The sequence below is a fragment of the Rattus rattus genome, chromosome 5, assembly GCF_011064425.1.
Source record: "Rattus rattus isolate New Zealand chromosome 5, Rrattus_CSIRO_v1, whole genome shotgun sequence".
Classification (NCBI taxonomy): Eukaryota; Metazoa; Chordata; class Mammalia; order Rodentia; family Muridae; genus Rattus; species Rattus rattus.
The window spans coordinates 8,417,577-8,488,002 of NC_046158.1; the positions used below are offsets into that span (position 1 = coordinate 8,417,577).

The 70,426-nt window shown below is 52.1% G+C and overlaps 1 protein-coding gene across 4 annotated transcripts; it reads right to left on the reverse strand.

Annotated features, from left to right (window-relative positions):
- Positions 1-18,598: 18,598 nt before the first annotated feature.
- Olfm1 (olfactomedin 1) lies at positions 18,599-55,817 on the reverse strand. 4 transcript variants are annotated; one of them, XM_032902976.1, is made up of 6 exons: positions 55,380-55,817; positions 40,739-40,888; positions 36,289-36,444; positions 34,162-34,381; positions 26,590-26,696; positions 18,599-20,288 (listed from the first exon to the last, which is right to left on the reverse strand). In XM_032902976.1, the coding sequence occupies exons 1-6, from the start codon at positions 55,443-55,445 to the stop codon at positions 19,614-19,616; spliced, it is 1,374 nt and encodes a 457-aa protein (XP_032758867.1). In that variant the 5' UTR covers positions 55,446-55,817; the 3' UTR covers positions 18,599-19,613. The 4 variants fall into 4 exon arrangements, with proteins under 4 accessions (XP_032758867.1, XP_032758866.1, XP_032758869.1 ...); XM_032902975.1 differs by lacking the exon at positions 55,380-55,817 and adding an exon at positions 42,825-43,259; XM_032902978.1 differs by lacking the exons at positions 18,599-20,288; positions 26,590-26,696; positions 34,162-34,381 and adding an exon at positions 34,560-34,897 and having other exon boundaries at positions 55,380-55,813.
- Between the last annotated feature and the right edge of the window lie 14,609 nt (positions 55,818-70,426).

Here is a 70,426-nt window from a genome sequence, read left to right on the forward strand (position 1 = left end):
CTGCTACCCATCCCCCCAGCCCAAAGTCTTTCTCAAAGCATTTTAAAGTGGATGTGGGGTAAACAGCACCCTTACTCTAGGACTGGATGCCACCCTTTGCCTGGTGCTCGATGCCTGAACCATGGAGACTTCTACTGTTTTCCTCTTTGGGAGCTGGGGAATGTGTGGCCCTGGTTTCCAATGTTCTGCCCGGTCCTCATGCTATGTGGACCACAGGTGCTGACAGGAGGCCACACAGGACACGGAGGACCTGGCTAGGACTTTGGAAAGGGTTCTGAGTGTCCTTTATGCTCGCATTCCATCCTTACCATCCACCCACCCTCAGTTATTCATTCATCGACTCTGGGGATCTCCCCTGCTCCCTGAAACTCACCACAGCACTGACAGGTGAAGTGGAAACGTAAGGGTTCTTTGGAAAGTCAGTCGGATGGTGTTTTGCTGGGACAAACATGTGAAGGAGAGTTTAGCTGAAGCAGACACAGATGAAAGGATGTTCTGTTCAAACAAGCACATGAAAGGATGAAGGATTCTTTGCTAACGACGCCAATGTATTGGTCTGCCTTATACTATGTAGTTGAGATGCATTTGTCGGAACTCCATAGAGAAATGTACGGAAAAACTTACTGTGGTGTGCTGCAGTTTCCGGCTGCTTCTGTGGACTCGGGCTGATTGGCAGAGTGATGTCAACTGAGGCAAGACATGTAGAGGACACATGATATTTGGAGAGAATATAAACAGGACTCCATGGACAGTGATGGGGGTAGGGGGTGCCGAGCTAGGTTTGCTTATAGAGCTAGCTATGCAACACTTGTGGGTCTCAAATCTTCGATGGCCTTCACTCTCCTGAGAGAGGCACAGCTGAGAACTTCTCCTGGTTTCCCTCCAGGTTCCTCCTGCCGACTTGAGCTGAGGCTAAGGACCAGCTGTCTCTGCTAGATAGTGCCACTACTGCTGATTTCTGTTTGCTATCCTGACTCTTACCAAATTGGACTGCTGGTGTATCTGTGAGGTGTTTGCAAGTGGATCGACCAGCCGCTGCCTGCTGACCTGTGAGCTGAACTGCTGATTTCCAGACAGCACAGATGAGAGTTGCTCCAAAGAGCCTTTCTAAACAGGTCCACCTCCCTGCATTCTTTCTTTAACCTCTCCTGGGTGGTAGGCTAAAAAGGAGGTTAAAGAGTTTAAGAACCATCATTAAAAATAGGTTTAAAAAATTTAAAGTTACAGACTGGGGTACAACTGAAGCATCTCATCTAATGCACAGGGACACTGAGGTCCCCAAAGGGACAGTATGGGTCTGTGGTCCCATCATAAATCTGCAGCAGACTCGGGCCTGGGTGCAGGCCCGTACCTTCCCTCTCAGGAGCCTCTAACCTGCCCAGGTAGATTCTGACCTGGCTTATCTTCCTGGCTCTGTAAAATCCCTGAGATTGGGCCATTTGTGAAGAGCAGAGACTTGTCCCCTGCTAGTTCTGAAGACTCTAAGACCAAGGGCGAAGCGGCAGCAGCTCTTATGTCTGGGAGAGGGCTCCTCTCTGCTTCTGTGATAGGCCTCAGGCCCCTTTGGGACTAAATATATTCTCACAGGGCAGAAATTGGAAACGTGGAAAGGGACAACCCAACAAGGCTTTCACGGTGGCTCACCTTGTCTCAAGGACAGAGACCTGTGACACTTCCTAGACACACTTCCAAGTCAAATGGTATGTGACCTCAAGGGTGTTTCTGCTAGGCGGGAGAATTGGTGCAGACCCCCTGCATAGCCAGCTGCCCAGGGACATAGACTTTATCTCTGTGGGACGTGGGGCCCGTCCTGGGCAGGGGCCTCAGATCTGTCCCTTCAACCAGACTTGGCACTCATGTTTCATGGGTTGCCAGGAGAATCTGCTGAGCTCTGTAGGATAGGAGACCAGACTCCAGTTCTTGGAGTTGGGAGCAAGTGCCCACAGAAATCTTAATGTCCCAGATGTTGACAACATTGAATGCCCCCAGCATAGCTTCCTCACCCAAGGAGGCCGGTGGCCTGGGATGCTGCTCCAGGCCTCCCAAAAGATCACCTGTGGTTCTTATAAGAGTCAGGTACTGGTTCTGTTCAGGCTTGGGGACCAGGCTACCTCGAGGGGTGGCATCTGTGTTGAATGAACACCTGTGTCTAGGGTCCTGAGAGTCTCGTCTTCTCCCAGCAACCAGCACACATAGTTGTACCCTCCGTGCACCTGTACTGCTGGGAAGGGTCAGAGAAGAGCTATGGTGTCAGTAATGTCCCTGTTCCTCATGGTTCTTTCAGGCCTTACCCCATCAGAATTCCTCTGCCAGCTCTATTCCCCTGGAGGACTGAGGACCAGGGACCCTGGACATACCAACTTGGTGCTGAGCCACAAGGCAGAATGGCCAGACTGCTTAGACACTCACTGGCCCCCAATGCCCCAAGGTGCTAGCCTCTGGCCCCCAGTGACCTGTGCTTCATTTCTTGCTCACCTCTAAGCTGCATTCCAGACGCTCCAGAAAGCTAACGCCTGCACAAACCTCCTTCCTAATTAAATTCTCTTTTCTCTAAAAAGGCTCGAGTTGCTTTCTTTCTGCTTCTGCTGCTTATTTCTTTCTTTCTTTTTTTTTTTTTAGGCTCACATTTTCCCAAGGACTACTTGTTGAAAAGGAGCCAAAGCTAGACCAATGGGAGCACAGGCTCTGACTGAGAGCCCCCAGTGGGAATCCTGCCCTGCATGTTCCTGTGGTCCCTCCAGTCCCCATGCCTCTGTGACCCTGTCTGTGCTGTGATGAAGTGACAGTGGTGGCCCTCAGGTTTACTAAGTTTGGGGAGACACTGACCACGAGATGCTCTGTGAGGACACACCCGGGCCGGTGAGATGGCGCGGCGTCCGGTTGCCATGGCAACACTGCCAGCATGCCCGTCTTCTGCAGAAATGGGTCACACGCTTGTCTCCTCCACAGTTTTGAACTTCTGTAAAATAATGATGATTATCTCCAAGTGCACGCTGGCCTGCTGCTGTGAACTCTTCCTCTTGGCCACTTTCTAAGCAGTGTGCCGCCGTAATGAGCCACTGGTCAGAGGAAGCGGGGAGGGGGCGAGGAAAGACATTTGTCACCTCAGGGGGCCAATTTATCTCTGTATTCCAAAGTCAGCCACAGCCTGTGATGAACGTCGAAACAGCTGCATACACAGTCATGGAAGTCCTGCTCTAAGTCTGACTTTGTGCCTCATCGTGGCACATGATGAGCAAGGCGGATGGGCCTTGCCGTGGTGAGACTCTGTCCAGTCCATCGAGGTCTCCATGTAAGCTTAGCGCCCAGACTAGTGAGGACCCTGCCGTTCGCTCACACCATAAGATGGAACAACCCCAAAGCCTGTGTCTCAGCCTCTGTGCAGGGGAGCCCAGCAGGTCAGCGGGGGCATGGGGGTGGGACACCCGGGAAGCGAAGGGCAGAGGCAACCATCCCTCTCTCCTCATCTTCCTCAGGCACAGAACCCCTGAGTTCTGGTGGCTTGGCCACCAGCCTATAGATTTCCAAGCCTCCCTTGCAGTAATGGGTAGGCAGGTGACTGGCATTAACCAGTGAGACAAGCACAAGCTCATACTCGCTCTTGGTAGCCACACCCAAAAGCTGGCTTCTACCCCCTTTGGACCTGTGCTGTGACCTGCTGCTTGGGGCTGGCATGTGGTGGCTGATACAGGATGGCAGCATGGGTGCTGCGAGCTCTGAGCCTGGGAGCTGAGACTGGAGGCCACGCCTGGACTGCACACGGTTCTCTCACAGAGAGTCTGGGATATAACCTGGCGCTGGAGAGCTGAGGAGAGACCAGCCGGGGGTCTGGAGAGCAGCATGGGCAAAGACTGGTCACTTAGAGCTGGGCATGGATGGCCCGAGGAGATCTGGGTGAGAGGGAAGCAGAGTAGTAGGAAGATGGGGATGGGTCTGTCCCCCATGTGCTCTGACACCCTTCTCCTCCTTGAACCCCCACCCTCAGGACAGAGCTTCCTGAGGGGCTTTGCTTCTGACTGCCATGTTCACATGGCATGTTCTGAGGCTCCCAGAACGGAGTGTGAAACTTTCTGTTGAAAAATGGTTTGATGGTTCACACCTGTAGCCTAGCATGCAGGAGACCCAGCATCCTAGCCTAGTCTGACCCTGTCCCTGAGGAGATAGCCATTGGGAGCATTATGAGAGGGGCCATCTTCCTGACAGACCTAAGGTCCGGCTCAGACCCTCACAGTCTTACATTAAAAGTTATTGTTTTTCTGGAGGCTCCCTGAAGCAATGGAAGGAGTCAATCAGCCAAGACTGATGAGGCTGGCTGTGGTAGGCACACGAAGTCCATGGTACCTCAACCCCTCCTCTCAAACTTCTGACTAAGGTGCCTCATTTCAGGCATGGGGGGCAGCTCAGGCCTGGCAAAGGAAGTGTTGAGTAGAACCACCGAAGACATGAGGGAAGGGTATAGGAGTCAGGGCTCCTACACACTCGTGTGAAGAAGGGGTCTGGAAGGATTTATCATTCTCTGAGCCTCCAGGGCTCCTGTGCTGGCAAGAAGACAGAGGACCTGCCTTGCATGCACGCTGAGGGGAGAAACCTGCCATCCTGCCTCCAACTCTGCCACTTGTGTGAATGTGGCGCGTATGACCCACATTTGGGCTCCTTGGGGGCTGGGCTGAGCCTAATCCACCCTTATGCGGATCCTGAAAAGGGTGGGTCCCAGAACAGGTGTTATTTGGCAGTGGATTTAAATTCAAACACTATCACCTACTCAGAAGTGGCTCAGACCTTGACTTTCCTGCCTGCCTGTCCTACATTCTTCCTCTGTTGTCAAGGCCACTCCATAGCTTCAGGATTGGAGGCCGGAGTCTGGTTAGGAGCCCGAGACAGGATGACTGCTAAACTGGGCAGATGCAGATGGCAGAACAGCCACCTCTTGGGGTTTGTCATGTCCTCTGTGGCTGCAGGGGCTCTTCTGGTCCTCCGGAATGTAACGTGAGGGGTGCACTATGGTCCCTAGACTTCCCAAGACATCTCTGTGGACCAGGTTCTGTCCACGTGCTCCTCTGACTCACGGTCTCTGTGAGCCCTGCGAGCATCACAGAGGTTTTTTTCCACTGCCGCCTCCTGCAGAGTCCTCCTCTTCTTGGTAACTTAATTAGCTCTCTGTTTCCCAAACAGGGAAGCGTGACTCAGCGCTGTTGCAGCATCTATATTTGTCCCTTGCCCCCACCCCAGGTGCCCGGTAGCCTAATCCTTGGAGAAATTAGATCATGAGGTTAGGAAGGTATTTGAAGGTGTCCAGAACCTTGTCCTGGCCACATCCAGGAAGCTCTACTTGGCTCCCCAGAGGTCTGTCCCAGAAGACCTGAGGCCCCTCCCTCACTGTCCCTCCCCCTGACTCCAGGAGGAACCTCTATAGTTTGTGGAAGTTAGAAAACAAAAACAAAGTCACCATCATTCTATCATCCCCTTGGGCACTGGAGCTGAAAGGCTCCAGCTGAGTGTAGGGGCAACTGTAACTCCTCCCACAAGCTTTAGCACCTGAGCAGCTGGGGCGCTGTGGCCACACCCTGCATCTCCACCGGGCCTGAGCCCTGATACTAAGGGCTTCCCTCATCTCTGTTTATCTTTCCCTTGGTTTGCCAGGCCTGGCTGCCCTCCCTCCCCCACCCACCCACCCTAGAGGATGTGCTAGGCTCACTGAGGAATGCCCAGAAGGGCCCTGGGAACCCTGCTTGGCCTTGCTGAGCTCCTGGATTCAGCAGGGAAGCAAAATGCACCGGAACAGCAGGTGGTGTCTAGGGTGACCAGGTAACAGGTTGTTAAAGAACCAGACCTTTCCAAAGCCCTTGGCTTAATTAAGCACACACATACTAGTCCTTTCACCCGGACGGGAAATGGCTCTGTTGAGACCAGGTTGCTTTTTGTGAGGAACCCAATACAGAAGTCTGAGCTGCTCTGTGTGTGTGTGTGTGTGTGTGTGTGTGTGTGTGTTCCTTATCTCTGCATATACCCACGTATCTTCCTCATCCTTGTTCTTCCAGGGTGGATGGGGGTGGGGGTGCTGCACGCAGGCAGGGACCTCAGCTCCATTGCAGTTGACAGGGTCCATGTGAGACACTGTCCTGAAGCCCAAGGTAGGGCAATATGTTTACCCCGGCGCCATGCCTTCCTCCGGTCTAGCTCAGGGCCATCCGGTGTCTCTTTAAATCCCTCTGTCCTAAAGGTCAGCACAGACCTTTCTTCTCTACTTCTGTCCATCTGGCAGTTTAATCCTCTCCTCTTGGCACGACCACATCAACGGAGTGGCTGGCCTAGACAGTCACCTGGCCCCGGACCATCACCACTCCAAAGTTGTAAGCGAATCACGTCAGCCAAGGCTCCTTGGCACGGAAGGCCCCCTGCTCACAGATCCCAGGGCAACGGCATGGTTTCTTTGAGTGCTGCTGTTCCGGTCCAGCCTCTGACCATCCCACTGCCTTATCTTTGAATTCATTTACTTCGTGCTTGATGCTACTGTCAAGGTTCACGTGGAGTCATCACAATGAGTCGGCTCTCGGATGTCCTCTTGGCTGGGCTGTGAGCTCTGAAGGCCATATGTGCCTCCTTCAGGTTCAGGTCTTCGCCTGGTACATCATCCCAGCCACGATTGGGTCAAAGAACAGCCCCAAGGGCCTCTGGATGCTGCTCACCTGGCTGAGACTCCGGGTGCTTTATTTCTGTGCACCTGCACCGGGAGGTGGCGTGCGGCGCTGTATCATCCCTGGCCGAGAAGCGTAATTAGAGATGTAGGATAAATGACGTGTTAACACAGCCGATTACCCGCTGCCTCTCCTGCTGTCATTAGCAGCCAAGTGACATGGCCAGATGCTCCTAAATGGGCTACTGAGGCAGTGATGGAGGACACAGCAGTCTGGGGCCCAGCGGAGGTCAAGGCTGTCCAAGCCTGCTTGCTTCTCGCTTGCAGCTACGCCACCCCTCCCCAATCTTCCCTTTTCTGCCTCCCGCCTCAAGGGCAGGCTTGATTCAGAACTGAAGCAGCCCCTGACCTGCTGCCCATCATAGCAGCCTGGCCTTCCCACTTGAAGGTTGAGCCCGTGACCCTCAGTCCACACAGAGTCTAGCCCCCCTGGGTGAGTGTTCCCTGGAAGTCTATGAGCTGAGAGGGAAGGCTGTGGGAGCAGCCAGCAGCGGGTGAGCGTGTAACCGCCCCACGCCGGCACACATATACTGGCTCGTGTGAAGGGACACAATCTTCACTCTCTGGATGAGTCGGAGGCTAATGGTAATGATGCGGCTTAATGAGACTCACCTAGACGATGTCCATTCCTGAAGGGATTAAGAGGGGGCCTGCTGAAGATGACATCTTCTGAATAGACATTGTGAGCTCTCTGCTGGGTGTCACATACACGTACCCTGCAGCCCTGCAGTCCTTGAGGGAGCCTCTCCATCTGGGTATCAGAGACTGCGGCTCAGAGAGCGTGAGTCCCCTGCCCAAGGTCGCACAGCCTTGTAGCTGGCCTCTTCTGCGCAAACTAGCATTTCCTGCTATAGTCTAAGAGGTGTAGAGAGGTAAGGTTTTCGTTTTTAAACTGAGGGTGGCGGGGATGAGTCTTCACCAGTTCCTACTTCCAGGAAACCTGCTTCTCAGTCAGGCTGGAGCCGCTGGATCAGTTACATGTGTAAAGAACTGCCCTTTCCTAGGGAGACCCAGGAGCTTGGAAACCTGTGTATCACATGGAACAGAGCGGAGACGTCAAGAACAGGCGACCCGGGCCATTAACCTCTGACATTTACCCTCAAAAATCAGAAAAAAGCAGCCTGCCAGTCACACCATGGAGCTACAAAATGGGGGCGGGCCGGCTTTCTCAAACAGGAAGTGAATCTCGGCACAGCACAGGGAGAATCTATGCCCCTTGTGGCAGAATCCAGAGATCGGGGAACTGTTCCGAAGTTAGGGGGAGCCCATGTAGCTGTCCTAGAGCTGTGACAACATGGCTCCATCCTCTGCCTTTGCTTCTCAGGAAACCGCATCACTTCCCTTGTTTGTCCCCACCGCCCAGCAGCCTGGAGACATTTAGGCCGTAAGTCAAGCGTTTTATATCCAGAAAGAGAGAAGGCGGCTTCCCTGGACTCATCGCTCTGATTTATAAAGTCAGCGGATTCTGCGAAGCTCGCGGTGGCCAGTGTTTTATGTTGCCCTTTTATATGCACAATCCATTTTACGACTTGTTTAAGAAAGAGACAGGAAAATGCATGCCTTTCCTGTGTAGAAAATCGGCAGGCCCAGCGTCTCCAATCAATAAAATCACATTCTGCTGACTTTGAGCAGGAAGCCAAAATGGCTGTGCTGGGGTTGGGGGTGGAGGCGTACTCCAGCTGTGGGCGGGGCAGCCGCAGGGTTCTTGGCTTTGATGTTGATTTATTGAAAAAACAAACAAACAAGCAAATGGATCTGTCTCTGTGCGAAGAAGGTGCAGGCAGGGTGGGGCTCACAGTCCTGGAGAGAACCTGGGGAACAGACCAAGTTTGCCAGTGCCACTCCCCAGGGTGAGTTACCGCCAGGGGAGGAAACAGTGGCAGAGGCTGTGAGCCCCCATTTACATACTGTAGGGTTTGTGGTTTGCGGGGAGGTGGGAGGGCACCCAACCCTGTCATGTATGTGTGCATTTTACAAATTTTCTCTTTGCAGTCTGTATTTCTCCTGTCTTCTGGTCATTCTGTGCCCCACTGATAGCTTTTATTACCGGAAGGGGTCAGGTGTATGCATACCCATATGTGTAGACATGTCTCAGACATAATCAAATTCCTTCTTCACAGGCCCCATGTACCTAGGGCATGTGGCATTGGGCACGCAGTGTGGCACAGCTCGACTCCAAGTCCTGAGGGAGTTGGGACAGGTGTATTGAAGACGCAGCCCTGAGTTGGACTCTGAGGCCCTGCACTAACCCCAGCCATCAAGAACTCAGTGGGTAGAACAAAGCAGAGAGGGGGGTGTCCAGGCCTGGCTGGGTCTGCTTCTGCCTCTCCACCCTTCCTGGCAGACTGTAAACCTCACCAAGAGGGATAACTTTCGCCTACCTCTTGGCCCCCTGAACTGGGGCCACCACTGGCCATCGGAGATGGGATTTAGGCTTTGGCGGCGGCTTCCTGTCTCTGGCCACGGTAGCTGCTCTGACCTTTCCCTTTTAGGACTACGGAACCCCAGATTGGAGTTGCTGCAGTCACACGCAGCACAGCAGGCCAACTGTCTGCGACTTGGCTACAGCCTTGAAGCCAGCCAAGGGTCCTGATACCCTACCCTCCCTGGAAATTGCTTCTGTCCCTGAACTCATGGTCCTTCTGTGTTCTGCTGTGGAGATCCTGAAGCTAACATTGCCATTCTCCCAAACGCCCTGCCTCCACCGGCCCCCAGACCTGGCTTCCCCATTTCCCTGGCTTTCTGTGGATCCTCTCCTCAGCCTGTATCTCCTTCAATTGTCAGTGCAGAGATCCCACTGTGGCTCCCAAGCCCCTCACAGTTCCCCAAATCCTTCTCGGGCCCCTCCCTTGCCCTTCCTCAAAGGCTTTGTGTTTCCTTCCAAGTTTCTGGGATCCTTCTTACATACGTGGTCTTAGCTACTCAGGCTGCTGTATTCACTTGACCTCAAGCCTGTGTTTGGACCACATTCTCACCTTGACCCCACTTCCCTCTCCTTTTCTGCCTTCCATGGGTGTCCATGGCTTACCCTGGTCTCTCTGCTGACTGCCCAGTGCTCCCGGACATGTCCCCTCCTCCCTGCTCCTCGTCTGACACCGACTTTCACTCATGTTTCTCTGGGAGCTTAAAGCACCCACCCTCTGCACACACGTTCCCTCCCTTGGGTGCCAGACATAGCATCCCCAAGGCAGACTGAGGCTACCTTTCCTTTACATGTCTCTGGCTATTTCTGTCTCTTTCCCCTCTCTTACCACCGAGTTCTTTGTCCCCTCTTTGGACTCAGCCTCTGTACTATCCACTGTGTAAGCATTTGGGGGAGGGGGGCTCAGTTCTCCTGGAACCCTGGGACCCATCAGTTTTGGCGGGGCGGGTGGATATCAGCAGCCATGCCAGGAAAGCCCACAGAGCATCGCAGGAGCACTGCATGGAGAAACTCAGCTTAGGAGCACTGCATTTGAAACAACCAGTTGCATCTAATCAAATAATGGTTCCTGTAACTCACAGCTAATTTGTTTCCAGGATCAACCTTACGCGCTTGCTCCGGTTGGGATCTGTTTGCTGTCTCTCGGTGTCTGCACACGTCGCCTCAGCTCCTCATCCTGCTTTGCCTGCTCTGAATAATTCACACATACCAAATTGCTTCTCACTCCTGCTGCTGAAGCTGGTGAGAGAGCTGAGTGGGGTGGGTTGCAACCGACCGGCTGGTCGACCGGCCGGCCGGGAGATGGCTTCCTTCTGCCTTCCTTGACCAGGGGCTTTGGGCCATCTGAAGCTAGAGCAGAAGGCAAGAGGTTTGGGAGCCATGGGGAGCTTCTGTGCTTTCTTTGCCTTGACCCAAATGTTCTGTTCCCAAAGGCAGAGAGGATGCATACAAGGAATCCAGCCTTGTCTGTGGCACTGGCTTCTCAGGAGGTTAGGGATACAACATTTGCAAGTCTGAGGTCAGCCTGGTTACATATGAGTTCAAAGGCAACCTGAACAGCTCAGGGAGACCCAGTCTCTAGATAGAAATGAGCTGGGGACATGATCTGCAGTACAGCAAGCAGAGCCCCTCGGCAGCCCCTGGTGCGCATGGCAGGTCTCAGGAGAGGGCGAGAGCCACAACCTCAGCATCTTGTGCCTCAAGGGAGGACAAGCTATTCCTGGCTCCCCTTAAGTCGAGCACACAATGCGTGTCTCCTACAGTTCTAGAAATGTCTGTTAAGCTGTAATGAAGAATGGAAGGTTCTGGAAGCCAAGTGTGAACTCCTGTTGGATTTCAGTCTTCCTGGTGGGAAGCAGCAGTCCCATTCTTCTTTTGTGGTACCCAGTGGCCACCCATCCTCCATTTGTCCTCCTTATCAGAGCTTTCCCTTTGTCAGCTTGGGCCCCACGTTATTAAATGGGCCATTCCAGATCATTCCGGATCATTCTGGATCATTCTGGAGCAAATTCACTCCTCAGCTTTCCATTCTGATACAAGTGGGGGAATCTCCCAGCCGCCCAGTATGCCCAGCTGGGTGTGAACAGTTGTCCTATGACCAGGGCGCCCTGGGCAGAATCATAACGGTCTGCTACCAGAGTGACGCCCCTGTATGGTGGTGTTTGGTGTTTATGTGAAGCTGACCTTACCTGGACATGGCCCTAAAGCAATGTGATTAGCAAAGAGGATAGGACCAGCAGCTGGCCAGGCCATCCTTCCCCAATCCCCCTGCATCAGGCATTAGAACCTACTGTGAGTAGGTTCTATCTACTCCTGCCATTCCCACCCTGTTCCTGGAGACCCCCAAGAGGCATCCGTCCCAAGGGGACAGCCTCTGAGTTATCATTTGCCAAAGGGTTGGTCCGAGTACTCCTTAGGAGGGTCTCTGAGTGACAAGTCTTACCGAACAGTTGCACCCTGGGGCTCAGACAGATCAGTGTGCAACTGGGGCTGTGTTTGGTTCTACAAGCACCCTCCACCCAAGTCAGTGCCCCAGACCTGCATCTCTGTGGTGTTCCTTTCTGCTTTCTTCATGGAAAGAGGTTCTCTGAGATATCTGCACTGGTGAGGAGTTGCAGGGTGTGTGTGTGTGTGTGTGTGTGTGTGTGTGTGTGTGTGTGTGTGTGCAGGAGTGTGAGGAGGGAGGGTAAAGACCATTAGGCAACGTACCCTCCATTCGTAGGACTGATAAGGACCAGAAGAGGCTGCCTAGGTGTCTCTTGTTAGACCAGACTTTTATAGCAGTGAGCGGTCTTCATAGCAAATGCTGTCCAAACTGCCTCCCTCTGTCTCCCCAGGGTAGTCAGGGCCAGTGCATCTAGGGGTTCCCTGAAGACAGGGCCCATTCTGGCCCCAGCCTCCCTCAGCTGACATAGATGGACGTCTTCCCAGAAAGGAAGGGATAGCAAGAAGGGGCGCCCACACAAGAGCCCAGCTGCAGTGAAAGGAAGGCCGGGCGGAACGGCGGTAGCCTTTAATTGAATCTCTCCTCTCCTGGTCCTTCCTGAGGTAGCTCCTGAGGTAGCTTCCTGAGGATGATCCTACGCAGCTGCTGTTTGTCTCCTTTATTATGGCTTTGCCACAGCCAATTTAACAGGGACAGTGCCAGACCGGGCGAGACAAACAGTCTAGAGCTGCTAGCAGACCCATCCGGCTAATTAGAGGGGTGGCTTTAGGGCAGGAGGCAGTGGGAGAGGAGGCACCTGTGTCCGTTGTTACACTGAACTGTGCATTTACGGCCTCTTGCTGGTCGTATGGGCCTCAGACGTCGCAGGTTTCCTGAAGGCGACTAAGGCCCTCGCTGGGGGTGAGGGCAGGGGTCGTCCAGGGATCACACAAAATTCAATCATCGAAAATGAGACTACCTGTGACTTGTGCCCAGGACATCACTCTTGGTGACCTTATTTTCCAGGGTTTGGTGGGAAGAACAAGATAAATAAGGAAGCCTCTTCATGTTTCCAGTCTGCTGGGTTCTTCTGGTCCCTGTGGGCTTAACTCAAGAGTGGAAAACAGCCCTGGACTGGGGCCGAGCCTGGGGAAACAGCCTTAGTCCTCCAGGACTCCTGACATGGGCCAATTAGCAGGCAGTTGCTGTGTGACAGTGCAGCTGGTGTCTCCGGCTCGAGCCAAGGCTGGCGTCAGGGGACTTGGGTCCCTCCTTGAGTTTGTTCCAAATTAGCTGTTCAAAGTGGAACAGGCGTTAAATGGTCTCTCTGTGCCTCTGTGTCTCTACTGGCAGCGTAAGGACACCCATGTCTCAGCAACAGAGCAAAGCACCCACATTAGTTAGTGGGGGGCATGCGAAGGAGCTGGCCATGAAGGGGTGACTATGACACAACTCTTCAGGAGATCGTCCGTTCAGGCTGTGCGCTGCCATGATACCTGGTGGAGAGGTTTCCGCTTTGCAGCTCACTCTCCTGAGAGGGTAGCTACTGGAATGGATCTAGAGGTCTGTCAGGGCCCCTCCCATGAGGCCAACATTGGTATTCCTGGTGTTGGGTGAGGAGTAGGGCCAGCAGGCAGGAGGACATTTGGGTGACTTCCTCCCCCCGTGTAGTGGTTTGAATATGTTTGGCTCAGGGAAGTGGCACTATTAGGATGTGTGGCCTTGTTGGAATAGGTGTGGCCTTGTTGGAGGAAGTGTGTTGCTGTGGGCTTCCACTTTAAGACCCTCGTCCTAGATACCTGGAAGCCCACTGGCTAGCAGCCTTCAGATGAAGATGTAGAACTCTCAGCTCCTCCTGCACCATGCCTACCTGGATGCTGCCATGCTCCTGCCTTGATGATGATGGACTGAACCTCTGAACCTGTAAGCCAGCCCCAATTAAATGTTGTTCTTATAAGAGTTGCCTTGGCCATGGTGTCTGTTCACAGCAGTAAAACCCAAACTAAGACAACCAGTGTTTCACTTCCCCTAGCCACAACCACACAGGATCAGGTTAGACAGGAAGTCCCTGAAGTCCTGGCAAGTGAAAGGTAGGAGAGTGATGCCCTGGAAGGAGACGGGTGTCTAGAGGCAGGGGGGCAGAGTGACCACTCCGTTGCTGGGAAAATACAGACCTGGAGGGAGCAAGGTCAAGTTCTATGGCTCACTTGTTAAAACATGTGGGCTCTGCTTCTGGCTTTTTATGGGAGAGAGAGAGAGAGAGAGGAAAGAGGGAGGGAAGGAAGAAAGGAAGTAAGGAGGGAGGAAAGGAGGGAGGGAGAGAGAGAGAGAGAGAGAGAGCAGACAACAGGATAAAAAGGAGTGAAGAAAGACCTCCCCCACATGCCCACATGCTTGTCCCTCCCTGCAATGGCAGAGGAGATAGGAGATGCCCAGCTCTTGGCTCCATGTTCCTTGATCTTGACTCCTTCCAACACCCTTCTCAGTGCCAGGTCATGGTGACTCACAGGCTCCCGGAGCTAGAGGACAAACCCAGAACCTTTCTGGGTGACGGCTCTTGTACCTTCTACTGCCTGCGGTGGATGAATAAGCAGGTCGTGACTCACCTGCAGAGCTCTCTCCTGTGTGGGGCCCAGAGGCTCGATGGTGGCTTTCCTTGCCACCTGTCAGTCTGCTTCTGGCTTTTGCTCTATCGCCTCGTGTCCACTTCTCAAAGAGGAAGTGATACAACCACACACAGGCAAGGACGATCCCGAGAGGTTGCATAGAAGAGAACTCAGCTTGTCTTTGAAGCCCTGTCTCAGGAACTTGACACTTGGATCCCTGGAAGCATAGAAAACAGGACATACTATGTGCAACTCGGATGCTCAAAGCATAAAAGAAGCCATAATTCCGAGCACGGTGCAGAAACCCTGTAGCAGGAGGTAGGAAGATGGGCTGCTAAGGCACTGCCTGCAAACATAAAGACCCGGATTCCGATCCTCCCAGCACTAACAGAAAAGCCATGCAAAGTGGTGTATACCTGTCATCTCAGCCTGGGGACAGAAATAGATTCTGAGATTTGAAGCCCAGCCAAACCTTATTGGTGAAATCCTGTCTGAAAAATAATGTGTGGGGTCGCTGAGATGGCTCCTAAGACTGATGATGTAATTAATTATATACGGTGGAAGGAGAGAACTGATTCCAGAATGCTGTGGGCTTCTGCCTGCATGCTGTATCTGACATGCACACAGGCAAGTGCATGTGCATGCATTCAGGCATGCCTATGTGGACACAGGCTTGCCTGCATGGACATGCACGCTCCGAATAAAATTAAATTTAAAAAGAAGAAGAGTGTCTGAGAAAGAAGCCTGTTGTTGGCCTCTGGCCTCATATGTACATTTGTTCACAGGTGCACATACATACACAAATATGTACACATGCAATACATACATACAGCACACATGCACAACACATACAACGTATGCATACAGCATATACATAAAACACATACATATAACACACACATCCAACACATGCATACAGCACACACACATAGCACATACATATACAACACATGCATACAGCACACACATACAACACATACATACAGCACACACACAACACATACAACACATGCATATAGCATGCACACACACAACACATACAACACATGCATATAGCATGCACACACACAACACATACAACACATGCATACAGCACACATGCACACATGTGCGTGAGCGCATGCGCGCGCACACACACACACACACACACACACACACACACACACACACACACACAGGTGAATAGTTTTGCATCCTTAAAAAACACTTGAGAAAAAGAACAATCTTCCCAACCTTCCCAGGGCTGACTGTAGATTTGTATGCTGCGCTCAGAATTATCAGTCATTATTTTTATGCTTGAGCATCTGAATTGCACACAGTCTGTCTTGTTTTCCCTACTCCCAGGTTATGAGGACCCAGGAATCCTCTGTGATATGAAGGCCCCTGTGCAGTGTTACGACCATCAGTGCTTTAGAGATTCCACAATGAAGCGGGAGCCATTCCTTAAGAAACACATATGAGATGTGAGCATATGCAATACATACAACCAATCGCCTGATGACATGTTTAATCCTCTGCCTGGGCAAATGCCTAGTCCGTCCCTTTCCAAGCCTGGTGGGAGGACCGTGCTTCCCACACCACTTCCATGAGCCCCAAGATGGCTCACTGAAGCCAGCATCTGCCTTCTTCAGCTCAGGGATGGAGCATGGGTGTGGAGAAGAGGTCCTATACATCAGGCCCCTGTAACTTCCTCTGGATCTAGGCCTGGTGACCCCAGCAGAGTGGGAGGAGAGCCGCAGACAGGGTACTTGGTGGCTAGACACAGACTTGCTATGGACTATCTACAGGGGTAGAGACTGGGGAAACGACTTGCCTGTCTGTGAACAGAACCCAGAGTTTCATGCTCGGATCTCTGAGCTTCTCAAAGAACTGCAGGATTTTGATTCCAGGCCAAACTTTTAATAAAGAAAATTCATCCACAGACGCTCGGCTATTGGCTGATATATCCAGTTATTGGAATCCGGGAGATTTAGTGGCAAGGGGTTGTTTTATTTGCTCTCTAGATGAAGCCATTTTTTCTTAGGTATTTAATCTCCTAGAAGTATATTTTCCCTAGCAAATACACTGTCGGGGACAGCAAATCCATGTGGCCTCATCATGTCCTTATTTTGTCTTCTGGTGACTCACGAATGGGTATTTGCTTACTTCTGATTTTTTCTAACTGTGTCATTAAGGAGAAATTACCCAGAAATCAGCCCACAGTTACTCTCCGTGATCACGGCTCCAGTCTGACGATATGCACACAAGACTCCATCAAACCGGGGATGGGGCAGAGGCCTCGCAACTTGAGCGATTGCTTCATTGAAGCTTGGGCTTTTGGATGAGCAATCACCCAAAGTGTCTCGTGGGGGTGGGGTTCCACATACTGCCTCACCCCAAGATCATTTGTGAACATCCAAGTATGAAAGTGGTCTTTCCCAATGTGGCTGGGCGGGACACGTCCAACGTGTTCCACTGGGACACGTCCTCTCTGAAAGGAAGAAAGAAAGGAAGGAAGGAAGGAAGGAAGGAAGGAAGAAAGAAAGAAAGAAAGGAAGGAAGGAAGAAAGAAAAGAAAGAAAAGAAAAGAAAGAAAGGAAGGAAGAATGTTCACCTCTGAACATTTTAATTGGAAGCTCCTCCAGTCTGTGGCCTCAGCCATGACTTGCTCAGGGAGACTTGCAGTAAACTATAATTAAGGATTAGCTTTCCCCAGACCACCCCTCTCCTCTCCTTATACCCTGTCACCTCAGGTGAATGGATTCTTCGAACTTCTTGGCAGAATAGAAGGCAAGAGATTTCTTCTTCTTTTTTTTTTTTCTTCTCATATTCTCTCTCTCTCTCTCTCTCTCTCTCTCTCTCTCTCTCTCTCTCCCCCCCCACCTGGCCCCTTTGGTTGGCATTTGGCAGCTCACCTATTTTGGATACTTGAACCACTTCTCTCAGATCCCAGATTATGTTGGGTGAGGTTGGTCACTGGAGGCCGGAGAGGCCGTGGGAGGAAGATTCTCTAGCAGGTGTGGAGGAAGGGGTGCCTCTAAGATGTTTGTGTAGTGACAGGAGGGATCTGAGGCCAGAACGGTCAGGGGCATGTTAGGGTCCTGTGCCTGGTGATCACGGCGAGAGAGGGCCAAGCAGCCCGGTCTCTTTCAGAAAGCTGTTCACCCTGCAGCTTGAGCTGTGTTACACTCAGCCGAGAACAGCTATGAGAGTGGCCGAAACAAAATCGTGAACGTACTCCAAACATTAAGAAATATTTTTGAAGTTTCTTCTTGTATCTTGAACCTTGTAGCTAATGTGTCAAAATGGCAACCAGATAGGCCATCGATATCAGTAGCCCACTGAGGAAGGGGACGGGGATCCAGGTTGTGGTCTCTGGAGCAGCAGTGGCTGGGAACTCCATGCCAGGACTGACTGATCTGTGCTCAGCACCCTTCGACAGGTCTCTCAGACCTGTTCCCACCAATGTCCTGTGGCTCTAACTATTGTCAAGGGCCAGTTAATAAGAGTGCCTAGTGTGCCCAAGCTGGACACAGTCCCTAAATGTCCACAGCTACTTTGTCCCTAGTTGCTCACCATGGCAGTGATGCCAATTTCTGTGTGAGCGCAGCTCTGTTGTCCGTCCTTAGACATCCTCAGACTCCCAGTTCTTCAGCACACTGCATATCATGAGTATCAGCTTGTCCTGAGCGCCATCAATGTCTCTCTCAGGGACTAACCAGCTGCTGTCTCAGAACATGGATGGGAAAGTGGGAGACCAGTTTGCTCACTGATTAGGGAACACATACCCCGACCCATGTCTCCACTGTCCACTCTGAGTGGGGTGACAGATGCCCAACTGTGGAGGTGAGGTGAGAGGAGATAGCTATCACACGGAACCCACAGGTAGAACACAGAGACAGCAACCACCTGTCAAACCTGACACCAGGCACATCACTGTGCACAGGAGAATCCCTCTCAGGCTGTCACCTCTCTGGCTGGCATTAAGTTCCAGGACATTCTAGAATGGCTCCCGACCTGAGGCTGTGACTTATTTTACAAGAGCCTGGGGTCTACTTGGGTGTTCTAGGACATTATCTGCATTTTGAGCTCTTTGGAATTACCAAGATATATACATCTTAGGGTCCCAGGGCACTTCTTCCTTAGATCTGTGGCAGCCCTTGGTGAAAGGCTGGGTTAGAAGTGGGTGGGTTCATCTTCCTGGACTCACCAACACCATGGGGTCTCGGCTGGTGGATTCCAAGGGCACCAGGGCTGTCTGGCATGGGTGCCTACTTCACGGAAGAAGAGTCAGGGAAGGGTGGAGCCCCTGGGGCAGCCCAAGGTGTGGGAAACTCCAAGCCTTTTCTGGCTTTGGGAAGTAGGAGGTCGTGGTCCACTGTCCCCTCTCCCTTCTGAGTTCTCACGGTAGCTATGAAGTCCAGGGGTGCCCATGACATCCCTCTCGTCACAAACAATAAGCAAAGCAAGGATATCTCCTAATATCTTTATTGTTCCTTAGATAACTGAATAGTACAAAGTTGCCCTCTTTGACTTATTTTTTTTTTTCTTTAAAAAATGATCTTTTCACACATGGCTGCCCTTGGGGAGTTCCTTCCCGTAGGAAACTCAAGTTTCCCAAGATGCGTCCTTCCCATCTATGGTTACACAATTCAGATAACTTGACAAGAGAAGAATTTCACTGGGTTATTATCAACATGAACTTGACTATGTCTCCTATAAGGGCGAACACTGATTTTTTTTTTTTCTTTTTAGAAACAGAAACCATCCACTTATCAATCCAAACTACAGCATCGCATGACAACATTCATTGCATAAATTGAACACACGGAGTTACCACCTTGGGGGGGATAACAGACGGACACCTCACGATCTAGCTACAGGGTACGCAAGTTCAACAACGTGGGTACAGCAACTTCACTCTACGTACACCCACCATCGCTTCGGGAAAGTACTAGACACAGGTCCATGAGCTACCGGGAGTCTCAGCACAGTTAATCTAAGAGACAACAACACAGTCAAGAAAAAGGCAGCTGCGATACGTGTGGGCCGAAGCAGCCTACACCGAGCGCCACGGGGGCTGGGGGCTGTGGGTGGGGAGAATGGCCATCACGTCATCTCGCTGGGCACGACCTAAGGAAATGTCCATGCAATCTTAGCAGTGGGTTGTTCTTGGGTGAGAGGGGCCAACAGTCATCGCCTTGCTTCTTTGAGTTATTGGACCAGAGAGGGATGGGGTGGGATGGGGACAGCCAAGGAGCCTTGGGCTGCAGTTCCATCCACATACATGGCGGTTTCTTCTGAAATCTGTGGCCCACCTGCACGAGCAGGAGGAACACAGAGAGGACACCATCTCTCGGCGTCAAAATTGCGCTGATTTCTCAAAATCAGGACTGTTATAGTATTCTTGGAATCATTTGGCAGCTGTTTTATGGAAAATGTCCTCGGGGTGAGGACTTGGACCCTTGGCTTCTGGAAAAGCGGGAGCTACAACTCATCGGAGCGGATGACGTGGAAGAGGGTGACGTTGTAGAGGGTCTGATGGCCGTTGTTCCAGGCGTACAGCGCGCGGTCTTTAGGGTTGTAGTCCAGCATGGAGATGTGAGAGTATTTGTTCTGGAAGGGGATGTCAATGTACTCGTAGGTCGAGGCGTTGGTTTGGTAGGCATAGTGGACCTTGGTGCCCCCCGAGTAACCGTTGGTGACGTAGAGGGTGCCGCAGATGATGAAGGCCTCGCCGGCGCTGCGCTTGGGGTAGCTGGTGTTCCAGGTCTGGAGGATCTGCAGTGAGACAGGATCCAGCTTGCTGATGACAATGTTGCCTGCGTTCTGGTTTGTGGCGTAGACGGCCCAGAGCCCGTTCTCGTCCACCATGAGGTCGATGTCTGAGTGGCCGCCCCAGGCATAGTGGTACATGTTGTTGTAGCCAGCGTAGTCCAGGCTCCGTGTCTTCAGGATCGTCTCTGTCTTCAGGTCAAACCTAATGATAATGTGACTCTGGAATTTGTTGAAATAGATGGAGCCATTGTAGACCACCTGGCCCGTGCCCGACCAGGGGTGTGGGAGACGGTGCGAGGTAAAATTATCCGTGTTCATGAAGTCCACCATGGACTTGTACTCACGGACAAAGCGGTTGTTGTGATAACCATCCATGTACCAGACCTGTGGGGAGAGCAGACATGGTTAATGTCCCACAGCAGGATGGCGTGGGAACTTAGGACAGAAGGAGCTGGAAGTTGAAGGCTGTAGAGCGTCCTGTCCTACCTTCAGGAACACTAGGCTCCCCCTGGTTTCCACTCAGGCCTATTGTCCTACCTCTGGGAAGAGTAGGCCACGTGGAGGGACAGACATGGGGACAGGCAGTCAGGGCTCTCATACATATATGGTCCACAGCCAGTCTATGCAATATACAACAGTGGATGGTATGGGGAACCCCTCACGACTTGGGATAGCACCATGTTATAGGACAATGGTCATGTCCTTTTGTTCACTGTTGGATCTTGGCCAAGGGCTTGGGAGAAAGGAGTGTCATCGACTCGGGGACTCAGTGCTGGAGTCAGCGTTGCAGAGGGTACAGCTGCTAGGTAGATGCTCACACACTGGGGAGCTTCTGTCGGCAAGGACAAGTGGTTCTCAATGTTACTGGGGACAGCCATCTTCCAGTGTGCTGATGGGATGCTCTGAGTCCTCTCCACCTCACCACCTCACCAGCCTGTTATTGATGTACAGTCTGAGTCACTGTCTCTGCTGGTGTGTGTGTGTGTGTGTGTGTGTGTGTGTGTGTGTGTGTGTGTGTGTGTGTGTGTGCAAGAGAGAGAGGTGGGGAGGGGGACCAAGCTTAAGCAGGGAAAGATAATTAACCCGGTTTGCTGTAGGGGGCAATTGTTCATTCCCTAATCTGGGGAAAGCACTTCTCAGATCAGAATGTAGGCCTCCCAGTCATGGAAACCAACCAAGTAACAAACTCAGCCTCAACCCGAGTTTGAAGTGTTACAAGGGAAGTGATTTCTGATGACTGCTTGCATGCCAGTTAACCTGAGAACCATCTAGACTTGGAATAAAAACCTTTAGTCATCTTGAAGCAATTTCAGGGCAGATGAGAAAGGGGCGGGGTTAGGAGAGGAGGCCTGGCTTTCAGACAGCTGCTTTATCCACAGAGAGCTGGGGAGGCTGGGCAGGGATTAGGGATGTGGCAGCAGCTCTCAGGCTTGGTTCCTGCGACATCTGATCAGATGCTGGGAGGCAGATGTGCCTTTTGTGTTTAATGAGATTAGAAAACACCAACAGCAACCACAGAGTCTCTGTCTGAGGTTGTTGTTATCCTGAGTCTCTCTTAGACCATCCCGCAATGATATGGGTCATGGTTTGGAATGGAGATAGCAGGACTATACAGATAACCCCTCAGTCTCTGGGGAAAAGCTACTGGCCCTGCACTCACTCTGTAGGCTGCCTCACGGAATGGAGAGTTCTCCATCTTTTGTAGCCTCTGCTTTAACTCCTTTCCATAGCCCTTCCTGTCCACCTATGAAGCAAGCCCCTCCTTAGTGCTTTGAGGTGGGCTCTCCACGGCAGGAAGCTAGTGACTGGTTTCTGGGTCTAGTATATAACAAGATGATACCAATATCCAATTTCTAAGGATTTTAAAGCAATCATATACTGGCAAATCAGACACAGGACCCAACTGCTTTCTGAAAACACCGATTAGGTTACACTGGGGCAGTGGGCTGAATATTCAACTACAGACTATGGAGGCTGCTTGGGACATAGCCATTCTACAGAAGAGACCCACATGGCTTGAAGCTCAGAGTCTCATGGGAAGAAGCCTCATTTCCACAGGGCTGCTCTTCCCCTCGGTGTTATGACCTCCGCTCTGAAATGCCTTTGTTTTCTGTCCTTTCCAAGTCTAGTGTTGTCTCTGGGAAGTGACCCTAGAGACAGTTGCTGGCTCCCAGAGACGTGGCTCTCATGTCCTCTGGAAGGATGGTTCTTTCCAACTAGACTCACGGATGCTCAGCTATTGGTGGAGGGCACAGTCGAGGGTGTCAGGGCATCTACACCACTGGACTTTATTTAGAGGACACGAGTGGTCATCATACGATCCTGTGCACCAGTGGAGCTGCCTTCGATGCAGGACAGCTGCTTAGGACACAGAGGGGACCAGCGGGAGGAAAGCCACCCCACTTTCACCCTTCTGGTCCTGCTTCCTGTCTCTCAATAGCTGGCCCTGAGAATTTGGCATAACTGACCAGACCACCTGAAAAAGAGATCCACAGACTCCCTTTCCTAAGTAACTTCACTAGCGAGACTGTTAAAATGGCTCGTGAACCACGCCTCCAGTCCAACTCCACTGTGACCTATGTATGAGCAACGATTCCTTTGGTCCGTGTTTTATCTCTTGTATCATCCTTCTCTAGCTGCAGAGTGGACCTATGAAAAGTCTTCTCTTCAGGGGATGAATTCTACGGCTAAGAAAAAGGAGTATGTCGGCTTATCTGAATGTCCAAAATTAGTTAACAGATTTAGTAGTTTCCAAGTCCCCACATCACATCTGTAGCTACTGCCCAGGCACACCGGGGGGTCCTTCTAACATCTGTGCTTGATTCTGAGTGCCTCTTATTTTTCTACCTCAGAATTAACTTGCTAACTGCGGCTGTCTCACCCCATCATTCTCTCCTTTGATGGATGTCAAGGGCATGCCTGCTTGGAGGTCCCCAAGGCTTTGTGGGGCTCCCTGAGCTCTTCTGCAAGTCTCACCATTTTCAGAGGTGAAAATGGAGTCTATTTTACTAAGTTCGGTTTCTTTTCAGCTGGGAGGGGGACCAGGGCAGAGCTGCCAGGGCTCTGTCCCACATCTTATGCTGCAGCCGAGGTGTTGGGTGATGCTATTTAAGGGACCGTCTTAGTAACAGGGCTTTAGTTTTGCTCTTCTCTCTGGCTTGGTAAGCATCTGACAAGTGTCCTCTTGAAACTGCTAGCATCAAGGAACTCAGCCTTGGAAACCATGTTCTAAAGGGAGCAGTTAGTGAAGGGGTGGAGAGAGCCTCAGTGGGGAGCTAGGAGGAAGTGGCAGGATGCCAGCCACCCCAGGAGTGTCCCAATCCCTACTCCCACTGAGAAAGGATTAGAAAGGATGTCTAAGCTGCCTGCAGACAGAGCTGCAGGCACCAGTAGATCTGTGTAATCTAAAGCATTCTGGATAATTCCACCCTCTGTTCTAAGGATCATCTGCTGGTTTTGATGCTGTTTAGATGAGGGGAAAGAGCCTTTGAGCACAGAGCTAAGGGAGGTTTGAGGAGTCTGCCACCCTTTTGAACATGAGCCTCCCGGGTCAGTGGGAGCATGCATGGTACAAGCCCCCTCTCTGATGTCTTGTGTAAGCTACACTGGATTCCCGAGGGGTGGGGAACCCACAGGGAGCAGAAAGGGAGGTGGGTGTGACACAGTTCTGTCAGAGTGTCCCAGTCCAAGTAGACTGTCAGCCTGAGAATCCAGAACGAGATCTCTGGACCTCCAGGCGCCTGGAGGTATGGTAGAGTGGTAGGGACTTATGTATCCTACACACACGAACGAACTACAGCCAGCACCTCCTCCCAAGCTCGTCCTACCTCTAATGTTGGTGTAAAGAGCCCGGCCTTTGTTGGGAGCTGAGGGTCTGTGGCTCACTGCTGAGTAGGGTTTCTAAGACAGCATCTTATACAGTTGGTGTTCGCTAGAGGAGGGCCCATGCAAAGGTGTCCCGAGCTAATTAATTTTGTTCTAACAGTTGACGCAGAGGCAGTGGGGACTGAGCTGGCTCAGCACACACACCAATGTGGGGCTCTGCAGCTTCCTGAGGCCTCCTCATGGGTCCCGTGGGATCCTCTCCTCTGTTTCACCCCATCCTCCATGGGGGCCTGCTCTAAAGCCAGCATCAATTCCCCCCCCCTCTCTGCGTGTTTGTGTGTGCGTGGCGAGTTATTGGTCTCCCGTGTGTATGTGATCAAAAGTAAATGGGAGATTGGAAGAAAGCAGACCAAACAAACACCGCTGGTGTTGATCAATGGCTAAGCGAGGCGACATGTCACTTAGCAGGCTGGGATACATGGGCCACTGTGGGGGGACACGTGGTTCAGAATGGTTAGAGCCCAAAGTGCCCAGAGCAGCATCCAATATTGTGTCTGCTGCCAGCCAGCATCCTGCCTCTTCCCTGCTCCAGCCCTCATGATGGCCCCTCCTCCTTCTAGCCACTCTGCCTGCCACCAGAGCCTCCTCTCCTGGAAGGCAGTCACGAAGCAGAGCATAGTTACTTAATTGTCACAGCACCCATGGGTGTCCTGACAACTTTGTAAGCCTACGTCCTTGCTATGCCTTATATCCCAGAGGTTGAGGCATACACGTATGTAATGTCAGAAGGCTCCAGACCTGGGTACCTCTCTGGGCCTTGGCTAGCCAGTGTGGGGTTGATGGTGGCTTTCCTGCTCTGTGCTGTGGGGAGAGGTCCTTAGTGGGTGGCATCAGGAGCCAGCGTCTCACAGATTCAGTGACACCAGGGACCAGCGTCTGAGGACCATGGGTAGGACATGGCCCATTTGCATGAGTAGTGGTTAACAGGTTCTCAGAAGCCTGGAAGGAGGTGCTGGTGCTAGGTGTACAGAGAGCTGTGTGTGTGTGTGTGTGTGTGTGTGTGTGTGTGTGTGTGTGGTGTAGGGATCAGATGTAACTATGTCATTCTCTGCCATCCAGAGCCAGTAACTAGACATGACATGGTTGGGGCAGAGCCTGGTCTGGACTTCCTAGGCATTTTCTGTCTTGGTCCTCTTTCTCCCCATCATGACACCCACATCTGTAGTAAGGGGGTGTTCCTAACTGAACTTTGAGCAGAGGTAAGTTTTTTTTTTGACAGGATGTGGGTACAATCACAACCTAAGTGTCCCAGTTAGCATTAATTGTCAGCTTGACCCAACCTAAAGTCAGCTGAATAGTCTCAGCTGAGTAACTGTCATTATCAGGCTGACCTGTGGACATTCCCGGAAGGGACCGTTTTGATTGCCTTAACTTTCAGGAGGACTCATCCCACTGTGGGCAGCACCATCCCCTGTGCAGGGGTCCTGAGCTATGTTAGAAATCTAGCCAAGCATAAGCCATCGTTAGCATCCTCCGTGGTTCCTGCTGCAGTTTCTTGCCCATGGGTAAGTTCCTTAGTCAGATGTGATGCTTAGAGGAATAGCAAACAGGTCTACCTTCAGGGTCCTGCTTGAGTTCCTGCCCTGACTTCCCCCAGTGATGAACGTGACCAGGAAGTATAACACAAAACCAACCTTTCCTTCCTAAGTTGCTTTCTGTCAAAGTGTTTTTTATCATAAGCAATGGAAAATAAGCTAGAAGACTGGGAAACTATATTATCACCATGATCCAGGAAACAGTGTGAAAATGGTGCCCACATGGCCCTAACACTACTGTGTCTTCTGGGCAGCTGGGCCTTCCCTCCCAAGCTGTCTGTCATGTGGAGGAGCTGGGCCCTTGGTGGCACTGGTCTATAAAGCCATGTCTAGAGGATCTTTTGCCCACCCCCAGTCGCCTCCTGTTTCCAGTTCTCCCTAGTCTTGCTCTGCCTACCATGAAGAGATGTGAGATGGCTTAGGCATCATGGATTTCAGGCTGCTTCCTCTGGGCACAAGGAGGAGCATCCAGTTCTAAGTGTGTCTGTCCACTCTCTTGCAAGCCTCTGATGAGAAGAACATTTGGCAGAAGCACCAGGGACCCCAGGAGGCTCATCCTGGCGGCAGTGATTAGCACTGGGTGTCATCAAAGGATTCGCAGAAGCACAGCTTCTCTTCCATCTCTGTTGGAGTTTCCCGGAGACCCTGACTGCTTCTTACAGGCCTCCTCCATCCAAGGGGCCTCCCAGCCTCTGACTCCCCATGCACGGTTCCTTAAAGGTCTGAGACCACAGCCCAGTTCCACAGAAGGAGAAGAAAATAAAAGGGCTGCTGGCTGATTTTTCTTTTCTGAGTTTTGCCCACAGGGGAAACACCCAGGAAAAAGGAACCCAGCCTCTTCTCGGAATCAAAAGGGAACACAGAGCTTCTATCAGCCATGAAAGGAACAGCAAATGAGTACAAATCAGCTGTCGTTAAAACAAGAAAGGCCTAATAGATTCCATCCCCGAAGCAGAGGCTGTGATGGGAACCGCCTGGAGCGGTCAGCACAGTAGATGCCTGGGCACCTGCTCAGCCACTGGGCAGAGCTACTGCTGCTTCCCCTCACCACTACCACTGTCCTCAGATGGACAGCCTCCCACCCCACTGTCTGCTGTGTTAGCACGGGGGCCTCTACCAGCTTTCCTTCGAAGAAGCCCTTGAGAGACTCTGGCTCTATCCACATCCCCTGGAGTTGTCTGCTTGGGAGGTAGACATAGCTAGCACTAGGGTGAGGGACAGATACCAGGACTGTTAGGTCCCTTACGAGCTTTGGGGGTACTTACCCGGTTATCACCTTCTGGGGCCAGTGGGTCTGTCATCCAGGACCCGAACCTTGAGCCCGAGGTCTTGACAGTCACCGGGTCACTTATGCCTGTCAGCTTCCCGCAGGCTGGAACAGAGTGCACATAGGTGAGGGCCAATAGGCGGCGGAGAGCCTTGGCCCCCTCCCCCATTGGCACAGCTAGGCTCGGAGGATGGTGCTTCTTCCTCTTCCCCTCCAGATCTGGAGCCCAGCAGCTCATGATGTCACTGACACAGGTCCCACCGGTGGCCCAAGAAGAACCACCCCCCTCCTCTAGAGAGAGTAACCGACGGCAGCAACGGCAGGGCATGGTTGCACTCCGGGACCTCATGACTCCTTGTAAGCAAAAGGCCGGGGCAGCCCAATAACCAGTGAGGGCTGGCCACAGCAAGCCTCAGTCTCCTCTAGGAAATGGAGCAAAAGAGCTCAGTAGTCTCTGGCTGCTGGAATAGAGCACTTAACCAGCATCGTGGGAACTTAGAATCCTGGACACAGGCAGGATTCACCTCCCTAAACAGATAGACAATTCTAGAGACCCACAACAGCACCCCACACTATGGGAGCTTCTTCCCTGTGCATGTGTCTGTCTTGGAACCAGCTCCCTGCTGGAGATGGGCAGAGGCTTGTTGGCGTCCTGCTGCATTCGTGCGTGCATGTGTGTGCCTGTGTGTGTGTGTGTGTGTGTGTGTGTGTGTGTTGTGTGTGTGTTTGTGAGAGGTAGGGGGGAGCTTTCCATGGTCTCAAGAGGGCTAGGATTCGTGCGTCATGCTCTATGGGATCTTGAAATCGACTTCTGCATGCCTCCTGTCTAGAGCTGGCCGGAGATGAACTCAGAGCTACAACCTGGTCGTTCAGGAGGTGCTAAGGCTATGACCCAGCATTCCTGCTTTAGCCTGTAACTCTCTTGCCACCCTTTGGACCCCCAGCTTCAGCCTGATGTGGAGGACACCTCCTTCTCATTCCACCAGGTCAGGCTTGAGTGTGACCCCCAGCTCCCAGTCTATAGGATACCCCTCGAGGACTATATTAGCATACATACACACAGTCTGTAAAGTTCAGAGAAGATCCAGTTGCTTAGGCAGGATTGTGAGAGGCTTAACCTGAGACCACAGGGAAGCGGAGATAATCCTACAGTGAACAGGGCAGGGCAGGCCCCAGGGAGGGTGCAATTCGCCTGCTCCCACACTCAGTACCACCCCCTCAAGCCTGCAATAGGGTGGGCATCTTCACAGTGGCATCGCACAAGACTGGAAAGAACAACAGCTTGGCTTGGCCCAAGAGCCAGCAGAGAGGCAACCCTGGACAGCAGGAGGCTGAGCAGGATTAAAACCCACCTTATACAGAAGAAAGAAAGACTCGAGGCCTGGATTCCCTTTAATGCCCCAGCCCAGGTACCCCTGCCCAGACTGGGAGAGGAAGTGCCACACTCTACCCACTCTGCTGTCCCTTCCTCAAAGTCAACTCCCCTTGTAGGAGGAGCTTGGGTTTTCCTACACCAACACTTTCTACTGAGGCTCAGGGCTTCATGGAGGTCTTGAGTGCAAGCATCTAAAAGGTCTATCTCTGAGCGCAGAGCATGCCCACTTGGCCTCTGTTCACACTGCCCTGCCCTGCCCTGCCCTGCCCCGCCCTGCCCTGCCCTGCCCCGCCCTGCCCTGCCCTGGGCTTGGAAGAGATACCAAGGGAAGGGAAAGGAAAAAGAAGGGCACAGGGAGAGGCTAAGGTTGATCAGTGCTGACAGCAGTTGGAAGTGAGGATCCTGATGGGTCTGTGGAAAAATTTTCATGAGTGCCATAACCAACTTCACACACACACACACACACACACACACACACACACACACACACACACACACACACGATGCCTTCTGAAGTCCAAGTGAGTTCATTATGTGCTACCTGTAGAGGCTGGGCAGGAGAAGCCATGTGGCCAGGCTGGACTCTACCCCTCACTCCCAGTTTTTCTTCCTTTGTTCCTGTTGACCTAAGGGGTGGGTCTTGGGTTGCCAGGAGACAGAGGCTCCCTCTGACATGGGTGGGAACTGAAAGAAGCTAACAGAAGGCAACCTCTCCACAGGTCTTCCCAGACCCCATTCTGCCATCCAGACCTATCATCTGCAGAGCACTGATCCCTGCAATTTCTCATAGAAGGTCTCCTGCCCATCCTGGAGACACGATCTATGAGCTGCCTGGAGGCTAAGGTCCAAAGGAATCAGCACACACATGGCTGGGGATCCCTGTGGAAGGCAGCTTTAAACCCAATGGCAGGTTGTGCTTGTAGCCAACACATGACTTAGCCACACAGTAGATTTTATGAGGTGCCAACTCACACTAGCTCTGTCCCAAACCCACTGGAGGTGCCTTCCTGGTTGAACAGTCCTCTGAGGAAACCTGTTGTCTTCCTGTGCATCACCTGGACATGGTAGACGTGTCAGGAGGATGCCCACCTCAGCTTGGATGCCTACCGAGCCCAGGTCCTAGCCTTCCCTACCTCCATGGTCGGGCTTGTTCGATCCCCACTCTGGAGCAGCAGTTCGCCTTCCCATCCAGCTTCTAGGGCTGGGCCCAGACACATGCTTAGCCCTAAAGATGTCCTTATCTCATCCTTCTCCGTGACCTTCGCTACACCCCACATTTCCCGGGGTTGCCGACCAAAGCCCCTGGGGCTTGCTGCTCCAGGTAGGAAGTCTCTTCCACTCACCCTACTTTCCCATAAACCAACGATGACTTAGTTCTCAGAGGAGCCACCTGAGTACATCAGTTCACCGTCTGATAAGTGCTGGGCTCAGGAGGGTGAGCCTCTTGGAGTGAAGCCCGCCCTTCATGGTACCCATGTTGATCTCGGTTACCAGCAAGCAGGCACAGTGTCACCAGTGACCCCATGAAAGCACATTAGCGTAGGTGCACAACACAGGCCTTTCGGAACGGGTCTGGGTTGTTCAGTCATTCAACCTTGGATTCAGATGGAAATGGGCAGAAAATAAGACTCTGCTCTCAGCCAGGTCAGGGGCAGCCTTGAACAATCCTACCACTCTCCACGCATCTGAACCTTTCCTTTCGCTATCTCACAAGTAACAGAGATCCATTCCCGAGTTCTACAGGAAGGATGACCAGCAGGACCAGCCTGCCGGCCACGCCCAGCCACCCTCTATCTGCACAGTCACCACGCAGTCAGCCTTCCAAAGCCCCAATGCTGAGGAGGGTAGGGAGGTTTGGCTAGTACATCTCCTGCTCTTTAGGCTGCTAGGGCAGGCACAGTTTCCAGGGCCCATGGGGCTGGAGGCTGCCTGCCCTCCTTGAGTCAGGGAGTTATTTTTGGTTCCTTGTCCACACTAGTTCTGCCAAGACCTCTTGAACAGACAGAATCTAAAGAAGTCTACGGCAGAGTCTTGGCAGTATCTTGGCATACTCAGTTCTAGAAAGTGCCCCTCTTCAGTCACATACTCAGGATGGACGGGGGCGGGGAGAGTAGAAGAGGCCTCTGGAAGGATGGTGCCCAGGTGGGTCTTGGGTTGGAGCTGCCTGCTGGCCAAGCTGGAAGCTAGACAAGCCTTGTGCACTTCCTGGGAAGATGCCAGGCTGAGAGCAGCCTGAACCATCCTAATGCTTGCATCAAGATAGGCATATCTGGGAGGGTGGGTGAGAAGGTCTGTGTCCTCAGACAGGCTTTGGCCTTCATTCTCAGTATTTAGCCCTGTCTGAAACTAGAGAACAGCCATGTAGAAAGAAGTCTGCAGGCTGGGAACAAAGGCCAAGACATAGGAGAAACAGCTTCAACCCAGGCCCAGGTATGGATCCACAGCCTACAGCAGAGCTGTGAGCATTATCTTAGAGTCACTCCGCCCCTCTTGCCCTAGCCAGGAAAGCCAGGCCTCTAGTGGACCACACCTTTTAGAAGAAATGGAGGAGGCAGGCCTGGTCCAATAGGTGCTTTGGCTGCAGGACTCCTGGGTTCTTGTCCCTTGGGCTTCCACTGTCAAATCACCCTTAACTCTTCTATCTGGGAGTCACCACAGAGCTCTGGGGGTCACTATGCCCACTGCCTCCGCCTGTTGACTCTGGCATCTCAAGTGTTAGGAAGGCGTCTTTTGGTCTTCCTTGGAGAGCATATAGGAGCTCACAGAGTAGCACGGCACGGCAGCCAGCGTTCCTGACCAGATCAGAAACCTGCAATTAGAATCCTAGTGGCGTGGATGCTGGGTGGAAAGTTCACCTGTCTGGCAGGCAACTTGTAAGTGGAAGCCACAGCTTTACTAAGACTTATTTTGCGTAGAGTAAAATCTACTCTTTCCCCTTGGGTTGGCCTTAGCTCTCGGGGGTCTTCCAACCCATCTTCAGAAAGAAAAAAACCCCACCAGAGAGCCCTTGGCATCAGTGCCAGGATGGTATGACAGGGAGGTCATTTAAGCCAGCCAGTCCTCCATGGTAACAGTGACCAAGGAAGCCTGCAGCACCAGTGTGGCCTAAGTCTGGTGTGCTGAGGCCCAAGTTCTGGCCTTACCCAGGCTAACTGTCCAGATCTGACGGGGCAGCATCCTCTCAGCAGCAACCAGGCTTCTGGATAGTGCTGCCTCTCTCCCGCCCGTGGATAAGACTTGCTCCAGGGGATTGCACTTCCCAGAAAAGACCCAAGACTTGTTATGCCTAAGCTCAGTCCAGAAGGAAGATGTTTCAAATTCCAGGACCTGGCTAGGCCACTTAGAAAAGCAGGCCACCCCACCAAGGAACCAGGAGCAACTGTTACTCTGGACCTTGCCTTGTGATTCTGCATGTGTGAAGGAATTTTCGCCATCTGATGTGAAGGAAAGAGCCAACCAGGGCAGCTCCGATGAGAGACTTTGAGAAACTCGGGAGCCTTTACCCCCTCACTCCGGGTAAATGTAACCAAGCATCTGCTAAGGCAGACACACCAAGGAGACTGGGGCTTGAGGACTTAAGGACTAACACTCAACTATCGAGCTTCCGCACGTGTAGAGTTCCACCCACTGGGCCAGCAGTGAGTGCTGCCCACAGCCAGAGGCTGCATCCTGGGGATTGCCATCCCCTTAGCAGGCTGCTAGGGAGGCCTCCCAGCAAGGCTAAAGCAAAGACTGAATTAAGCAGCCATAGGGTATTAGTCCTTGTGTTCCTGGGCTGAATGAAGGCCTGGGACAGACGCTAACCCCATCTATAGACCTATCAGTCAACCGTCTGCCACCTGTTCCCATCAGCTGCTTATCTATCACCCGGCCATTGACCAATCCTCTACCTGCCTGTGCATCTACCATTAGCTCAGCCTCCCTCTGTCCCTTTATCCTTCCGGTTATTTCCTCTCCCCAACCCCCCACCCCCACCCACCGGCTTACTGATCTACCACACTCCCAGCTCCTCTGAGCCAGGCAGTGCAGAGCTGGTGACACAAACACTATCAACAATAGTGACCCTAGGGCCCAAAGATTCTCTGTGCCTTTGTGTTGCAAATCAGGAGACATTGCAATGGAAGATGGTGGGAAGGACCTGGGAAAGGCACCTACTATTGAGTGGTTCTTGCTACTTTCACTATTTTATAGCTCAGCACCCCAGGGCTACCCAGACTGGGGGCTCACAGCTCACTACCCAACCCCCGCTGCCCTTTCTCTTCAAGTACAGGATTACTGAAGCCCCTCAGGTGACCTCGCTGGTGCATCCCAGGGTGGGATTAACTGGTTTTATCATTCTCTCCTTGTTCCCAAATGACATGCCTTCACAGCCCAAGGGCAGCCATGTGAAAGCCCCAAGATCCTAGCCATAAGGTAAATTCACGAGACTGCTAAAATTAGGCTGTAGACAGATGGGAAGTCTGGATAGCCTGAGATAACCTGGAGAGTCGTGTGCGCTGCCCCCCTCTCCCAAAGGCCCACTAGCTTGATGGCCTTGGTAATGTCCCACCATGGTCTCCATCTGGATTCTCTTGGTTCCTTTTAGGCATGACACCCAGCCTGGTCACCTGGGACGGGGAACAGCATTTTGAGGGAATAAATAGCAAGCCCAGTCTCTAGGCTCTTCAGAGACCAGGAAGATAGCTAAGTGCTTGGCTGTAAAGGTTGGGGAAGAAAAGCCATGGTGGAAAGCCAAGGGAAGACTGGAAGGGACCCATAGCCTGCTCCTCAGCCCGACAATGGAGGAGGCTCACATCCAGACCCACACACGGGCTGACTGACACTACAGCCCCTCCACAATGGGTCATGGGTTTCGTGAGGCACAAAAGCAAGGATATACATGGGACATGATTCCTTGGTGACCCTGCAAGTGTGTCTTCAAAACGATTAGTCCCCAGTGCCCAGCATAGTTTCCTAGTTCATGAGGCCTGTGAGACCTCAACTTTACACACCTTCACTGGGGACAAATCGGGAGCAGCCACTGAGAGTCACGAGACTACTTGTCTAGTGTCATTCGTCATCTAACACCAAGGATCTGTGTGTGTGAGTGTGTGTGTGTGTGTGTGTGTGTGTGTGTAGGTCTGTGCAGGTGCACACGCGTGTGCGCGAGCTCCTGTGGAGGCCAGAAGACAGGGTCTCTCACCCTATTACTTCCCAAGTGAGCCATGCTGGCTGGCCAGCAAGCCCTGAGTCTCCCCTTCCTAGCTCTAGGGTTCTTTTTACATGAGTTCTGGGTACCGAACCCAGGTCCTTGTGTTTGCTCTGCAACAGAACCACTTACTTGGTCCACGCCAAGGCTTTTGAAAGGCTGTTTGTTCCTTGGGGTGTTTTAAATTTGTAAGGGGTGGATGAAGGAGGGACTGAGTCAGAGCATCACACAGAGTCCCCAAAAATCTTTCTGGAGGCAAAGTCACCGTAATAAGTACATGCTAGAAAAACAAATGAGTTGGTCAGGCTCTATGGCGGAGTGCTGACGCTGGTATCGGGACGGAGTACGTACGATTTAAAAATGACCCTAGATAATCAATCACACATGCAGTATGGCCAACGCCACCGGGTAATCAGAACCCAGATGCCCCCCACCTCAGGACTGTCAGGGAACACGAGTCTGAGAGGGAGGCAAACCGCCTGGCTCACGAGTCCACTCCACCCAGGCCTCCAACGGACGGCCCCCACTCGCTCTGCCAATACAACCTGAAGTTGTACCCCCTTTTTTAATTCCAACTAAGCCTGACGCATTGTCTCAATGTGTCTTATCAGTTCTCTTCTTAACCTGGTTGGCGATGTGTTTCCAGCCCTTTAGATTTAGCCTAAAACCACATGCACGGACCACACACATGCATGTTAAGCACTCACACCTGTGCACACATGTGCACCCACCCAATAGCATGTGGCATCTAACATCGTATTTTTCCCCAAATGTTAGATTCAGTGGGGTCTAGAACTGGCCCTGACACGGGGCTTGGACATGGGTGATGCCCTGGGGTGGGTGTTGCCTGCACTTCTTGCTGCTCTCTCTGGGTGGCCCTACCCAGAAGCCCTGATGCAGCCATCACCTGCTGAGGCCAGGCAGGCACCGTGGCTTCAGCATCGCTCCCTACACCCGCGTGTGTGGCAGAGTCAGACAGTGCCACACCGGCAGGGCGCTGGGCCTACCTAGTTTTTGCATGCATGCACGGAGCCTTTCTTCAAGATTGGACACTCTGCTCTGAAGTTCATCGTAGTCATAGGCGCCAATTTCCTCTTGCAGTTCGTTAAGCACTGACGTCAGATTCTGGACCTCCTCCTTAAACTGCAATACCAATTTGGCATCGGCCTTGTACTCTTCCAACACAGGAATCAAAGGCCTAAGTTCATCCATTTTCGCTTTTATTGCCTGCAAGGTTAAAATAAGCTGGTTCAGTGCGATGCGTGCAAAAACTTGAAATACCCTGCCTCGGCCTGGCTTCTCCCTACGAGAGGGAAGGTGTGCACACTCCCGTCTTAGCAGTCCGTCAGTTAGCGGGTCCCAGTGAGTCAGGAGAGCGTATTAAACAGTCCTCAGAACACCACAATATTTGGGAAAGGCCTTTATTAGTCAGTTGAGAATGCAGCATCTTAAAGTTACATGCTTTAGGTCACATACACAAAGTTTGTGGGGTTTTTTTTTTTTCTTTCTCTTTCAAAAAGTGCATTGACAAGGAAGGGTTCAAACTATTCATGGGATGCATCTAGAGTCGCATGCAAAAGGAGGATCCTGGCTGGATTCAAGGTTCCTTAGTGAAATGGCGCTAAGGATTGGAAAAGAATCGTAAAAATGCATGGTGCAAAAAGCTCTCTGGCTCTCTCATGGTTACATGGGGGGACTGCTTCTTCAGTCACTGGCGCATTGAAAAAACTCTTTAAGTTAGCCCTGCAAGCAAGAAAATGAAACACCGTTGAAAAGCTAGCTCACTAGCCTGCCTCAAACAGCCATTAAAAGACATATATTTGCATGGTCACTTAAGAAGAATCACACTTTAATCATAGTAAAACAAGTTACTCAGATGGTGTGGGACGCCCTCATGGTTTCTGCTGAGATCCCTTCATGCAGCGACTATAGCCTAAAAGGCAAGGGCTTGCTTGCTCTTGCTGTCCCAGAGTCTCAGAGACCCCCAACTTTAGATCTCAGAGGGTGCTCTGAGGATGACATTCTGCAAGGGGAGCTACCGCATGTCACTGAAGACACTTCTGTCTTCAGTCAGCCAAGCACTGGAGGGCAGATGCTGGCCAGGACAGAAACAAACTCTTTTGGGTCTGTAAGGTAAGTCGTGACGGCAAAGGGACAGGGCGTCTCCCTGCCTGGGACAAGAACTGAGCCTTAGTTGGCCTCGGTGGGATCCGCCTGCTATTATCTTATTTATAACGTAGATTTATAACTTCATTAGCTTGCCATTTTGCCTACCTAATGTACCGCTTTTAAAAGGAGGATTAGTTCCTGCTTCACGTAGGGAGTGCATCAAAGGATGACATTAGCGTGAGAGGAAGGGAGGAGAGAGAAGCGCTCAGCGGTTTCCAGCCAAGCGGCCGTGTAATTTGACCTGTTCATTTACATCTGGGCCCGATTCCTAATTAACATGCATGAACACCTTAATTAAGGTGGCAGATAATTCCCAGCCCAGTCCTAGTGGAGAGTCGTGTATATATACATACTTGTACATATGTATATATAATTTCAGGTCAGAGGAAGTGAGCTTTTAACAGCCAGGGTCACACGGAGACGCAGAACACTTAACTCAGCGGCATCTACAGTGAGCCTTGTCACGGCTAAATTAGGTCAGAAGTGAAAAACTGCCCTGAGTGATCAGGGCCTAGAAATGGCTCTAATCAATTAAGCTAATCCTTGGCTAATGTGATTTACCTGCAGCAGCTGTGGAATGCCAAGGGCCTCTAATGATACCCAGCCCAGCTAATACCCCTCGGCTAGAGGAGCGGGGGCTTGGGACCCCTGTTTTCTACTGGTTGATGAGGAAGGACAGAGAGGCCAGGGTATGATAAAGGGGCTGACTAAGCCCCACCCACTTCGGTGGCCAGAGTGGGTGGCCTCTCTACAACCAGAGTTTTGCAAGGCAGAGAACAATACTTGCAGTGCTCCCCGGGCAGTGCTCCCCGGGCACATGAACACCACAGCCCCTCTCTGTGGGGAAAGGGAAGCAGGAGGGGAAAGAAAGTTGTCTGATTTGGAGGGGGAGAGAAGAGGAGAGGAGGGAGGAGAAAGAGGGAGGAGGGAGGGGAGGAGGACAAGAGCTCCGGAGGACGGCGTACCTTGAACTGCCTGGCCAGATGCTGCTTATGGCTCTCCTCCACCTGCCTGAACTTGGACTCCAGGCCTTTCATCTGGTTCTCCATCTTCTCCACGTACTGCAGGTCTCTCTGAGTCCGCCTGTCCAAGACTTCTATGGATTGAGACATGTTTTGCACCTGTCAAGAGGGTAACAGGTTCAAGGCAAGAGCTGCAGCAGATGCCAGCCAGTCTCCTCTGTCTCCTCCTCAGCCAGGCTGGCCTTTCCCACAGCACCACCCCGGAGCCAGGAGTGGTCCAAATGCGATTTACCAGTTAATCACCAGCATCAGGCCGTTAGGACCAAGAACTCCCCAAGCACCGAGGATTGGCTGGGTAAACGTTCTCCGTCCTCTTCAGGAGAACTCTGACAGATCAGGGAAGCACGGGGCTGCGGGGCCATTTCACTCTACGTTTATGGGTGGGACCTGTTTCCACTCAAGTCGGGGAGTGGCTGGCAGTGTTAGGCAAGTGCACACAGTGAGAGATGAACCCAGAGCGACACCAAGCCGGCCCAGGGTGTAAATTCCCTCTTCCCACCCCTAAGTCTCCTGGAGTGTCCTTGCAGACAGCATTGGTGTTGTAAGTGTGGAAGGAAGGGGCAGAGAGCTGCTCCAGGCTCTGTGCCGAGCCTTCCCCCCCCACCGCATACGCCATCCATCACCCCCACAATATCATGGGCAGATGACTGCTCGGCAAACACGCACATTCAGAATGCAGAGTCAGGAATCAATCACCCAGCAAATGAAGAATCGCTGTTTTACATCCTTACGGGCATTGTTGAATGGAGTGTAGCCTCGAGATGGGACTCTATTATTCAGCACGATTCCAGAGAGCGTCAAAGAAAAACAGTTTTGGTGGGGCCACCTGCCAGCACATTTCATTTTCAGGAAACTGGCTATGGCTTCTGCGAGAATGTATGCTCACCAGGGGCGAGGGGGGCGGGGAAGCAAGGCGCTGAGGATGCCGCAGTGGGTTGGGTCATTGTCTCAGAATCTAATCCAATTACTAGCAAGGAAGGTGCTTTCTGAATGGCAGGTCTTCTTGCTGAAAAAAAAAATTTCTTTTTTCTTTTTGGATTTGAAAAAGATCCCCTCTGAGGAACAGAGTCCTTGGGACAGAGGTGTGGTTTCACTGCACAGTGGTCAACACAGCGCCGGGAGGGTTCCCATCGCCCAGTACAAATCCTTCAGACCAGTAAGTGGAGTAAAATGGGGAGAGAGACTAGAGGCCTTCTCACTGGCCAAGGGAAGATATTGCCCATCTCAGCACTTAAAACCATATGGGATTTTAGGACCTGAAAACAACACACGGATTCACCTTTACATTTCAATGTACAGAACAGCCTTGCAAGGGCTGACTGCGACGCTGCCCCCTTTTCTTAGACGCTCAAATAGAGCCGCTCTCTGTCTGCTTGATCTCCCTTTGAATGGCTGAAGAACTTCTTGTGGGAAAAGAGGTCCTTTGCTCTGGTCCACCCTTCCAGGACCTGCCCAAATGCCACTACCCCCAAGGAGTCCTCTGGGATGAACTCGAAGGACTCGGGAACAATACCACTTTGGCACTTTGGAAGGTGAAAGTGGGGGCTTCACCCACACCTGAGTCCAGAATGAGGTCAGCCAACGCAGGAAGCCTGTGCTGCCGCCTGGCCATCTCTAGCCAAAGCCTCCCTTCCTAGTCTCTTTCTTGGAGATGTGACACCGGGAGGAACACAGCTCAACAGTCAGCCAATCAAATAGTGGGCAGGGTTTGGTGTGGGAAGGGGCTCAGTCCAACACAAGACAGCACGGTGTGGGCGGGAGACTTTTGTCCTTCCTACCAGGGCCCGATGCTCTTAATGAATTTTCAAATGTAAAGATTAACCTTAACATTAAAACAAACAAGCAAACAAACAACAAAAACAACAACAAAAACCTTAAAGGCACCAAACAGCTTGGTTGCTGTAAGGTGAACTAAAGTGTGACCCCGCTTTCTGGCCAACCATTATGTCTTCCAAAACAGAACCGCTTCCACACACTCCTACTTCCAGCAGTTTCCAGAAGCCAACCAGCACATTCAAGGTCACAAGGTCATGGGATAGTCTTAGCCACCGTGGCAGCAGGTGCCATGAATTGGGGTTGGAGCACGCGCGGCAGCCACACCGGTCTCCCACCTGGGAATGACTAATTGCTAATGTTTATAGCTCATGTAAGCACCGGCCTGAGCCAGCTATGTTATTTATCTCACTCGATCTTCATAAAACCCTGGAGGGCAAGCCCTTCTGGGTCCCGCGTGCCAACACAGATATGCCAGCTCAGAAGTTAAGAAACTTGGCCTCATCATGCAGCCAGCTCAAGGTCGGGGACTACAGAGCCTCTGCTCTTGGACCCTTATCCTGTGTTCTTCGGAGGACAGTTCCCTCCTGGTTCCAGCCTCATCCCCTCCTCCCCAGAGGAGCTGCACATGCACGCAAGGACTCTGGTTGGACCAAACTGGAGACTTTAGGGCCTGAGACCTGACCTGCTGTGCAACCAGGTGGGTCTAACAGGAAGCCGGAAGGGGGCAACGCAGAACCGGTCCCAGGGTGCAAAGGGACCCAAGGAATCGAGAGCCTTCTCTGCCGTTGCCCAAAATGGCAGGTGCCAAGCCTGGCCCGCCCCACAGGCAGGGAAAAAGCAAAGTAGAGGAGAAAGGAGGCGTGTGGACCAGGCTCAGCCTTAGCGCACGGATGGCAGAGCAGGCTTGCCTCATCGATGCTGGCAGGCACAGTAAATGAAGGGCCTCTCTCCAGCCAGTGCGCAGGCCCTCCCAAAATAGAGTCTGCGCCACGTGAAATGGGGCTTTAAATTTTTAAGCAGCAAAACTGTGGCCTGCATCGGCAGAGAGGAAAGCTGTGCGGCCTCATTCTCAGGGGCCCCTAGAGCTTTCTGGAACCACTTTCCTGCTTTGCCCTTCTCCCAGGGCCCCTGGCTTGGGCCTTAGTAACCCCCAGCCCCGCCCCTTTGCTACCGTTCTGAATAATTAAAGGCTCAATTAGGCCCCTGTCTAGTTTGGTGTAAATAAATGTCCGCAAGGAACTGTTAAATATATTTTACTTGAACTCTTTTCAAGCGATTTACTCTGGTGGTGAAAGGTGGCAAAGCAGGCCAAGAAACCAACACGTACGCGACCCCTTTGGAGTGAGCCAGCCTCACAGATACCACGATGGAAAATAAGGTCCCAGATCTCTTCCACACAGGGACTGGTAACAACCCTGGCGTCATCCCAACCCCCAGGCTGCTTCCTGCCTCAGCAGCTGAGCCCAGGAAAGGGGTTTGCCCAAGGTGTGGGAGCCCAGATAGACCAGCTCTGGCTGGGAAGGTCAGGTCCTGGCAGGGGTCAAGCTGGGCTCTAATGATATTCTGCCTTTGCAAAGATGATTTCTGTTCCCAGGGTTACAGAGGACGCCTCACCCCGCAGATCTTACCCAGGTGAGGGCTTGAAAAGTCCAAAGTCAATCAGTGGGAAAGCCTCAGATTTCTGGGGGTGTCTGTGTGGTGTGTGTGTGTGTGTGTGTGTGTGTGTGGTTGTGTGTGTGGTGTATGTGTGTGTGTGTGTGTGTGGTGTGTGGTGTGTGTGTGTGTGTGAGAGAGAGAGAGACAGAGACAGAGACATGTGACCCCCACTGTCTCTGGGTAAGATGATTTCATGCCCTGGGGGCATCTTTTCTTGGGAGAGGGGGATGGGCAGGACAGAAAAGCCCCTCATTTTCCCTTCTCCCCATGGCAACACCCCAGAGACCTGTAATACTGAGTCAGCTTCAGAATCTAGGGTTCCTGCAGACAAGAAACAGAACCCCAACAGGAAGATAGCTGTCCAATGACTTGGACTAGCTCCCTTTCCAGCCAGCTGTGCGGCCTGGGGACATCAATCTGAGGCGTGACAAGTTCAGGTCTTGTGACAGTGAATGGAGACAAGACCCTGAATGTGCACATGGACACACCGCTGCCCTCATGTTGGGAAGCCGCCACTAGGAGCGTCCGTGGTGGGAGCAACTAGCCAGGTGGCACAGAAACACCCCCATGGAGAGCCAGTGTGCCGGGTTCCTGGAGCCCACCATTTCCCTGGCAGCACTGCAGAGCCTCTGAAGCAGACCCCAAGCATTGCTCGGAGGAGAAACGGCCTGTGATGAAGGAGAGCCATGCTTCTGGCTTTCCCAACAAGCCCCTTCCTAGAGCCCTCAGAGCCCAGGAAGCAGGTGTGTTTGTTCATCTCCCCACCAGGGCCACCCCTGTCCTTTTTCCATACTCCCATCGGTGCAGCCATCTGCCCATTTGCCCATTCATTCATTCACAAGTTTTTAGAGCAGGGCCATGCTAGGGAAGCCCTGGGGTGGGCCCTGCAGCCTAGCCGAGCCTCGGGCTGCCACACCGCACTCTGCATGTGCAAGCTCACAATACCCCTGCACGGACTCACCTTCTCCAGTAGCTGCCTCAGCTGTTTTGTGCGGGCATCCCGTGAACACATGGTCTGCTGGGGGGCGACCACCGTGCAGATACACCTGCCCTCACTGTCCTGGGCAGAGCTGTACACCTGCCAGCTCTCCTCGGGGTTGGTGGGCAACACCTGGAGAGGGGCAGGCAGGGAAGGGCATGAGGAGAGAAAGAGAGAGTGTGAGGATGAGGGAGACCTGTACCTGGGTGCTGAGGGCTCAAGTAGATTGGAGAGGAATAGTGCCTAAAATACATGTTCAACCCTGGATGCTAAGAGTTTCTGACCTCTAACCAAATTAATGCTGGGGGAGGTGGGTGGGGCTGCAGATGCACTGGGTTGGGTGAGGGACCATATAAGAAACCAATGGCTAACAGCTTAGGAAGCCAGACACCCTCTTCTCCCAGCAAGGTGCAGACAACCCTTGATTTCCTGTTCCCTAACACTTGGAAACAAGTGCCATTGTTAACAGCCCCCAGTCAGTACCTAAGAACTGAGAGCAACAATGGCCGACCGAGAGCTGTGCTGTATCCCCGAACGCATCCTGGCTAAATGTTGATTTCCAACTCCATGAAGCTCTCCTCGCCCACTAGCCATTTGGTGGATGTCAACAAATACGGTGTGTAAGGGTCACCTTTAACCTCAGTCCTGAGGGTTTGCCCAAAGACCACCCAGGACCCAGAGCTGTGAGTGGCTAGGTTCACCTTGCAGGGTCTATACCCCCATGACCCTGACCTTCAGACACACAGCAGGGGCAATAGCTACCAAGACTCCTGCATACACACACACACCCCCGTACCCCCCTGCACTCCTGCCACTGCAGCCTGCCTGGTCTCCAAACCCTTCCGTGGCATCCTGCACTTCCCTGCTATTTTTAGATGAGGATGGGGAAGAAGGCAGAGAAGCTATGGTAGTGATATTCTTCATTTCATTCATCCAACCTCAGCAGCTCAGGACACAGAAGCACGCCAAGTCCTTATCAGGGAAACTCACGGTGATATTTTTGTTTGGCATTTTTCTTTTCTTTTCTTTTCTTTTCTTTTTTTTAAGCCAGGGTGTCATTACATAGCTCTGAATGTCACTCTGTATACTAGGCTGGACTCAAACTCACAGAGATCCACCTGCCTCTGCCCCTGGGATTAAAGGAGTGGGATACCACTCCTGGCACTAGGGCACTAGGGAAACTCATTTTAAAACAACAGGAGAGGCAGACCCAATAAGAGTCATAGATGATGGCAGTTGGGTCAGAGACTCATCCGTCACCTGCCACCTGTCCTTTCCATAGAGAAGGTTAGGCCAGGTCCCCTCATTAAACGGTGGTCTCCATCTATCACAGAAGTCATCCTTACCCAGACCCTGCACCCCAAACCCCCGGCCACCGCTCCCCACCCGCAAGCTGCTGAGGACATGGAGATTGTGATTTCCATCTCAGAGGCCGGTAGAGAGGGGTTGGGTGAAGGCAGATGGGCAGCTGGGTCCCGCCCAGCTCCTCTCAACCTCCTCCGGAGTGGATGCTTAGATCTTCGAACCGGGATGGGAACAGAAGGGTCCCTTGGGATTTAGGGGACTCGAGTGAGATCACAAGCTCTGATCTGGGCCGGTCCAGTCCGCCTTTTACAAAGTAGGGCGAGCTGAGTCCTGGCTGGACCTAGCCCACAAAGGGCTTTAAGCAGCATCTCCACCCCTTACTTGCTGAGTGACCTTGGCTAAGTCCCCAAGTCCCTAGCTTCAGTTTTCTAAGCTTTGCAAAGAAAGATTTCCTAAAATTAGTAAAAGAGGACTCTGGACTTTTGAACCCCTCCCACCACCAGCAGAGCAGGTGTCCTCAAGCCCCTCAGGGGGACCGGGCGCAAGAAGCATCGCCCCGAAACGCCAGAGTGCGGGTGGTGGCCGCAGCTGGAGTCGCTGCTTGGCTGTAGGGCGGAGGGTGGGCTCGTGACCCCGGCCCCTGCATCCCTCCCTCCCAGGGTGACCCCATCCAGTGCCGCACCGCTGGGCCAGCCCGGGGTTTCGACCCAAGAGGAGGCAGAAGGGAGGAGGGGCCGCGAGGGCTCAAGGCGGGCGCACTTACGCCGGTGCTGCGGTCCAGCGTCCCGCCGCTGGCGGCCGAGAGCCGGGTGGTATTGAGGCCCACCAGCGAGGGCAGCGTCTGGGACATCCAGTTGGTGATCATGGCCATGGTGCTTAGCACGACCCCGATCTTCAGCAGCGGCACCGACATCGCGCCTCGAGTGGTCTCCTGCGCCCGCGCCGCTCCGGCGCCGGCTCCCGCGCCCCGGCAGCCTTAGGCGGCGGCACCAGGGCGGGCAGGGGCGCCCGGCCGCGTCCCCGCGCCCCCTCCGCCCGCCGCCGCCCGCCCGTCTCTGCCTCCCTCTGCGCCCTGGCCATCGCCGCGCCGCCCCGGCGCCGGGAGGTGACCAGGCGGCCCTGCCTGGAGCGCGCTGCCTGCCCGCGTTGCCCGCCGCTGCAGCGTCCCCGCGCGCTCCGCTGTCGAGAAGGGCCACCGGGTTCTGAGCGCGGCGCGGGATGTGCGCGGGGGCCGCGGCCGGGGGGCGGGGACAAGGCCGGGCGGCGGCCGACGCAATCTGCCCAGGAAATGGGTGGATTTTTCCTCCGAGCTCTGGCTCCGCGCTGCCCCCTGGCTGCAGGCAGCGAGGTCTGCAAACTCGTCGGCCGAAGAGTTAGGGTCATCCAGGAGGATGGATAAAACCGTAAAACAATAAATAAAACCTCAAGAATCTCGCATGGGACCCATCCACAGCCCTCCTTCCCCAACTCTCTCGGTCACCCTCATGGCTCTGTCTCGCCGAGGCCCGGCCTGCTGCAGGTGGATGGAGTCCAGTCAGTTTGGGGTGCCTCATGAGCCCCAGCGGGAAAATAGAGCTTGGGTGGAGTCTCCAGGGCCAGCGCTGGAGTAAAGAGGTAGCTACAAAGTGAAAGACACTGCTGGGATCTTGGACAACTACCTCAGAAGGAAGGAGCAGTTGGAATTCCTAGCCGGGGGGAACACCTTGGGTTTCTGGGAGCAGATTTGAACAGAGGGGGATTGACTGGATTTGACTGGATGGGGATGGTATGCCCGCTGTGCACAGCGGGGGATGAAAGAGAGTGCGCCCACCTACCATCCGGAACTGCGGAAAGCGTAGGGTTCAAGAGGAACTAGAGGGACCACACCCTTGCTTGTGGGCTATGGTACGTGCGTCGGAGGGTAGAGTGTCTGATGTCCATGCTGTAGGCTTAGATGGACAGGGGTCCCTTTCAGAGACACAGCTCAGGGGCAGGGCAAGCTTCAGCAGTGTCTGTGCCAAGACTTGTAAGTCTCAGCCCAGCAGCCCAGCCGGCAAAAACAACTTCATAGCGCTTTTGACTTTGAAGCAGCCCTCTAAGGTGAGGAAAGCCAGATCCTGTGGGCATTCCTCCAAGTTGTTCCAGCCCCAGGCAGGGAAAACCAGCTTACTCGCACCCCTCCTACCTCCCACTGCACTCTTGCCCACCTGGTCAATTATAGACTCCCTGAAAGGGGGTTGGAAGAAACGTCAGAACAAAGGCAGGCTTCCTGGTGGCTGCCAAGAGGGATATGACATCTTCCTGGGGCTTGTCTCTCTGTGTTCAGTACCCATTTGCAGAGAAAACTTCAACAGCCAAGACGATTCTGGCCTGAGTGCTGGGTGTGAGCCCTGCTGGCTCTAGAAGTCAATTGGAGTTGTTTCTCTGGTTAATGCATGGCATTCATTGGTGCCTTCGGTTTTGGGTCAGATGCCAGCAAATTACAACTGTTAGGGAAGGGCACCATCTCTCAGTGAAAGCTGGTACTGCAGGCCAGTCACACCCAGTGGTCTTGCTGGATTCAGCATCCAGAGATGCCCTACTTCCCCTGCCGTGCATTTCCCCATACAGACTCAGGGCCGTGGCTGTGTGTCTACTCACTTGCTTCTGATGACACAAAGGTAAGACGCACTTAATGTTTACCAACAATTTCAAATCCAGCCCAGTCCAGTCCTCAAAATTCTCAAGCCGTCTCAGGAGCCACCCCTTTTATTGAATACCCACTTGGTGCAAGATACAAGGTGCAGCACACACTAAGCTCCGTGCCAGATGCAGCATGGAGACCATAACTGTCTTTGTTAGGCACACTCCATGGCCAAGCACCAGTAAGCCTTTCCCACTGTCTGTGGGCAGTTGTCCCTCCCAGAGGTCAAGGGACTTTGGGGTCAAGCAGGGCTCTGCCATAAACTTCCACGAGACAGCGATCTAGATAATGAACCTTACTGTGACTCAGCTTTCTCATCTGTAAAATGGGCTTAACAATAGTAGCTTTCCTCTGTGGTGTGTTATTAGGATAAGGAGTCAGTGTAGGAGTAAGTCCAGCCGGCTCTGGTGACAGTCATTGTCACCTTTTCAAATGACAAACATGGGCTCAGTCAGCAACCTGTCATGGGCAGGCTGTGGAGCTGGGCTTTGATGTGAGGCATGATGCCCCTGAGCCCTCTGACATGCCTCTGGGTGGGGGATTTATAACCACAGAGATATAACCATATATCCATATAACCATAGTGGTTTCCAAGAGCTCCTGACTCTGTTTTAAGTGAGCGATCTCCACAATTGCTGCCCTGAACTGGAGGAGCTAAACCTAGAAGGGCTTTTGAAAGGAAATGGAATTCAAGGACTTTGCAGCAGTGAAGCTTGGGTCTGGTCAAGTAGTCCCAGGAATTAGTAGGTAGCCTTTAGTACCACTGGCCAGAAACTGCCTCACATCCTCACGACAACAGGTCACTGTAGTGTGCTTGAAGAGTTGATCTTCTAAGCCTATGTGGGGAGCCAGATGTTCGAGGCTCCCCTAACACATGAATGAAAAGCACTCAATGCAGTTGATCAACTCACATTGCATGCACTAGAGGGGAACTATTGGGGACCAAGTTGACATTGAAGGGCAGTCATTAGACCAGGTGGAAGGAAATGCTAACCCTGCCCACACTGATGTTTATCAAAGCTCAGAATGTGTCTAGATTGACAGAGAATGGAAGAAATACACATCTGATCATTTCTTAATGTGATTGGAACAGGGGTGTACAGTGAATACCGAATTCCCTTCCAGCTCCAACCCACATCTGATCCTCTTTCACCAGATTGAACATCTTTCCACCTGCACCTGAGCCTCTCCACCTGCACCTGAGCCTTTCCACCTGCACCTGAGCCTCTCCATCTCCACCTGAGCCTCAACACCTGTAGCCACACCTGAACCTCTCATTTGAACCTGTTTCTCAACTTGTACCTGCACCTGTGTCTTTCCACATGTACCTGAGCCTCTCCCCCTGCACCTGTGTGTCTCCATCTTTATCCACACCTGGGTCTGGTCTCTCTTACTTGAATTTGAGTCTCTCCACTGGAACCTGAACCTCTCCACCTGAACCTGAGCCTCTCTACCTGCACCTGAGCCTCCCCTCCTCCACCTGACCCTCTCCACCTGCACCTGGGCCTCTCCACCTGCACCTGAGCTTCTCCACCTGCACCTGAGCCCCTCCACCTGCACCTGAGCCTCTCCACCTGCACCTGGGCCTCTCCACCTGCACCTGAGCCTCCCCTCCTCCACCTGAGCCTCTCCACCTGCACCTGAGCCTCTCCACCTGCACCTGAGCCTCTCCACCTGCACCTGAGCCTCTCCTCCACCTGAACCTCTCCTCCTCCACCTGAGCCTTTCCGCCTGCACTTGAGCCTCTCCACCTGTACCCCAATATCTCCAACTGTACCCAGCTTCTCTCATCTGTACCAACTGCTCCACCTTCACCTTAACTGAGCTGTTCAAGGTAAACCCTTTCTATTCTTCCAGGTCTGAGCAAAGTACTGCTCAGCGTCTTTCCCCAGAAATGGCAGGAGGGTCTATTGTCCCTAAGGCATTTGCGATGGACATCTGAAAGAGCTGGTGTTAAGTGCCATGTGATTTAGTGTTCTACATAGCACTTCCAGAAGTGATCCTTGGATTGTGGAAGAATACAGGCATTTACATTAAAACGTCCATGGTGCCAGCCAACAGCCAGTGTTCCTAAAGGGAAACTCAAACCCCATTTTCTACATGATTTCCCTTGAAGCAAGGGCTCGGTCCACGTTTGCCACTGAATAATCACCACACTGACGGAGCAGGGGCTGTGCCCAGACAGTCTCTCGGATGTCACCGGGTCCTCTCAGAAGCTTACAGGAGATTGCTACCCCCAGCCCCACTGCATATGAGCTGCTTGGCTTTGGAAGATGAGCAGGTTTGGCCAAGGCAGTGTGGAGAGACGGCTCACCCTCAGGGCAGAGCCCACAAGCATGATAGTGCCCCTTGGATGACTCGGCACCAGGCTCCTGAGTGCCAGGAGTGTGTAACCCAGACAGCTCTCGTCCTGATGACCCAGGGAATCAGTCAGAGCCCTCTGTGGCTCCTGCTCTTGAGGCTGGTAAGGTCTCAGAAGGCCTGGGGTTCTGTTATCTGTGATGAGTCTCACTGCCAGATCTCTATTCTCATGCCCTCGCCTTACCAGTGTTGGCCTGGAACCTGTACAGTTGTATCAATGACCAGGAAACAAGAATACTGACCTCCCTCCATAGCCTGAGTTCCTCAACTCTGAAAGCAAGAGCCAAGTCTACAAGCTGGCGTGGGACACTTGCCCAGACACGTCCCTCCTGCCAGGGGCTAGCACTCGGTACGTAGAGGGTGAGGGATGCTAAGGAATTGCCTGACAATGACAGGACCATGAAGGATAGGCATGTGCAATACACTAGCACCACCTCACCACCGGAGAATGGAGGTCCTGGGGCAGGAGCCTGCTCAGGGGTCAGGACCAGCAGTGACCACCTGGAGGGAAGGGGGTCTCCAGGTTGGGTCTCGATGCTCCCTAGCAAAGGATGGCTCCATAAGACGGTCTGGATGACAGGTCTGTATACCAATGTCTATGTGGCCTGTTTCCAAATAGTTTAAGAAGAACAGGAGAGGAGGAAGAAAAGAGGGAGAGAAAAAAACTGAAAGGAAGAAGAGAGGGGAAAGGGAGGTGGGAGAGAGGGGAAGAGAGTGGAATAGAGAGGCTGAAATAAAGACACAAAGAGAAATACAGAGATAGACAGACAGATAGGGATAGACATTGAACATTGAGAAAGCAAGATAGAGACAAAGAGGCATACGGAGAGGGAGAGAGACAGAGAGGGACAGAGATGGGGATGAGAGACAGGGATGACAGAGACAGGGCCGAGAGACCAGCAGGGGCGGAAAGACTAAGAGAAGAAGTTCCACATGGAGCTGCTTCTTTCCCTGTCCCTGTCCCTCTCATCTTTCTTTGAGGCAGACAGAACATTCTGGAAATAGGAAAATGATTGCAGTTAGCCCAGCACATTCTTCTGCAGTCACAAAAGGCCTTGTGTGGAGCCAGGCCGTCCGTCTCCCACATAAGCCCATGTGTGTCCTTCAGAAGAGCAGGGCTTTGGGAGCACAGAGGGGTGGGGCTGTGCTTGCCACTCCCATCCCACCTTAGCCTCGATCCCTTGCACTCTGGACCATCCAGAGTCCAAGGGTATTATTGCTGGCTTCTCTGAGCAGTTCTGGGGGCTACTCATGTCTTGGTGCCCTTGCTCTCTGCCTGTATCACGGGGAGTGATGGAGAGAGGGGTTGTCCTTCCCTGTAGCCCTCAGTGAGAAGGTGGAGGTTCCAGGGCCATCCCAGCCATGGGTAGGAACCACACTGCAGCCACCAGAAGCCCCTGAGTTTGGGGTTTATCAGTAGAGCTAGCAAGACAGCTAATCCAGGGACCTGAGGTCCTCCGAACAGCCAGTGAGAAGATCCTTTCTCTGAGCCCGCAGAAGAGCCATTTTGTCTGCTGGGGCAGCTCTGAGAAGGTGCATAAGTCCTCAGGGGTGAGATGTTCACTCACCTATGGGATTGGATAAAATTGTTTTAGGTAAATACGGTCACTACTGGGCAACTGAATCAGAGAAGCTAAGGAATCAGCATTTCCCCCCACACCCAGCGTCGTGTGTGTGTGTGTGTGTGTGTGTGTGTGTGTGTGTGTGTGTGTGTGTGTGTCCCTTTCTCTTCTACTCTGGTTCCAACTATTCAAGTCTCCCAGTGACCAAGTGATACACCCTCCTACCTAGCAAAAGACTCCATGCCCCTCAGCTGTCCCTAAGACAGTGTCTCCACTGATGCCCGATCTTCTGTATTTCTGGCTTATTAGGTGTGCGTCTGCTCTCCACAGTGCCTCTGCCTCACTCTAGCCTCTTTCATTAATGTCTGTGGGAAGGCTCAGCCCGCAGACCCAGAAACTGTCTGGTAGAGCTGGAGCCAAACCCTGGGAGTGGCACCTCCCAGAGGACACATTCCCTTCGGGGCTAACCTGCAGTTTCCAAAAGCTATAAAGACTCCATTTCCTCCTTACCAGGAGCTGCCATGGCTGAGGATGATTTCTCTGGCAGCAGCACCTGACCTAGATGTGAGTTAAACTATGCATGTTAGAGACAGTACGGTGACTGGGGGTGGCCAGCAGGGAGTAGAGGAACATGGAGATGTCATATCTGCTCAGCAGCGGATGCTTATGCTATCAAACTCTGTAGACCAAGCTCCTGTTTGCCAAGCTAGACTTTCTCTGAAGCCTGTTCCAGTGAATGGCGGCCTTTCACTGCAGAGCCAAAGCTGAGCTGTGAAGGTTCTCTGCTACCTCTAACACAGATTCTGTTACCTTGGGGGAAAACTGCCTGTGAGTCCCTATGGCACTGATAGGCACAGGACAGTAGTCAAGCCTTCTCCATGACAGCCACACACGGCTCAATCACAAGAATAGACTCGGGCCAAGCAGTACCATGTAACAGAGCAGGGGCAGCCATGTGTTGGGTGGACTGCTGGGTGTAGGGACTCACATACTGAAGGCACGATTGCTGGGAAAGCCGCTCTCCATTCCTTCGAGTTCTGCTATGCTGTCTAAGTGTAACCAGTACCCTGAGCTGCACTGAGAAACACACCCATGTGTGTGTGTGCGTGAGAGAGAGAGAGAGAGAGAGAGAGAGAGAGAGAGAGAGAGAGAGAGAGAGAGAGAGATTCTGTAGCCCAGGTCTCAAACTCAAGGCAATCCTTCTCCCTCAGCCTCCTAAATTCTGGGATTATGAACATAAGCCACCTCACCTGGCTTCAGATTTTATTTTGAGATGGGGTCTTGGGTATCCCAGGCTGACCCCAAACTCACTATGCAGCTGACACCAAGCTTTGGATCCCCAGCCTCTACTCCTTCTCAGGGGCTCTCCGCCAGGCTGTTTTAAGTGGTGCCAAGGACAGAACTCAGAAAGGCTTGCGTGCGTACCAGGCAAGCACTCCTCCAACTGAGCTGTATTTTGGGGTGTCAGTTCTGTGGCGCGAGAGGCAGCTATGACAATTCCTGTCAAGAGACCACTCTCAGCAGCTGTCACCTGAGCTGTGGCCATGAGCTTTAACCCAAGTGCAGAGAATGGAAGATGGTCTAGGCAGAAAACCTATTCTCAAGAAGTCTGAAAAAAGGGCGGGTCACACATAGACAGAGCTGATCCCTCTGAGGAGACCCAGGTCATCCCTTCACTGACCAAACTGCACAGATCTTGCAAGTGGCGGGGCCACACCCACGCAGAGATTTCGTGATCTAGAGACCTGCATGTAGGTGATGTCTGTTCCACATGGCCAGGTTCTACTTGTGATTTCTGGTATCTCAAGATTCTGCACAAATGTCAAAGAAGCTCTGGACTCTCATTGACCCCTGGCATTGCTATAAGACTGAGCAAAGGAGCCCCAGCACGCATTACCAGATGTCCCTGGGTCTCGGCAGGCGAGAGGACCCACCCGAGGGCCCAGCCTTAGTGGGAAGACAGGAACCCCGACCACGGGGTTCAGACCCTTTGTCTGTTCCTGCTTCCCCTTGAATGTCAGCATCTTGTCCCACATCTCTGCACCAGAGAGGTTGGTGTGACCTGGGGACACAGCCGGCACCTCCTCTCTCAGATGCTTCGTGACACAGAGCTGTTTATTTTTCTCTCTGTTTTAGCAGACACCTGGATTTTGGGTGTCAGACAGAGCTGGGTCTGCATCTGGGGCCCCCACAGACGTTTCTCTCCCTCCCTGAGCCTCAGTGTCCTCATTTTAAGAACACTATGGAGAACAAAGGCCACCCTAGGTCATAGGGACACCATGGTATAAAAAGCTCAGTCCCCCTATTTATGCCGGATAGAAAGATGACCCAGACAGCGTTAGCCCTTAGCGATGGCTGACCTACCCACACCAAGCCCCTGGGGAGCTTCTCTAGCTGTGACAATCTGAAAAAGAGTAGAGGGGGGGGGAGGTGGAGGTTTTACTTTCCATCTCCCACCCTCTTTTGGTCTGCAGTGGTGACTTAGGCCACCTGGGGGGGGACTAGCCAGTGGCCATTGGTCTCTGCCAGCCTCATAGCAACAGCATCCTCACTCTCAAGACTGCAAGCTGCTTCTCTCCGCATCGGGCCAGTTCAGCCTCACAGCTCCTCGCACACCTCATTCAGTGGAGCTGGTAATTAGTTTTGTATCACCTTACGTGACGACGCTGATACTGATTGCAGAGCCTGATAACCTTAATAATAAATACTACCCAAGGCAGACAACCACTAACTAGCTTTTGATTGTGGAGGGCTGAAGAGGCAATGGGAAGCAAATTGCTCTGTGTGTGTGTGTGTGTGTGTGTGTGTGTGTGTGTGTGATTTACAGTACTCTTTTCATCTCCCCCTGCCCCCGTGTTCTCCAGGCTCCCTGTGAGCAAAGTAGGCCCAGGTATCTGAGTGCTGTGTCCCAGGAGCTGGGCAGTCCTGTTCAGAGCCCTCACCCACCCCTGAGTAGAGCAAAGAGTGAGTTCTGAGAACTCACTCTAGGAAAAGAGCCCAGTCCTGCCTGTCCAGCTCCTTGTCACCCTCCTCATCACACATTCTGTGTGACCAAGGCAGATGAAGAGCAGGGGTGAGGGGAGGGGCTGGGGAGATGAGCAAGGTGTCCAGGGCATTCTGGGAGATGAAGTTAACATCACCTCATCGCTCTGCCTCTCCCTGTCCCATCCACAGAACTACCCAGGTGTGGCCAAGTGCCCTGTGTGGGCCGAGACTTGTTGTATCTGCAAGCATCTACAGTGACGGTCCACCAGCCTCCAGGATTAAGTGCACAGAAGTCACTCAGTAACGACAGAAATGGAGCAACAGCCTCAGAAGTAGTAGGCAGGAGGGAAAGCTCTATAAGCATTTACCGGTTTGGCCTCACTAGGGTATTGGGGCACTGCATGTTAGTGAAGCCATGCTGGGCTGGGTGTGATGGCTAATGAGGAGCTGGCCCCCAGCAGCCACCGGCGCATGGTATACAGGAGAGAAGGGGTCTGGGTCCTTTGTCTACAACAGCCTCTGCAGCCCCCTTTTCTTCCTGTGTTTCCCTTCTCAGCTTCCTGCCTGGGCTCACCCAGAAACAACTCTAGCCCCCAGCTGGGATATCATCCTTCTTCCCAGCTTCTCCCATTGACAGCTAGAGCACTTGGTGCAAGCCACTCTTGTGTTAAATGACATGGCAGAGCCTCAAAATTTCCCACAAAGTGTATTGCCTCAGATGACGGTGACAAGGACTTGGATTTGTGTGTCACCATAAGCTCAGATCTGAAAGGAGCTGAATCCAACCAGCTGGTGGCCAAGGAAGGCTTGTGACAGAAAAGGGCTACTGAGTGGAGCAGGCGCAGAAATGGAGCAGGCTGGCTGTGGACAGATAACAGAGGAGTTGATGAGATCATCCCATTTAATCTTCCTCCTTCTAAAAAGATGGAAGGCCAGACTCAGAGAGGTAAAGACCTGACCCAGCGCTTAGTGTGACTAATGCAAACAACCTCCGTGGTTCAAGGTCACTGTTGCAGAGCTTCCCAGCTCTTATAGATGAGGGCTCCCACAGATCATACTTCTATCTAAGTCGAGGCTTGGGGTGGGCTGTGTGTGGACCTAGAGACCAGGGAGCCCCAGTCATGTCCCCAAAACAGGGCTACAATAAACAACCCAGTGCCCCGCTGGGAGGCTCAGGACGATGTCACTGACACTGCCCTCAAAGAGCACCAATGTCAGCTTTTTATTAAAAACCATAGAACAAAGCCACACCAAGCGGCCTTCTGTCTGAGGACAAAGTTCAGGAGGGCTACAGCTTTGCACGGAGCAAGCTGTCAATCAGTACTTGGCATTTGATTGAATGGATCATCCTGAGCCAGCTGCTGAGAGGACAGATGGCCCAGCACGTGCTCCATGCCCCCACCTGCCTCCCTAGTTCCCGCAGGCAGCCCTCCTTATGGGCGGGGATGGCCTGTCCATCTCTGGCTGGTTCCCGTGCCCACCTGTACCAGTGCGCACTCACCATCCTGGGATCTTAGGCCCCCACTGTTAGGAAGAACTAAGAGCAAATGTGGCTGCAGAGAGCACTTTCCTTGGCCTGGGTGGGAGACAGATGCTTTCTGAGGCCCAAAGGTGTTTGAGTCGTGTTTCTTGTCACAGTAGGGTTGAAAAAAACAGATTTCCAGGCATGAATATCCTGAGGGACTAACTGACTCAGTGCAGCCCAGCCTCCCATCTCAAGCTGTCACCACTGACTGTGAGAGCCACCTGTCTCCATCCCAATGGGGCCCCTGACCACAGAACCCAGGCAGAGAGAGAGCTGAGCCTTCCAAGACTCCTCCACATGGTTGGATGATTTGAGAGATCTTGGTTCATGAGACTTGGTGCTGAAATCCCATCACTGTCAGGGTAACAGGTTTCCCAGGCAAGATTCTAAAAAGGAGACTTCAGAGGCCCTGCTAGGAGAGGTGAGGAATCTTAGGGCTTAGCTTCTAAGAAAACCTGCAAGCAAGTCACAGTTTCATTGTCTTTAAACATTGGCGTAGGGCTCCGGGAGCTGGCCATGGTCCTGAAGGTAGCCCGCAGGGAGGAAACCCTTTCTGGAGCCCAGAGGTGGGGTTACTGAGTGTGCAGGGGTCTGTTGAAGGGCCTTGCTGGGGTGCAGGCTCTGTTAGGACAAATGGGCAAACGCCATCATAGAAACAAAGGGTCTAACTGAAGTTGAACTAAGTTTTCTCCCCATAACAGCAGATCTTTGAAAAGACAGGTAGAGGATTTAGGGTGGAAAAGCATTTTGTGGTGGGACAATTGAGGCCTAGGGGTTCACAGAAGGGGGAAAAGTCGTTAGGGCAAAAGGGTCTATGAGGAGAGTCACTTCCAAGACCACCGGGGAAATGCTGCTATCTTTATGCCAAGATGTGTTGGGGAAAAAGGCATTGCCCTTTGTAAGGCTGGCACTCTGCTAAGCAGGATCTGTGTGGCTCTTTTTGGAACACAGGTGTGTGCATGGTGTGGTGTGTGTGTGTGTGTGTGTGTGTGTGTGTGTGTGTGTGTGTGTGTGTGTTTTCATTCATCCATCCATGCACCATGTCCAATCAGCACTGTCCTCCATTCTTTCCCCTGAGGGACCAAGGAAACTCCTTTCCCAGAGTTCCACAAAGACCCTCTCTAGGGCTAACTGGATGGCTGTACAGGAAGCTCCAGGCAAAAGTCACAGGGGGCAAGTGGGGCAACGAATCCCACTGTCAGGTCGAGTTTGAACTGTGTGTCCTGGACACAGCCAGTCGAGCCAGCAAGGGCTTCTAGGTGAACAAGGGAAGCTTGCTCCAGAGTCTTCTGCCCGTGGTCTCACGACTGCTCTCTGGTCTCTCCCTTCTCTTTTGTTTCCTGTTTTATTCTGAGAGATGGACAGGGAAAAGCAGGGAGGGTCCAGGCACCTAGGGTTGGGACCAAAAGGTGGGCTGCCCATCAACATCCTGGACTTTTGACTGTCAAGGGGGGGGTCCTTAACTCAGACCAAGGCACAGTGGCACCACACAAAGGGCATTTTAATGTCACCCCTGAGCAGCCCAAAGCTGGCATGCTCTTCCCTGCTAGCCTGAGCACCCTAGTAGCAAAGCGGCCTCCCAGCTGGAAGCTCACAGCCTCCCAAGCTGCAATTTTAAAATGGAGAAAACCCTCCCAGACACACTCCGGTCGGTACATTGTTCTGGACAGAGGAGCTCTGGGCATCTCCAGCCTTTCCCCATGCACACAGCGCATCACTCATGCCTCTAGCCGCGTGTGGTCACAGCCCCCGAATCCTCCACAGACAGCCAACAATGCACCCGAGCGCTTTGCAGCTGCCCTTCCAGGGCTTAGTGGCACCATGCCCACCGCGCAGAGGGTAGCGTTGTTCCCAAAGGGACAGTCGGGCGACCGAGGGGGGTGTGTTGGGAGGCAGGAGTTAGGTACCTCCGCTGGCAAGAATGCCTGGGGGCTTGGCTGTCGCCTCCGTCTTCCCTACCAGATGCCAAACCCAGAAAACGAAGCCCCCAGTTTGCCATCTGAACTTCTCAGGAGTAGGGAGGTGGTCTTAGGAGAGGGGCTGCTGTAACCCTCCGATCCAGGGCTGGGGAAACCCAGTCTATATCAGTCTGCACCCATCCCTCAAGCCCTGGGCCGGCCGGCACTCCAGTCCCCTCCTCAGCCCCAGCCCCGGGGACAGCTCCCCGACTTTGCCCGGCTCACGGTAGCCCTGGCAGAGGAAAATGGCGTTGGTCACACGTACTTGGGTGAGTTCGGTGCCCATCACCAGGAGGACCAGGAGGCTGAGGAGCTTCCGGGCCGGTTGCATGTCTCGCGGCCACTCCGACGTCCTAGCGTGCAGGGCCTGGGTGCTGGCGGTCGGCGGCGGCGGGGACGTGGACGCGCTCCTGGCTGTGGTTGGGGCTGGGGTTCCGGCCGCGGCTCGGGCTCCGGCGGCGCCTGCTTAGCAGCCGGGGCGGGCGGCGCGCGGGCTCTGCTGCGCTGAGCCTCCGCTCTGCATATTTATGGTCCCGGTTCCGGCGCGACTGCCTCTCGGGCAGGGCTGGGCTGGCGGGGCGGGGGCTGCGCTTGCTTTCCCTGCGCGCCACGCGGGTCCCCGCGCGCCCAGGCTCAGCGGAGAGGCGCGCCCTGCGGAGCTCGGCGGCGCGCCCGGGCTGCAGCGATGCCAAAAGTTTGCTCGGTGAGGGGCGCGGGCGCGGGTGGCGCTGAGGGACCCGTGAGCCTTGCTTGCGCGGAGAAGGGAGGAGGGAGGGCGGCGGCCGGTGGGGAGGCAGGCTGGGACAGGATGTGACATCAAAAAGGCGGGGGAAATTGAACTGGGCCAGATAAGTCTATCTTGGCCAGCCTTAAACCAAGGGGAGCTCCAGGACCCACTCTGGAGACTGAGCTGAGTGGTGACAGGATGACACCCAGGGAAGTACTAAAGAGAGGTGTCCAGATTGGGTGGAGTACATCTTCAGAGGCAGGTCCCATAAGCTGCACAGGTCCCTCTTAGGTGACCTTTAAGCATCAGGGTGACAAGGATGTTTCCAGAAGCAGCAGGGAGGGAAAGCCAAAGTCAGGTCACCTGAGACTGGAAGAGGCCTTTTCCCATCCCTGTAGGGTGGTTGGCAAGGGGCTGAAGTGTGAGCAGGGAGAGGTATTGTGTTCTATACCCAGGAGGGGGTTGGGACGGGCGTCTCAGCTATGTTGGTGTTTGTGGCACCTACAGAGGTTGTTATACACATGTTGTGGCATCTGTCTTTGGGTTGTCACTCTCTTTACCCCACATACCTATGCTCAGGAGAGGAGCACGGGTCCGGAAAAGGGTCCTCCAGCAGGTCTGGGGCATCTAAGTCCCTGTGGGCCTAACCTGTCCTTGTCCCCTCTCCTTGTACCCAAAGTCTTAGACTGTAGGGGGCTTGTCTCGGGGCCAGGCTTGTCTTCCACTTAAATTGTACGCGTTGGGGGAGGAGTACCCAAGGTGTTTGCCGAGAAGCTTAGCTGCTGAAGGTGGTGGAAGCGTCTCAGATGATTCGCTCCCATTGTTTTGGTTTCAGTCGTAGGAAAATGAATTCTACAAAGAAAATCCCTAATAGCAAATAGGAGGTCTGTGAGGGGGCGTGGCCCCATGCTTTTATGTCCCGAGAGAGGATGGAGGTGGGCTCTGGTGGGTAGGGTAGACGGGAGGGGTTGGGAGTGGCTCTGGTGTGGGACTTACTCAGGGAGTTCCAATCAAGATGGGGTGTGACTTTCTGTGCGGGTTTTAGGAGGTTGGCAAGGGCCAGTCCAAATCCCAGGGGACAGGCTAGCAGGAAAGCAGGCCTGCTCTACGCTTTGGAGCTTGAGTGGGCCACGAGGTGGCCTCTTTTAGATCCAGTGGAACAAAAATGGTGTCACTTACCATACGTCCTTCTTTGGCTGGGTGAGGGTCATCCCCGTGGTAGTACCTAGCAAATGCCTTTCCTTGTCACTGTAGAGAAGTGTTTCATTGGGCGTGGCTATGAGAAGAAGCTTGGCTATGGTGGGCGTGGCTGTGAAATGGGCGTGGTCATGAGAGTGGACCTTAGTTTCTCTGCCCTCTTGTTCAGGGATTATTCAGATGTTTTCTCTTCTTGGCTATTGCAGAAAGCTGCTGTGGCGTTGAGTGTAAACACCTGTCTCCGATGTGGCTTTCAAGTCTTAGAAATGGAATGCGGTTGACGAGAAATGGGCCAGATGGTTGTATAATTTGAAAAGTAAAGGTGAGCTGAGGTGATGGTTCAGTTTGCAAAGCACTTGCTGCTGGAACAGCACGCCCTGAGTTTGGATTCCCAGCATGCTTCTAAGAAGCTGGTTATGCCTGTAGTCCAGTACTAGGGAGGCGGAGGCAGGGGGATCCCTTGGTTTGTTGGTCCGTCAAACCAAGTGAGCTCCAGGATTATCCACCCCCCACGCACACATGCGCATCCACATACACACTCATGAGCACACATGCACATGTGCACACACATGCATGCATGCTAGCACTCATGTACAGGCATACACATAAACTCACACACAGAACAGGAAAGAGATTAGACATTACCAGGACTAAAGGGAGAGGAGTAAGGAATGATTACAGAGAACAAAGCCATGTTTGAGGTTTCGAGTGAGAAAGGTTTTGAAGACACAGGGAAGCAATGGCTGGACAGAACATTGACTCATTCCAGTTGCTAAAATGTACACTTCAAATGTTATATATTGGACGCATTCTTATCCCAATAAATTATAATAATTTAATAGACCCCAAACCAAATAGACTTGAGCACTTCTGATGTATTTTTATTTATGTGTATGTGTGCATGAATCTGTGTGCCTGTGTGTCTGTGTGTGTGAGTATGTGTGTATGTGTGTGTGTGTATGTGTGTGTTATGTGTTTGTGTGTTTTTATGTGTGGTGTGTGTGTGTTTGAGGTGTGTGTTTTTGTAGTGTGTGGGGTGTGCATTTATGTGTGTGTGTGTGTGTGTGTGTGTGTGTGTGTGTGTGTGTGTACTGTGTATGAGATTCCAGGCAGAGGCCAGGAAAGGGTACTGGCTCCCCTGGAGCTGGAGTCACACAGGTGGTTGTGATCCCCCTGGTGTGGGCACTGAGAACCGAACTCCGGTCTCCTGGATGAACAGCAAGTACTGTGAATGGGAGAACCATGTGAAGTCAGTGTTAGTGTTGAATAAAACTGGTTTTTAAAAGTTATGTACACAGTCTAAGGTGTACCTCAATGTTAGAGCATGCGCAGGGCCCCGGGTTCTATTGCAGAACCACATGCACACACACACACACACACACACACACACACACACACCCTCCACCACCACCCCAAACCTAGACATGGTCATTTATTGTATGACTTTAATACACACACACACACACACACACACACACACATATATATGTATATAAATAATGTATGTGTATGTATATTACAATGGTCCCACCCTGAGACCGTTGAGGAGGTGCCACTTGGTCCCCGCATGCCCATTCTTCCATGAGTATAAACAGATGATTGACAGTTTGTTGTCTTTACAACTACGTGGCCTGGCTTCTCATCCAGGTCTGCCTCTCAGGAGCTGCTGTGACCCTGGCTGGTCATCCCTAGGTATCCCTCCCATCCCTGCCAATAGAGCAATGGCCAGTTCACCACTCTGTGCCAACCAGGTGGAGCAAGGACACTAGTGAGAGCCAAACACCTAGCCCTGCCTGGCACTCCGGGATGGCTTGAAATGGGAGGGGAGTGAGGCTGTCACTTGTATATTCAATCTGGAAACTCTGCATTCCTTGGCATAATGGTATGCCGTCTGTCTGTAAATGTACACATTTTCCTGCATATCTAATCTCCTTGCTTATTTTAGTCAATGTTTCCGGTGGTTTTATTTATTTTAATTTTAAAAATTTATTTGTATTATTTATAATTATGTGTCTGTGCAGGTGGGCACAGGTATCCATTGGAGGCCACAAGAGGGGGTCAGGTCCCCTAAGAGTTATGGCGGTTGTTTGCCCCCTGAAATGCCTGGGAAAGAGTAGCAACTGCCCTTAACAGCTGAGTCTCTCCAGTCCTGTTTCAATTTGTGGATTTTTTTAATTTTTAATTGATGCATAATACTTGAATTTCCTCCCACATACTTCCAGTCAAATCGCCTCTAGATTGTTGCTAATACTCAGTGTAATGTAAAACTGTATAAACAGTTATTATAATGTATCACTGAGCTCACTTCTGCGGCCTCCCATTCCTGCGAGCTATTTTCCATCTGTGGACTGGGGACCTGCACACACAGAGGCCATCGGCATTACACTGCGTCTGAATGTAAAGCCAGGACGGAGGTAAGCAGAGCGGAAGCCACTGGCCACCCTGGAGTTCATCATCATGGCGGTCGCATCCCACATGCTCACTTGGACTGTCAGTCCTGTGTTGAAGTCTAGCAGCTACTGTGCTCAGTTCTCCCTCTCTGCGGGCCCCAGTGTTCACTCCTGCCCCTCTCTGACCTTGCACCGTCAGGGGTGAAGCGTATGCTGATTGGCCCAGTTTCTGTGTTGGGGTAGATGCAGTGGTCCCTCTTCCTGTCTGCCCACTGGCTTCTGGATCCTCCTTGTCTCAGCGTGGCCCAGTTCTCCAGGCTGCCACACCTCGTGCAACTCTCCAGACACAAGGCTTTCCTGTCTGGCAAGGCCTAGGTTCAAGGGCTACCATGTCAGGCAGCCCCAACCTCTCTGTGCCAGCCTTGAAACTCTCAGCTGCCTCAGACAGGACTCAGTGGGCGCCCAGCCACCAGGGCTACCGAGCACTGGGCTGTCTTGGTCTGCCCCACTTCCTAGCTTCCTAACCATCTCACCCGCTGTCTTCCTGATGGACCAGCCAGCTTTCCTGGTGTGCCTCCTCAGGACACCCGGCAAATCGATATGTTTTGTACTCCTTTAAGCCAGGCTTCCTGCTACTACTAAGCCTCGTTCTAACGTGACAGTGTGTTACCAAGGCAACGGCACTAACTCCCTGTCCTCTCTTCGAATTTCCTAGCAAATGGGGCCTGAAACCTTCCCAGCTGTCCAGGCTTCGATGTGTCCTGCCACCAGAGCGGAGACCAGCGCCTTCAGATGCCCAGCTTCCCAATGACACGGTGTGCTTGAGCTGGGTACCCCATGCAGTCCGCTATCCCCAGGTCTCTGCACTGTCTCCTCTGAGCAAGCTTGTTGAGTGGGGTCTCATGAATGACATTTGCTTATTGGCAATGTGCGATTTGATGGGCACTGTGCCTAGGGCAGTCTGGAGAGAGGGCCAATGGCAGACTCATACCAAGGACAACTGACTTGGACATGTCGACCAGCTGTTTCTATCTGGAAGTCATCGGGGAATGATGGGGTGTCTGCTCTCACTGCTTGTGTCCTGTGCCGTTTCTGCAGGATTGAGTTATGGTCAGGAAGATTCAGCCCATCACCCCAATTATGTGCAACCCTTAGCCCTTCTTCTGGGCGGGGCCCGAAACAGTAACAACCTCTGTGCTCCTATCAGGCCCTCGGCCTGAGGAAGGCTCGGGATGCTGCCATTCTTCTGGGCCTCTACACCCTTCTTGTCCCACCAGCACACCGGTACAGCAACTCCTGCTAATCTCCACCTTCCTTGTCCTCCTGGTCACTCCTGCTGTGTTAAGGTCAGCTTCCTGTCCACCAGGCCCTGCTTGTAGACAGCAGAGCAGGCAGGAAGCCCACTTTGATGCCCTGTGCTGTCCTGGCCTGTGGTGGTTTGCTCTGAAGTTATCTGTATTTTGATGCTAATTTCACCGCCCCAAGGACAGCTGCCTAGTCAGTACTCAGGAATCAGGTGACTTCACCAGAACCTTCTCCCCATTGAATTTGTAAAGTACAGGTGAGGGGCAGGTACAGGATAGAAGGAGGCCTGTCATTGGAGGAGAAGGAAGGTGGGCGGGAGAGAAGTTTGAAGGAAGAGGAGGAGACTAGAGGAAAAAGGGAGAGATGAAGAGAAGGTGAGAAGCCATGGCAGGTGATGTTAAGATTCTGCTCTGTGTATTTACAGGTTGTTATTAATGTTCCTAAGGGATGGATGGTACTGGGCTTTGTATGATTAAGTGGGCAATTATATCTTACCAATTGGATCTAAGATTATTGTGTTGTGTGTTCTTTTATGTGTGGGTTTGAGTGTAGGAAAGTGTGGGGCTGGGGTGTGTTTCTGCCAAGATATCTGGCAGATATCTTGGGACACCGTGGTGCGGACCTAGCGGGGTAAAAGACCACAATATATTATTTTATTTTTATATTTTTACAACAACACTGGCCTCCTAACTCAAGGAGCTCAGGTGCTCCTAGAAATCGTTCTGCCCTCCTTCCCACTGAAGTTCACCCCCTCCAGCCCCAACTCTGTGTTCTTGCTACCACCATGGGGGAGACTGAGAGCCCTCTGGGGAGCCTCATGCCCTACCCCATCTCCAATCTGTGACCACAGTCGAGGTCCTCTTCCACGTCCTCCTCAGTGGACCAGCCTCTTGTCCCCACTCGCCTGTCCTCTATTTCTGCCAGCACCAACACATAGCCTGAGCCACCATTTGCTGCCAGCCCCAGCCATGCTCACCGCTTAGTGCCTTGTGCAGAGCGGCTGGTCACTGCTGACTGAGTCTGTTGTCACTCCTCCATTCTCACTGGTGGCAAGTCTTGCTTCTCAGGGTGGCTCTGGATAAGGTTACCAGCGCTGTTCATAATCTAGCAATGGCTTTACCAGTAGTGTCTCCACAGTGGCCGACACCCCTTCCATGGAGCCATGACTGCTTCTGGGCTGGGCACAGCTTTCCCTTCTGTGCCCTCAGGCCCTCCTAGCCCTCCCCAGCTGTGGTCTCACCAACCGGCCATCTTTAAAGATTGAGGTGCTCCCTGAGGGTAATCCTCCCTCCCCTCAGTACCCTCATCCTCTCATACCTGCACACTCCCATGTCTTCAGCCCATCAAGTTAGCTCTGTTTTGCTCTTTCCCATTCCCACTGATGATGAGTTTGCTCCTCCTTTTCTGGGTACTGGGTTGACTGGGTTCAGCCTGGCTCCCAGAGTCCTCACAACCAGACCTGCAGCAGATCCTGTAGCTTGACCACCTGACTACCCAGAGTTCACAGCCACGGTCACTCACTTTCTGGTCTTCATATTAAAAAAATATATTTATTTGTTTGTTTATTTTTCTGTTCATTTGTCTTTTTGTTGTAGTTGTCTTTCAAATCAGAGTTTCCCTGTGTAGCCCTGGCTGTCCTAGAACTCACTCTGTAGGCTTGGCTGGCCCTCGAACTCAGAGATGTGCCTGCTTCTGCCTTCCAAGTGCTGGGATTAAGGTACATGCCATCACACCTGGCAATTTTTTTTTCCTACTTAGTGTCGTAGGTTTAAATATGCTTGACACAGGGAGTGGCACTGTTAGGAGGTGTGGACTTGTTGGAGTAAGTGTATCATGGTGGGGGTGGGCTGTGAGACTCTTCTTAGCTGCTTGCAAGACAGTCCTTCTCCTGCTTTTCTTTGGTACAAGATGTAGAACTCTCACTCCTCCAGCGTCATGCCTGCCTGGACACTGCCATGCTTCTCGCTGTGATAATGGACTGAATTTCAGAACCTGTAAGCCAGTCTCAATTAAATGTTGTCCTTTATAAGAGTTGCCTTGGTCATGGTGTCTCTTCACAGCAATGGAAACCCTAACTAAGACACGTAATTACTTGTTTGCATTTATCTATCTATCTATCTATCTATCTATCTATCTATCTACCTACCTACCTATCTATCTATCTATTATCTATCTATCTATCTATTATCTATCTATCTATCTATCTATCTATCTATCTACCTATCTATTATCTATCTATCTATCTATCTATCTATCTATCTATCTATCTATCTATCTATTATTATCTCATCTATCTATCTATCTATCTATCTATCTATTATCTATCTATCTATCTATCTATCTATTTGTCTATCTATCTATCATCTATCTATCATCCATTATCTATTTATCTATCTATCTATCTATCTATCTATCTATCTATCTATCTATCTATCTAAATTTTTCATCTTACAGTCACCTTTGTCCCTTGCCAGGAACCTTTGGTTCAGATCCTCAATAGCCTCCTTCAGACCTCGGGTTAGATGTTCTCTTGTTGGGAAGTCCCTGGTTAGTTTCTTTGTCATCAGGACACAGCTTGGGTGTCATCAGACACCTGTAGACAGGTCGAGGGGGGCATTTTCTTGATTAATGATTGAGGTGGAAGGGCCCAGCCCACTGTGTTCATGGGTTGTATAAGGAAAACAAAGGAAGAAACAAAACTGACCAAATCAGTAAGTAGTGTCCTGCCAGGGCCTCTGCTTCAGTTCCTGCCTCCAGGTTCCTGCCTCCAGGTTCCTGCCTTGGCTTCCCTTAATGACCGAGTGTGTAGGTAAGTCAAATACACTAGTTTCTCTTGAAGTTTCTTTTGTTTGTGGTGCTTATAACAGCAATAGAAATGAAACTAGGACCCTCAAGCCAAGGTCATCATGGCCACCCTTAGGCCCTTTTCAGTTTTTGCTTAGCATTCTGTGTGGCCTGAAGTAAGGCATGTGTACTCTCTCCACTCAGCTCTCTGAGGGCTGAGAGGCCAGGCCTGCATACTAGAGAATGCTTAGTGTTCTGCAGTTGCCAGGGCAGGAGGATACAAACTAAGGGACTTGACACAACAGGCACTTATTCCTTCCCAGGTCGGGGGCCCAGAAGTCCACGACCAAAGCATGGGTAAGGCTGTGCTCCCTCCCTCTAGAGGCATGTACTTCCTGCCTCCTTCACTGCCTGGTGCCCCATGCTTGTGACCACTTCACTCCAGACTTCAAGATCAGCTAACACCCTCAGCCTCTCCCTCTGCAAGGCCACCTAGATAGGCATCTGCATGTCAAACAGCCTTTGCCTCCCCCTCTGGAGGGTGTTTGTATTTCCTTTAGGGACCATGTCCCATGCAGAGGTCTGGCTGGGGTAGTGTGAGGTTTGGTGGCTTTGTGAGGGAAAGGGAAAGCAAGGCTGGTCACAGGGATGCAGAGAGAGAGAGAAAGAGAGAGAGAGAGAGAGAGAGAGAGAGAGAGAGAGAGAGAGAGAGAACAAACACAGAGACAAACATAGACAGACTAGAGACACACGGCATAGAGACAGACAGAAACAGAGACAGACTGAGACACAAGAGACAGACATAGAGAGACATAGACACACAATACATAGAGAGACAAAACAGAGAGAGAGAGAGAGACAAAGACAGAGACACAGTCACAGAGACAGAAGAGAGAAAAGGACAAAGACAGAAAGACATGGAGACAGACAAAGAGAGGATAGACAGACACAAATAGAGAGACACACAGAGACGGTCCGTGGTGAAACAGACAAGACCACAGACATAGACAGAGAGAAATAGAGACAGAGAGGTACAACGTGGTCAGGAAGAATGTGTGAGATGAAGATGGGTGGATACAGGGTCAGAGTGCATGATCTGTGAATTCTACTCTTGTGAGAATGCAGACTTGGGATCAAGTAGGGAGGGAAGGGGCCTGGCTTTCCTGTTGAGTCTCTGCCTCTCAGGAGAGAGTGGGGACTTGAAGTGAGGGAAGACGTCATCCTGGAGCCACCAGTTGGCTCATGTGAGGGTGACCGTTCCTGGGGGTCAGTAGAGCGTCGGGAGGATATGGACTGTATTGCGGGTTCTGATGGAGGTCAGAGCTGGGGTGCTGCAGTTGTGTGGGTTGCAGAAGGAAAGGTAAGCAGCTAGGTCACATACACTGGCCTGAGGCTCTGCTTGGATAATGGGGAAAGACAGCAAGAGATAGAGGGCAGGGAGGAGGTCAAGTCAGGTTCACCTGACTTCTTTCTCTGTTCCCTGAAAAGAAAAAGGAGAAAGGATTAGGGTTAGAGGGATGGGTTTGGGGTTAGGGTTAGAATTAGGGTTAGGTTTTGGATTAGGATTAGTGTTAAAGGGTTTGGGTAAGAGGGTTGGAGTTCGGGTTAGGGTTAGGGTTAGGGTTAGGGTTAGGTTAGGGTTAGGGTTAGGGTTAGGGTTAGGGTTAGGGTTAGGGTTAGGGTTAGGGTTAGGGTTAGAGTTAGAGTTAGTAAGGAAGCTTTGAGAGGATAGCCTGTGGCGAGTTGGCCAGTTCATGTGCAGCCTGGAGATTCTGGGTAGATGGATATGGGCAGGTGGAATGCTCAGCATTGAGCTTCCTTTGCAGGGACATCCACTGAGACCGAAAGGTTCCATAGGACAGATAACAGACCAGCTGTGAGCCACTTATTCCCTGAGAAAGGACCAGATAGGCACCTCAGACAGAGGGACCTTCGTGGATCCCTCTAAATCTAAGACTACAGAGAAGCCAAGACCCAAAGAAGTGGCTCAGGAAACACTTAACATTGTCACTAGACACACTCAATGGGTTCCTAGGGCTGGCTTCGTGATCAACAGGCAGAGAATAATGGCTTAAGATCCCCAGCGGTGGCCCAGGTCCCCATTACTCAGTGAAATGCCTCTTTCTCCACATCAAGTCAGAATCTGACATGCTGATGTCACCTTTGGAGTAGATCTCTTGGTGGCCCTGCCTGGGAGCACAGTCTGCTGGCAGGAGGCAGGCAGGTTCTGGTGGTGTCTACGGTGGGTCTTCTGGGTTGCAGGTTTTCTGGTTGAGGGGAGCAGGAAGGAGATGAGGATGTGCTGATCCAGTCCTGGATCACAGTCTCAGGACTCTGTGTGCGTTTGACGCCTTTGTGGAACGCGCATCTTCACTTCTATATTTGAGCACCCTAACTCCCGCCTTCTTTAGCTGAGGAAGCAGAAGCTCAAAGGTGTGAAGTCTGACTCGGGTTGTGGCAGAGCCTGGTTCTGCAGGCTTCCAAGGTTCACGTTCCTTCCTGTACTACAGTGCTTTACTTTGGTCATTTCCCTACCTGGCAGGACAGAGGAGTGCTGCCACTGAATCTCACCCAGTTATCAGGTACAGGAAGGGTTGGGAGCAAGTTGCTCTACTGAACATTAGCTTGTGCCAGGCTCTGGGCTAAGCTCCTGTTGTACTGTCTGAGCTAGGCACTCATGTGGCAACCAGGGCAGACACGTGGGGAAGTGCTGACTCAATGTTACAGAGTCGAGAAGTAGCAGAGGCTGCCCTAACTCCAAGACCCACAGAATCCAGTCCGGGTAAGGCTCTTCCCTACAGCTCCTTAGCATTCATGGGGTTCTTACTTAGTTCAAAGGTACAAGGGTACATCTGCAAGTAGGGTGCCTTAATGAGCCTGGCACCTCATCTGCTGTCTTCCCAGGGGTTCAGGTTAAGAACAAAGACCTAAGAAATTCACAAGCGAGTCAATGTCATTCCTATTTTAAAAAAAAAAAAGGCAAAAGGAGCTAAGACCCAACCATCCCCACTCTCTTTATTGCTTGAGTTCCGTGTTCCACCGGAATTAGCCATGGGAGAGTGGGCAGGGGGAGGGGGAGAGGCAGGGAGAGGGAAAGTCAGAGACACAGAGCAGAGAGAGCAGACAGAACAAAGAGAGGAAAGACAGGGAAAGAGGAGGAGGGGGAGAAGGAGGAAGGAGGAAAGAGGGGAGGGAGGAAGAGGGAAGAAAGAGGGAAGAAGAGGGAAGAGGGAGGAAAGAGAAGAGGGAGAAGAGAAGAGGGAGGGGAAGAGAGAGAGGAAGAGAAAGAGAGAGAGTAAGAGAGAGGAAAGACAGAAAAGAGGGGAAGAGGAAAGAAGAGGGGAGGAAGAGAGGAAAGATAGAGAGGGAAAGAGGACAGGGAAGGGGTAAAGGGGAAGGAGAGAGAGGGAGGGAACAGAAGAAGGGCTGAAAGAGAGGAGAAGAAAAACGGAAGAGATAGATCAATAAGGGAGACAGAGATAAAGGAGAAAGGAAGGGGCGGCAGGAAGATAAACAGGAAAGACAGAGGAAAGAGAGGAGAAAGACACAGGGAAGAGTGGAGAAGGAGGAGGAGAGAAAGCAGATGAGAGAGGAGAGGTGAAGACAAGGGAAGAGAGGAACCAAACTGCTTCCAGGAGCAATTACCCAGGATGCCTTGATGTGGTCCGTGGACACAAACAAAGCAGTCACTGCTCAACCTTCACCCTGGTTCCCAGGTCTCTGGGCTTGAGAAGTGATGGCCATGTGGGAGGGCCAAGCAAGGACCCTCCTGCGGGCTTTGTCTCCCCAGGTGACCATCCAGAACCAGCACCAAGCCTACTTACAATGCTCTGAGGGCTCGGGGCTATGAGAAGGGAGGACACGGGTGACAGCAAAGATCTCTGCTTCCTTGGCCATGTGGTACTAGCATCACAGGCACGGAAGGGCTGTGGGTCACATGCTGGGACTGGATCCGCTTTGCACTACTGATAAAATCATGCAAAGAAGAACCTCCCCAGTCTGTCACCAGCATCTCACCAAAGCCTTCCCAGGTGAAGAGAAAGCAAGAGTTAGACTCCAGGGGTGGTCAGTGTGTCGGCAAGGCCCACCCTTACCTCCACAATCCAGGTTTCATCTTTCCAGCTAGATCTGCCCATGCCTCTGTCTCTGTCTCTTTGAAGGGAGTCTGGGATGGTCAAAACTGGTGTTTTATGGTCAGAGTTTTATTATCGAGATAAGCTCAGCCATTCATGCTCAACAGGCCAATTGAAGAGACAAGATAAAAAGCAAGAAGTTTGGGGGTGGTATTCAACATTGTCATATCAGGAGCCAACTGACACCCAGGTCCATCTCCAGGGTCTCGATACAAGGTTCAGGTTTAAATAGAGAGCACGAGGTGTGAATAACTCAGCAGTCCTGGTCAGTATGTGGTCCCCCATCACTGATCCACCATTATGTCAACTCCGGTCTCTCCTGGGAGGTTGTCTCAACTGTGGTGAATCCCTCCTGCTAGAGCCGGCCCCAGGACAAGTGCATCTGTGACAAATCTGTGGCTTTGGTTGATTCAGTTAGAGCCACCTTGGGCTTCCGCCGGGCTGGCCCAGCAGCCTCCTGTCCCACTCCCTGGTTCATTATTGTCAGGGGAGATTTTAGGGAATCACTTTTTTGATTGGCTCTTTTTTTCAGTTCATCTTGACCATTTTTTAATTGAGTTTTTTTTCTGGGGTGAGGAGGAGCCCACAAGAGATGACCGCTCAGACACAGTTATAGCCAACTGAAGGTCTTTATTCCAGCTGACTGGGACTACACTAAGGTATTTGAGGACCTGAACATAGATGTGAGCATTTAGACCAAGGGACTTTTAAAGGCAAAACCCACATCCTGGTATCACTCGGTAGCTGTAAAGGGGGGTGGGGGGATACACAAGAAAGCAATGCAACAGGAACTAGGGTAAATTAGTTGAGGAATCTTGGCCTCTAGCCCTAGAATAGAGTTAGGTGATTGTCCACAGATTCTCCATCATGGAGATTAAATTCTAGCTAAACCTGAAATGGCCCCAGCAAGATGGAGAAAGCCTTGCCCTGTTATTCTCAGTGATCTGTAAAATTTCTTTATATGTTTTGAATAGACAACTATTTTGTCAAATACATATTTTGAATATTCTTCCCACTCTGTCCCTTGCTTTTATTTTTGTTTTCTAAATTCTCTGTCTATCTATCTATCTATCTATCTATCTATCTATCTATCTATCTATCCATCCATCCATCCATCCATCCATCCATCCATCCATCCATCCATCCATCCATCCATCCATCCATCCTATCTATCTATCTATCTATCTATCTATCTATCTATCTATCTATCTATCTATCTATCTATCTATCTATCACTATGTCTGTGTATGTCTGTGTGTGCCCAGTACACTTGCTAAATAACACACAAGTGTGAAGGTTGGGGGAAAACTTTAGGGAGTCCACTCTCTCCCTCCATGAGGTAGATTCCAGACATCAGCCTCCGGATGTCTGGCACGGCGGTAGCACCTTTGCTCACTGAGCCAACCCATCACCCCGACTTTGCTGTTCCTAGTGGCATTTCTGAAGGCTGAAGTCCTTAGCTTTCCACTGAGTCCAACGCATCCACTTCTGTGGACGTGCTCTACATCCCAAGTGGGAAGTTGTTGCTCAAAGGTTGAGCTCTTGTGGTTCTGGCCCTGGCGCTCTGGTGTGAGGTAGGTAGGCGTTGGTGCTGATAAACCAGCCTGCTTCCATCTTGGTCTTGAAGAACATAAGAACATAGCAAAGTCAAATTATGTTCCTTCCTGTTTATGATTGCCTCTGTTTTTCAAGGCTTAAGCTAAGGACGGTACTCTTAACTGCGTGTGATTTCTGTGCTGCCTGTTCCAGGAAATGCCTGTTAAGGGAAGTTGTTATGTGGCCACCTGTTCTGCCACCTTGCCACCACACAGTTGTTTCAGGAGCTTGTTGGTCACACTGTTATGATCACGTTGTTGTGACTACATTGCCAACGGCCACCTTTCACTGTGCCTTTATCTCAGGAGGTTGTCCTGGCCAACTTCTTATGCTAATGCTCTGGTATTTGTCAGCCAAGCCCCCCATTTGACCCTCCTACTCTTTAGGTATGAAACTTTATCTTCCCCATGCCTAGTGCTGATATCTTGAACCCTGCCTTAGGGGGAGACATGGACAGAGCTTGCTTTAATTTGCCCACGATTTGGGTTGGTAGCCTTTCTCCTTGAGTCCTTGGGATTAGCAATGCCTGTTCCGTCTCACATTGTCTCTCACTGGCTCAGGAATATGTGTCCAAGTGGCCTTCCTTCCGCTTTGAGGCATGGCCACGCCCCCATATAACATCTGTTTAACATTACCTGTAGGAGTGCCTCTGGACTCTGTTGGGCACTGTTAGTTTATATGGGCATCCTTTTGCAAAGGTCGGCCTTCTTTTTAAAACAACTATTGGAGTGTGTGCACCTTCTTGTGGACGTGCATGAGTGCGGGTCCTCTATGACGTTGTGCAGGTAGAGAGGTCAGACAGCCTGGTGTTGTCCCTTGCCTTCCACTTTATTGAGACAGGGTCTCTCGTTTGCTGCTGCCCCCACATTTCCAAGGAATCTCTTATCTTTACCTCCCATCGAACAGTAGGAACATGGGAATCACAGGCCTATGCTACTGTAGCCAGGTTTCTGTGGAGCCTGGGGATTTGAACTCAGGACCTGGGGTTTGTGTGACAAGAACTTTATTCACTAAGTCAACTCCCCATCCTCTTTAGTATCGTTCTTATTATTGAGACAGGTTATCGCGATGTAGCCCTAGCCAGACTGGAAATTTCTAAGTAGTTCAGACCCCCTTTGAACTCACAGCAATCCTCTTGCCCAAGTTTTGGATGAAGAGGACACTGTGACCAATCACTGTG

What these genes read in the sequence shown, in the direction of transcription:
- Olfm1 (XM_032902975.1), bottom strand. Translation starts at nt 42,974, where the DNA reads ATGTCGGTGCCGCTGCTGAAGATCGGGGTCGTGCTAAGCACCATGGCC. An exon ending in CGCTGGACCGCAGCACCGGC is followed by an intron (nt 40,889 to 42,824) that starts GTAAGTGCGCCC and finishes GCCCCTCTCCAG; the next exon opens with GTGTTGCCCACCAACCCCGA. An exon ending in ATCTGGCCAGGCAGTTCAAG is followed by an intron (nt 34,382 to 36,288) that starts GTACGCCGTCCT and finishes TTAACCTTGCAG; the next exon opens with GCAATAAAAGCGAAAATGGA.